The 56342-nt window shown below is 26.8% G+C and overlaps 3 protein-coding genes across 4 annotated transcripts; 2 read left to right on the forward strand and 1 right to left on the reverse strand.

Annotated features, from left to right (window-relative positions):
* The first annotated feature begins 9236 nt into the window (after positions 1–9236).
* On the forward strand, positions 9237–17126 carry LOC135929065 (cytochrome P450 3A13-like). Its single transcript, XM_065465553.1, has 5 exons — positions 9237–9962; positions 11212–11397; positions 11616–11944; positions 12250–12511; positions 16434–17126. Exons 1-5 carry the CDS (start codon positions 9292–9294, stop codon positions 16687–16689), a joined length of 1704 nt encoding a protein of 567 aa, XP_065321625.1. The 5' UTR covers positions 9237–9291; the 3' UTR covers positions 16690–17126.
* Positions 17127–20553: 3427 nt separating this feature from the next.
* On the reverse strand, positions 20554–28414 carry LOC135927783 (uncharacterized). The gene is made up of 10 exons (XM_065463965.1): positions 28366–28414; positions 27932–28056; positions 27701–27850; positions 26722–26953; positions 25433–26085; positions 24946–25096; positions 23770–23961; positions 23400–23500; positions 21185–21305; positions 20554–20953 (listed from the first exon to the last, which is right to left on the reverse strand). Exons 1-10 carry the CDS (start codon positions 28382–28384, stop codon positions 20808–20810), a joined length of 1890 nt encoding a protein of 629 aa, XP_065320037.1. The 5' UTR covers positions 28385–28414; the 3' UTR covers positions 20554–20807.
* An 11694-nt stretch (positions 28415–40108) lies between these two features.
* On the forward strand, positions 40109–52601 carry LOC135927784 (cytochrome P450 3A24-like). 2 transcript variants are annotated; one of them, XM_065463968.1, is made up of 5 exons: positions 40109–40942; positions 47531–47716; positions 48204–48577; positions 48886–49147; positions 49256–49624. In XM_065463968.1, exons 1-5 carry the CDS (start codon positions 40281–40283, stop codon positions 49302–49304), a joined length of 1533 nt encoding a protein of 510 aa, XP_065320040.1. In that variant the 5' UTR covers positions 40109–40280; the 3' UTR covers positions 49305–49624. The 2 variants fall into 2 exon arrangements, with proteins under 2 accessions (XP_065320040.1, XP_065320039.1); XM_065463967.1 differs by lacking the exon at positions 49256–49624 and adding an exon at positions 52045–52601 and having other exon boundaries at positions 40114–40942.
* The last annotated feature ends 3741 nt before the right edge of the window (positions 52602–56342 follow it).

A 56342-nucleotide genomic window follows, 5' to 3' on the forward strand; every position in this document is an offset into this window, starting at 1 on the left:
TTATAATATAATAAAATATTTCAAATCACTTATAAGCATTACGAAAGTAATGACCTTTAAATATCAATGTATGCACTTCAAGTTAAATGTTATATAGTCAAAAAGAAAAATATCAAATGTCGAGGTCATGATTTGATAATTAGATCTAATTATAGATACGGCGATTTTCTGCTTGAGTTTGTAAAATGGAGAAAGGTATGATTTTTTTATTGATTTGGATATTATTTTGAATAGATCTAAAGCCGCTTGTCCAAAAGAGCAGGTTGATGTAGCTGCTATGGGAAGTGGTTATCACACATTAGGTGTGAGTATTTTATATTTCTTAGAGATTTGGCTCTGCTAAGGAGATCATGAGAATTATTAGATGGAGCCATGGGATTAATGCAGGTAAAATCCCACATTAAAGGCTTTCCCATGAAATAAGGTACGACGGTTTTGCCGGGATTCAATTTTATGAGGTTGGGTGACATATAATGATGATGTTAAGGTGAATTTGTGGTTGCTGTAGAGGATGTTACTTTATTATCTCTATTGTTTCTCTTTGAATGCTTGAAGATATAATAATGTGCTGTAACCATCTTGATGGATGATGCTTAAGTGAATTTATAATTACTTCAATTGTTGTAATGCCTGTTTTATATATCTTTGTGTTCATCTTTTAAATAATTTAAGACTTCTTATATTTCACTTAAAGCAACATTTGATTTTTTTTTATAGCTTAAATAGACTTTATTTTTTCTGTAAAATAATTTTAGTGAAGAATTTTGAGACACTTCGCTTGAATGATTTTGAGATCGGGTCGTAGTCATAATAATTTATTAATTAAAATTTCAAAATTATTTTAACATAAAAAAGGGTGTAAAGATTTTCAAAATTATTTTACAGAAAAAATAAAAAATTTGTCCCTTTATAGGGAAAATAAAAGGCGCAATTATAAATTAAAATTAAATTGGCGCAAAGTGAAAAAAAGAACGTTTTTGTGGAAACGAATTGTGTTAGTTTTATCGTACATAATTGGGGATAAAACCTACCCCCCCTATACTTCCCGAAACTCAAAATATACCTTGAGATGCAGGGTGGTCTCCCGGACCCAACAGTCTAACTCATATTTTCGGATCACTTTACTAAGGACTCCTAAAGTAAGAAATCCAGTAAAGTGAGAAAAAACACAAAAGCCATATGTTTTACTTTCACTGTGTTTAACTTAAAACAAGAGAGGGACCAAAAAGAGAAACCTTTGTTTTACTTTCATTTTATAGTAAACAAAGGAGGGGTATTAAAAAACTTTATTTAACTTTAACATAAACAAAAGAGGGTTATTAAAAAAAACTTTTTCATCTTAACCATAATAAAAGAGGGGGATAAAAAAAAACTTTTTTTTCCATCTTTAACAGATTAGTCTAGTTAAATTTCAAATATAAGGATGTTGTTAAGTGTTAAGGAATTAAGAATTGTAATTGGCATTCCAGTAGGTAAGATATTACATGAGAGATCTTTTACTAATGATGATATGAATTGGCTAAAATATCAAAGAATTCTGCCATATAGATCCCATTAAATTATTGGGCAACTTTATAAAAAATTTAATAAATAATCTGAAGGGTTGTATTACAAAGAGAGATTTTAAAGTCAATTGATATGAAATCCAGTGAAATCCCATATAATATCAAAAATTTACATAAGAACACTTTGTCAATAATTTTTTAACCAATAATAATTTCAGCGATTATAACAATATATTTCATATTGTCAGTTTGGATGTTTGTTTTATGTTAATTGTGAGGTTCTCATTATGCATTCTTATTCTGATCATCATGGTCAAATCTTGGACATCAAAAAAAAATTAAATCAACATTAATCTTTGGAATAATAAAGGTTTTCATTGATTATATACTATGTAAAATGCCTGATATTCATCTTTCAATTTCAATAGCCTTTTTATGTTATTCACTGCATAATTTCATGTACTAAATTGTGTTTCAAATATAAATGTTACTTTTTCTAATTATATCAATTTTGCTAAATTATTTTTATATGAAAATTTAATATACGAATGAAATATGATTACTAACAATATTGAGATTTAATGTTCATAGTAAATAAATATATGATTCTATCAAATTTGTATTTTGTTTATTTTTCATTTGGGTAGCACTACCAGTGACCCCTACACTTTTTGAGGGATAGAAGCAGAATACCCCCCTAAAGTACCCCCCCCCCCCCATTGTAAATTGTTTTTTGACACCAATAAATTTCAAAAATAATTTTCAATATTTATTATAATATAAATATAATGTAAAAAATATATGCTTTAAAAATATTATTTTTAAATTAATAATTTAGATAAATTAGGGGAAGAGAAAGCAAAAGAATTTATAATTTCATCAATATTTAATTGTTTAAATAAATTATTTTCCATTGATAAAATGGTTAAATTATTAAGAAATGGATCTTTCATGACACTACGAAGTCTTGTTTTAATTAGTTTAATTTTACTCATGACCCTTTTGGCAGTACATGATGTAGTAGGAATAGTTAATAAATATTTATATAAAATTGTTAAATTTGGGAAAGCAGAAAAATTTATAAGCAGACTATAAGGTAAAATAAATGAATAGTTTCTCCAGTCTGAATCATTCATCTCAGAATTATTATCATCATCAGAAGAAGCTAAATAATGTATTAGTAAAAATATTTTAATTAAATAAATTTACAATTCTCGGAATCTGACAAATCTTCTTTAACCTCTAGGTCACGAGTAATAATTACGTCCCCCGTTTTAGCCATTTTATAAATATTTCTAAACATCAACATTTCCTCAAAAACTTGACTTGTATTTAATTTATAAAATTCACATATATCCTTGATATCATCTTTAACAATTGCCTTTTCCGCCATTCCCTTTGGGGTAAAAAATGATGTTTGACTCAAAAATTTTATCGATTCATCGTTAAATCTTTCACTAAACTGCATAATAATTAAATCAAGTGCAGCATAAAACACACTGATTTTAAAGCTAAAATAAAATATTATATTTAATGATGAAAGTATATATATATATATACACCTCTCCTTTTTGGATTGTAATGTTTGAAGTCTTGAACTTTCAAAATCAAAGGTAAATTTCTCTTCTTCATAAAATCTTGGGCCTTTGAAAAGACATCCAAAAATTCAGTGTTATTATATATTTTAGGATTATAAAATAATAAAAGATAATAATTTAAATTATACTTCTCATATTAATAAGGCAATCTTTTGCCAATTGAATTTGATTTATTGCACCCTATATCCTTCGAAATGGTTTGCAATTTTGTACAAGCCAAGCTTGTTATCAACAATATTTTATCCAAAACACATAGTGATAAAATAAAATAAAATTTTTCTATTCTATAGACTATAGCACTAGCCATAGTGGAAGTGGCAGGATCTTCAGAATCCTTTAAATTTGCCAAAGCTGCCCTCAAAGCATCATAAAGTAGGAAAAAATTTAATCGAAACAATTAAGATAATATTACCGAGTGGTATTCTTGATGCGTAAAAATCTATGTGATTTTGTCAGCAAATCACTCTGACATGTTTTGAGCACTTCATATCTTTTAACACCATTAAAATATACGTAAATTTCGTCTAATATTCCTAAGACATTTCGCAGCTCTTTTACTGATTGGCATAATTGAACAACTATTAAATTTAAACGATGACAATAGCACCAAATAAAAGCTGTCTTTGGCGCCTCCGCTCTAATCAAAGCCTGCACTCCATTAATTCTTCCACTCATGTTTGAGGCGCCATCATAGCTTTGCCCCACTTGGAATTCGAGGGGTAGATTCATGGAGCCAAGCTTGGGTATTATATTCTTTTTAATATCGAGGCCCGTTGTATTTGCCGTACAATAAATGTCTATCAGCCTTTCAACGGGCTTAGGTGTCTCGCTATTTTCAACATATCTCACTATCAAAGCTATTGCTTCCGATTTCGATACATCATATGTGCCATCAACTATAATTGAATAGCACCTGTTGAATACAATCTCCTTTTGAATTTTTTTTATAACCATATTTTTCATGGTTTCAATAAGAATATTTATGTTATTATATGATAACAGATTTGAATATAATTTAGATTTTAATCCCTTAATTTTTTTCTCACTTCTTCTTTCTTCATTATCTTTTATATACATTTTAAGAACAGGCTCAGAATCTGCAATAAGTTTAATAAGGCTCATCATATTGCAATCTTGTTGCCTGTTCCCCCAGAAGGCTTGATTGCGAGATAAGCATTTATATTTTTTTTGGTTAATATTTTTGGGCATATTTTGACAATGATCTCAAAATTATAAATGATTACATATAAGATTTAATATTTAAATTTTTACTATTCACTTTGATAAAATTTTAATTTTGCGTCAAATCTTGAAAGTGGAAAAATAATTTTATGATAAAAAATATCTTATAACAAACTAATTTGCTAAACATCGACCATAAATATTTTTTAAAAAAAAAAATAAAAAAATTTTTTTTAAAAAATTTTAAAATAAAAAATTTTAAAAAAAAAGTACCCCCATAGAAATTTATAGAAGCAGTTGCTTCGGACCCCCCCCCCCGTTGTAGGGGTCACTGAGCACTACCAAATATATTTAGAATATATATTTGGAAAATCGTGATTTTTGGAAAACCGCTATGGCCTAGTAGGCAAGAGCGTTGCTTACCAATACAATGGTCGATTCCCTGTATATGAAATTTAATAAAAAATTGAATTTTAAAAATATAATAATATTTTATAAAAAACTATTATAAACCTTCCTGAAAATGTTATTAAAATGGGAATAAGATACAAAGAATAAAAATGATTTGTATATTTTTATTTTTGTAATCTAAATATTTCGATTTTAAATTTAATATAAAAATTGTCAACATATCATTTTTTACACAGATGATTCGCTTATAACTGGTGATGATGAGGCACATTTGAACCATATAAAAGTTTTTGACAAAATGGGCTAGTAACAAATTTCCCAAGAGTATATTTTTTTAAAAAAGAAATTCATTTTTTGGATACGACATCGGCGATAAAGGCATACATACAAATGGAGACAAAATAAAAGCTATTACAAACATACCTGAACCTAAAACAAAAGAGGAATTAGCAACTTTTTTGGGCATGGCTAGATCAAAAAATTTTATGTAACTTTGCAGACATAGCTGATCCTTTATATAAGATAGTCAACAAAGATAAATGGTTATGGGAAAATACACATCAGAAAAGCTTTGATGATGAAAAAGTTAATAATTACTTGCACAACTTTAAATTTTTTACGACCCAGATTTACCTATAGATATTACTTCAGACGCTTCAAAAAAGGCTTAGGTGCCTTTTTATTTCACATTGAAGGGAATGGAAAAGAAAAACCTATTGCTTTATCAAAAACTACACGAAGATAGAAAGAGAAGTCTTGTCTGTAGTATATGCAATAAAGAAATTTCAAGAATATCTAATTTGAACAAAATTTACAATAATCATAGACCATAAGATCACTCTATATTACAAATGGACTTAAAGATAACACTTTTATATCAATGAGTTTACAAAAATAGAATTTAGAGATGGGAGCAAACGATTTTACAATAGTTCATAGACCTGGAAAACGTATTATAGTTCCAGATTGTTTATAGATAGAGAAAAGATTGATGATTTATGGGACGATAATATAAAAGGGTGAAGGAAGCAAGTGTGAATAAAGAATTGATGGAGAACATTGACAATATTAGGAAAGTGAACCTATAAAGAACAAAATTTATAAAAATATGGAAATAGAATTGAGCTTAATAAAAGATTGTGTTTTTAAAGAGAATAGAATCATATTACCACGAAGTATGAGGAATGAGATGTTACATGAGTTACACAAAAGATATCTAGGCGCTGGAAAAACCAAACTATGGGCGAGAGATTATGTATGGCCTGGTATTAACAAATAAATAGATTAAGAGGTAAAAAAGTGATTAATGCAATAAATGGCCAGATAATTCACATCATAAACAAAATCCATGAGGAACAGCAAAAAAGATTTTTGAACGTATACATATAGATTTTGTGCAATTTGAAGAAAATATTTGGATGGTATTTGTGGACGCATATATCAAGTTCCCGATTATTAAAAGAATGAAGAACATAACTACAGAATCAATTGTTAAAGAGTTAATAATTTATTAGCATATTTGACATACCAGAAAAAATAGTGAGTGATAATGGAACTAACTTTACTAGCCACTTATTCAAGAAATTTTGTGAAGATCATGGAATTAAACACATACTCACCGCACCTCACTATCAACAGTCTAAACAAATGATAAGATCAATGTAAATAATTATGAAAAGGAATATGGAAAGTAACAATAAAATAGATATAGCTTTAGAAAAGTTCATATTTAATAATCGAAACACTCCAAAGGCAAAAATCAATAGATACCGAACAAAGTAATGTTTTCGAGAACAATAAGAATCAGATGGATTTAATTAAACCACTAGAAGATAAAATGAATGAATTAAATCTGAATATATGGTCAAATAAAAATATCGTGATAGGTGACAAAGTTTGGTATAAAACTTTCTAGTAACACATAAAGATGGGAATTTATCATTCAAAATAGATTATGGAAACAACATTATAAGAAGACATTTAGACCAGATAAAAAAGTATCAACAAATATTTTACCTCTTAATAATGGTACGACAGATTTGAAATACGATTAATTCCATACCTTATACTCTAAATTTTAGAAGGGGAAGAAGTTATTGAACAAGTGTGAAATCAAAGTATACAAGTTCATGATCAAAATCATAAACAAGGATAAAATCAAAATATATAAGTTCATGATCAAAGTCATGAACAAGGAAATCAAAGTATATACAAGTTCAAGATCAGAGTCATAGCAGTTAAAGACCAATCAAAATATTATATAGCCTAAAAAATTTGAAAATTTCATAATGAATATAAAAAAATATTTAAAAAAATTATAAAGAATTTTTAAATTTAAAATAAACTTTAAATAGCTTATATACTACATAAACAAGAATTTTTTTTGTGTTGATGAAATATATTAGCGATGGCAAACTATAACAATCAAGATTAACGGACAAACGAGCAACAAATGATGAAGAAATCGGTAAGCAAGACAAACGATAAGATGAGGAGCGCAAAAACTAAAAAAAGAAGAAAGAGTGACATGTTAAGAAGTCGTTTAAATTGTTTTTTCTTCTTCTTTAAACAAACTATTAGTTTTTTTTGTTTTGTTAATGACATTCAACTATACAAATTTTAATTGTTCATGACATTCAAAAACAATTATACAAGTTACAATTTTCTTTGAAAGATTATATTTTTTTCACCTTTCGGTATTAAATTAAATATTTTATTATATAAACAACGAATTTTTTTGTATTTTTAGTTAAAAAATAAATTAGATTTTTTGATTCAACTAAAACATAGCTACTATTATCTTCTAATTGCCTGTTTGATAAAACTAGAAGGAATAAAAAATTAGGAGAATATCCCAATTTATTTGCAAGACTAGTTTCGAATAAATAAAATTTATATCTCATATACGAGAACTAGAGATATATAAAGCCCACACGGCCGACCTGGTAAATAGGTGGGGATCAAGGTTCTAAGACGAGATTGTATTGAAAATTAAATAAAATCAAAACTAATTCCATAACCTCTCTTAATTCTTATCAAACTTCCTGTATCGTAGGAGTTCCCTAAATTTTTAATATTATAATTTTCGACTTATCATGTCCAAATATTATTCTCATTTACACTTTTATGATGGTACATTTATGATATCTGTATCTAATTCTATCCCAATGTCATCACTAATATGGGACTACACATGCGTCTCTTTGTTCCCCTCAAACATAAATTTCAATCCATTGATACAGGCAGAAACTAAAAAGATTAACAAATTCAAAAATTTTTATAACTTTATATTCACTCCAATAATGACTTCCCAAATGGCCATTTTTATATATGCACCAAAAAATTAAAATAGAAATTTTTAGATATAATTATGATATCTTTGGTGAATTTAATTATAAAATTGCATTTTTAATTATATAGTTTTTATTATTTTAGAAATATTTTAATTTGAACTTATATTAAGATAAACCTAGAAAAAATGAAGACTTTTATATAACTCCTCTATGTCTATCTATTTATATCAACCGTTTTTTAAATAATTTGTGTCTGTAATTATCATATCATATCATAAATTAATTAATTTATTATGGATTTTCTAAATTATTAGTTTATTTAATATTATGGTTAGATTGCTTTTAAAATATAGAATTAAGAATATATTATTTGCAATTAGTATTAATTAGAATCAAATAATTAGCTTAAAATTCAAAAAAATATCAAACTTTAATGACCATTAAGATTTTACAAAAAATTTGAGATTTGCGAGGTACTGGCTAATAGTCCGACCTGGTCCCGAAAATTTTTTATTCGTATATTGCCCGGTTCGGCTCATAATATAAATTTTCTTAAATTCACGGGTCCTGCCCAGATTTTTCTATTTTTTTAAAAAAAAATTCCCTTTTGTAGATCTCTATAAGAGAACATAAAACTTTACGACGAGGGGAAGGGGGAATTTTCCACTAACTCCTTGGTTATGCTCCTATAATGATATTATACATTCTAAATATTTACTATATTGTAACATTTTTAAAATTAACAATAGAAATCTAAAAAAATAATTTAAATAATGAAATATAAAAAAAATAAGTTTTTCTTAATTAAATGTTTACAAAATAGGGAATTTCCGTTAATAAGTGCTTATCTTAGTCATTGTTTTATAATTTATTTTTGAATCATGGTTAGCACTAATGAATTTTTCAGGTTTTATTTGATATATATTTTTTTGAATTTTATATTAAAAATGATGGCGTGATCTTTTATGAATAGATAAGAATGATATATCATCTCAAAGATAGTTAGAAGTTATTATGTTATATGCTCTATAATAAAATTTTTCAAATCATTTATAAGTATTATGATTAAGTTATGATTTTTAATTATTATTGTATGCCCTTGAAGGTTTAAATTATATAGTTGATTTATTTAAAAAATTTTAAGGCCGACTATTTGAAAATATAATTAATTTAAATATTGCAAATTAATTAACAAAAATATTTAATATATATGTAAAATAAGAGCCTTTATATTATATATTTGATATATATAATATTATAAAGAATAAACATTTTTATATATCGAAATTTAGCAATTTCCTTATGTTTAACATCCTTGATTCTTTAGATATTAATTATCTATCACTTATTTTCACTCTCATTTTGGCATCATTAATTATTTACGGTTTAATTCCAGTTATAAAACTATTCCGTTGCGGCCACAAACACCCTTTTCCTTTACCATTCTTGGGTACCATCATATGGGCATATATTAATGGCATTCAAAAATGTCAGATAGACTGGAATCGTAAGTATGGACAATTTTACGCCTTGGCTCAAGGCCAAACTTTTGTTCTGGTGGTGAGCAATCCTAATTACCTCAAGGATATATTGGTAAAAAGTTTTTCAAATTTTTCTAACCGAAGATTTTTTGAAATGCCTAATAAATTTTTTCGTAAATCATTGTTCGTGATTAAAGACGAAGAATGGAGCATGTCACGGAAATTCATATTACCTACTTTTACCTGTCATAAAATGAAATTCAATATGTTTCCGTTACTTTCTAAATGTGCCTCTAAGATGGTCTATCACTTAAAAAACTCAATAAATGGCGATCTAAACTCTATCCATAGCAATAAGAATTGTGATGGTAAAGAAACTACAATAGTCCAAACCAAAGACATTTTTGGTTGTTACGCTATGGATGTAATCGCTTCTACCTCATTTGGATTGGATATAGACTCCCGCAAAGAAAATAATCATGCTTTCGTCAGGTATTTCGAATCTATTTGAATAAATTATGTTTTGGCAAATCTAGTTGGGGAATTTTCTTCTCATTTTTCTATAAATAATAAAACCTCGATTTTTAAATTGCATTGAAATGGAATCCATAATATTTATTATTCTGTGGAGTAGAAAAGATTTTTAATTTATCAGTACCCTAAGGGCTAATTGAATCAAATCTATTAGAGTCAGTTAAATAATCTATGAACGTTTTCGTATTACCTTAATGTTAATTTCTATTTTTGGTATCAACTTTCCTATCATCTTAATGTTAAATAAATCGAAGGATTCTTATAGGTATTTACTATAAAAATAAAACGTTGTATCAAAATAAATAAATGAAATTAATTAATCGTGTAAGAGACTTTAAAAAATGGATTGAACTCACATTAGAGTTCAGGGTGGTGTTGTTAAACGGTACGATTTGAGCTAATTTTTAAAAACGGTTAATTCAATATTTTAGCCAGAAAAATATTACATAAACCTCTAGATTTTGCTAATAGATGTTCAAATTTTTGTGCCATTTATGACCAAGATTTTTAGGCTTGAGTTACATTTTTCTGGATATAATTTTACAGGTAAAGTAAAGGTTTATGTGTATAATGGTATTTAAATTATGATCATTATTTTAATATTTAGTAATTTTCACAGTTTTACCGACTAGACACGATTTCTCCTATATTAATTATTGAATTATACAATATAATAATCAATGAAATTTACATTTTTCAAATATTGTTCATATTAAAATGTCGAATACAGAAATAAATCCGTAACAAAAAAAGGTAAGGAAAAGAAACTAACAAATTAAAAACTGTATAACAAAACCTAGTTAAAAACACGAATATAAATTAGTGGGAAGAGGATCTGTAGGAATAAAGTTTATCGCAACATAAATCTTTAAATAAAATAAAATTACTAAGGATAATATTTAATTCTATAGTTAAAACTATATTTAAAATATTATTTTTAAAAAATCGAGTCACAATATAATTTTAGTTTTTTGATAAAATTTACATATAAAAATTATTCTAAAATAATTGTGAAGTATCTGTTTTTCTATGGCCTTAAAAAAACTATCAAGTGTTGGGCATATTTCATCATAAGATCTAAGGGAAATTAACCGCATTGAATCGGACAAAATATAATGAAACCTTTGTATAGCATCTTCTATTGATAATATATGAATAATTTAAAATTCTTTAAAAAAATGGACATAATTTTTTTTTTAAATAACAGAAATGTAAGAAAGGCTTTCGATTTTGATATAACGACACCAATACTTGCCCTGATAGCCATTTTTCCATTCATAATCCCTGTATTGAATTACTTCGAAATATCGTTCATTAAAGAAGCTTCAATGCAGTTCTTTGCTGATATCGTTGAAAGTACCATAGAGGAGCGTAAAAAGTTTAATATTAAAAGGTAGGAAACTCTGTAATAATTAATTAATAAAATTTTTATGTCTTATAAAATCTAATCCATTTAAAATGAAGTCCTAGGATATTTTTAAATTTTTATAAGTAAAAAAATGTATCTTGACTACAAATTATTTTGTTCTAACAAGATCCAAGTAGACTAAAGATTTTGATAAGTTATAGATATATATTCTGATAATTTATTGACTTCAATATATCATTTAGAAATGATTATTTGCAATTGTTCATGGACACTCATGATAATTTAAATCAATCTAACACAAATAGTAATAATAATGGATGTAAAAAGAACATCCATAAAGTTTCGGATGATATGCTGACCATGAAAGAAGAGGACAGCATTGAAACTAAAAAGCTTGAACAGAATTTATTAACCACTAAAGAGGAGTACATTTCTATGGCATTAATGTTTTTCGTAGCTGGATATGAGTCACCCTCAAATGCTCTATGTTGGATAGCTCGCACTTTAGCCGGTCATCCTGAGATTCAAGAGACTTTAAGACAGGAAATAAAGCGAAAGATTAATCAAAAATGTAATTTAATTTATGGGTAAATATACAATTTATATTTATTTTATTGCCTTGGCAAAACAGATTTAAATTTTATTAACATTAATAATTATATTTTTGAAAGAAATTTATCTTTATAATTCTTTTGAAATTTGTTTAGTGATAAGAAAGTTAAGTGTCTCTCTGGTTTATTCGGAACTTTACATTTGTTTATCTAACAACTATATATGTAGTTGATACACTAAGTGATTAGGAATAAATATAATTGATTTCTTTGTAACTAACATATGTAATTTTTAAAATCAAACATATTAAATGCCTGAAAATAGATAGAAGCTTTAGCCCTGATCTCTTAAATTATGATGATATTATGAGCCTAAAGTATATGGATCAGGTTATTAAAGAGGTTCTTAGGTTACATCCTCCAGCAATATTTTTTGATAGGGTGGCATCTGAAGATTATTATTTGGAGGACAAATTAATTAAAAAGGGTACTGTTATTGAAGTACCTGTTTATGCATTGCACCGAGATGGAAATATATGGGCATTTCCCGACAAATTTGATCCGGACAGATTTGATCTAAAGGACACGTGAGTTATGACTTATATTAATTAATATAATATGATGTTGTTATTTTTACTTTAAAAGAAAAATATAATATGAGTAATAATAGGCTTTTGTTTTTTATAGCTACTATTTCATTTTTCTGCAGACCATAGAACTCTCTAGGGTGTCCATGGCAAAGATTATAACAATGCAGACCTGTTAGATTTGCAGGTTTGGAAAGATAGCAACCTGATCGTTGCTTATATTTGTTTTTTTCTTTTGACTTTGTTAGTTTATAGAACCCGGTTGGCTTCCTTGACTTTAATCATATATTTATAAACTTTATTTAAAATTGGTTAAGTATTATTTTAAGCTAATAAACTTGAGTTTAGTTTAAGTTATTCATTTCTTCAAACAACCGCTATAATAATGTTTTTATAACAATTTTAATTATAACTTTATTCAATCTATGAAAAAAATATTATTAATGCAACTACAAAAGTAAAAAAAATATACAAGGATATTTTCAAACTCAAAAATATAATAATAATAGGTTTTCATTTTTAAGCCTATAATACTAAAATGCATACTTTTTATTTATCTTTTTGAGTTTTGAAATACCTTAAAATAAAATCGGAATGTAAATACAAATAAGATCATCTGTTTTTAAAAGTTTATGATAATAATTTTAAAATAAAAACAAAATCAAATAATTAATTTACGTTTTTTTAAGATATAAATAATTTCAGCAACTGATTAATCAGTGAATATCAAATATATATTAATAATTTCAATTTACAACTTTAACATCTTTTTATTTGTGCAAGTATAGAGTCTATATACTCCATATCCCACTACAACTTTGAGAAAGTAAAATAACTCATTGATATTAAACCACCTGCTAGAAATCAAACATTTTAAAATAAATGTCCATCGGATTTCTATTTATTTAAATATGAAATATTTAGCAGCTTTTCCTTCAGATTTAAATATCGTGATATTATATTTCGCATTCGTATTCGCTTTTCATTTTGCTCTAAATAACGTGATATAATATTTTTTTTAATCATTTCTCTCCTTATTGAATATGTGTGATTTTATTTATATTCACTTATTCCACAAGTCTTATTATGCTGACTTAAGTCCATTTTGGACCATTAATTTATTCTATAACTCAATTATATATCCCTCGTTATCTTTACTTATCCATTTGTATATGTTATTCACATAAATCTGTTCTTCATGACTAAAATTAGCACATGTTGGATATGATGATTGTTTTCAACATGATTGACCACCTTCAACAAGATTCCTACATTTCAGCTGGGGTCCCTTGTCCCTTATCATTCAATCGATTATGCCTCTCTTCGTATTTCAAATTCCTGCTTCTCAGACTTTTATCTCGACTCTTCCAAACCACATATCATTTAAAGGATCCCTAAAGAGGCTGGATTGCTAGTTAGTAAATCTATTGCTGATATTGTATATCGTCCCTATTACTAAATTTCCGCAATGTTTGCAGATAGTTTAAATTCTTTTTCTATACATATAATACCTTTCGGGTACTCTACAAAACTTTATATATCCCCAACTCAACAAATTAAGGATGTCGTTTTATTATTGCTCTTTACCTTTAAGAAAATAGGAGGCCCGCGCTCTTCAAGAACAAAAGCAAGCCTTCATCGATTGAGTTGAAGGCCAATTTGGTTTCCAAGAAAATAGACAATCTTAACATAAATGGTGCTATCAGATTGATCTACTTATGACTCCTAGCTGAGCCTTCCCACGATACGTGTATCAAGCTTCGTCAAAAACCATATCACAACCATTATATCAAAATTTGCTCAACCTCATTCCATATTATCTCTCAATTCACATCTGAAGTAATGAGGGGATATTATTTCCTTTCACCGAAATTCAACCTACGGTCACGATGGTATCCGTCATATATTCCCATATAACATCACCTCTCCCTCAATATGCATAAAATCCTATTCTTACTAAAATACTAATCTTTGCAATAAAATTTTTAAAGGTGAAGTAACTAGCTTCATTTCTTCAATTTTTGGGGGGTGTTAGGCTAATTACACCTCAGAAGCCAAATTTTGCAATAGGTTATACCTTTCAACGCCTAGTTGCTAAAATTATATATTCAAAATTAAAAGATGAAAGCATTATTTTGTTACCATCTGTCTTCTACTCTGCAATTCGATATTTATATAATTCCACTTATGGAGGACATTCAACAGGGTTTGTTTTCCCTCTGAATATCAAAGAACATCGTATTAACATCACATGTTTCTTCTCCTTGCACGCCTAATAAATCGGTTCATCGTTGAATTAAATTCCTTATAAATAATGGTGTGAAAATTAATTATGGAAGCTATGATTGCTATTGGACTCTTTTTTTAACTCATCTCTCTTAAGTCAATTGAACATAATTCACACCAATTTAAAAATTACAACCCATGAGAACCAAATCATTTAAGATTTCTTGTAAGACAAAAATCTTCCTATATATATATATATATCAGTTTTTAGACATTTTTTGAGTTGGCGGATTTATTATCCTTACTCTTCACCCACAAAACTTTTATCCTCTTGAAATTTTATTTAATATTCCTCGTATCCAATATGTCTTATTGTCGACTCTTATTTAAAAATATCCCATACCCTTTGGTGTTTATAATGGGTTCAAAGTTCTGAGAGAAAATTTTGCAAACCTTAAGTTCAATAAGCTAGTTTGGACACAAGTTTCTTTACATACCAAGTATGGTGGATTAGGCATCAGATCTCCTTCCGATCTTGTCGTAAGTGCTTTTATATTCAGTATTTGTCGGCGAGTAATATATTCTAATTTTTTAAAACCTGATCTTTCTTTTTATAGTGCTATTATCGATTAGAAGTCCTGTATTATTGCTGATAATACTCTACCAGAAACAAATAGGCAGAAAGATTGGGATAGGCCTATAATTGCAAGTTTGACCCTCCATTATCTCTTTCCTGCTTAATGGGTTTGGTCATGAGTTTCTTGAACCTATTCCCTCGGCATTTACAATTATAACTCTTTCAAAATGAGCTCACTCACGCCATTAGTATTTGTCTAAACTGTTTAATCACCCAAATTCATTTATAGGTCTCGATGTTAGATAAAATTTAGGTATCTTGATCATCCTAAGAGCCTTGAGATCAGTTTAGGTTCATTCTAGAACCTCCTCCAAATATTTTTAGATCTGATGGGAAACGACCTGATAAGAATTCTAAATTACTTGGAAATGTCCAATTCCTGGTTTTATATTATTCATGCATTGATCTAATGGCTAACTCCAATCAAACCCGAACATCCTTTAAAAAAAAATTAAAAATTGCGAAATATTTAGAAATTTTTCGAGATTGCATATTCACTAAATATTTATTCCGATAATTACTACTATCTTAAATACCTATGAGAATAGCGCTTTATTCGTAAACTTATGGATGAATGAAGCGATAGTTTCTTTATGAGGTATAGAATAGCCAATGCTATTCACAGGCTAATTACTTTTGGTTCATGGGTTACTCATTCCATATACTTTTCTATTTATGTGATGAATATTTCTGATTTTAATTAAAATTTTCTCAACATTATCAAAATAAATTATTAAATATTAATCAAAATTTTTTTTATACAATTTTTAGGGTTATCATTTTTTCCTAATAAAATGTGCACATTTATATACAGTTAATTCCCTTGTTTTAGTGGTAAAAGAATCAACGTGTACCTACATGGGATTTCAAATCGAATTTAATAAATGTGGCCATTTTTATAACTTTTGTATTTAATTACCAAGGGGCATTAGCAACATTGATGTAGAAACTCTGGAGGCATTCTCTTTATAAATTATTTTTCCATTGACTAATATTTTGAAGAAGAAAATTTCGAAAATAAATTATTGCTATAAAATTTTACTATATAATTTTTTATAGAACTATGGAAGATCGATATTGCTATATGCCCTTCGGTATGGGTCCTAGAAATTGCATAGGTTCACGTTTTGCAATGCTGGAAATGAAAGTGGGCCTAACATTAATTCTAGGGTCGAACATACAATTCGTTTTAGCACCTGGAGACATTAATTCTGATTTAAATCACGACAACACCAAATTTAGTAATAATCTTATAAACTTTCCTAAAAATGGAATTAAAGTTGGAATAAGATATATGGAAAATAATGATTTATAAATTTTAACCCTTTTATACTATAAATATTTCGATTTTTTAAAAATTTATGTAAAAATTGTTAACATTTAAAAACGAATTACAGTATCATCATATGATTATTTTTTTTTTGAATTTACAATATAGCTGTAGTAGTTCTTAAATACTTGTTTATTTTAGATTAATGAAGTGTAAACTTTTATAAATTTTTTAACTTTTATAATCGTAGAACCATATTAAACTAAGTTATATATTATTTTATAAAGATTTTAATATAGTTGGTACCAGGATTTCTAGAATATATTCGCACTAATGATTTCATTTTTCGAACGATGTAGTTTTAATGTATTTTTAAATATGTTATTTTATTTATCATTATATACAAAAAAAACCTATAAGGTGATGACCTATATTACCTACCGTATTTTGGATTTGTATTCAGGATTTTTTATTTCATAAGCCATAAGGTTGTTCTGAGAAAAAAAATTAAATATTTTTGTTGACTAGTGTCAAATCTTAAAAAACCAATAAAATAGATATTAAGATGCTTTCTTACGTATTCTTTGATTTATTAATTGTTTAAATGAGTCATACATGTGCCTTAATTTAGATTCAGATGTCTGAACACTTAGATTGTGATGACAACAGGATCTTTAAATGCGCAAATAGTTTTATTGAGCTTTGAGATTACACCCACAGATCATACTTTTTAACTGGATTGCACCCAAGGATTATAATATATAATGCAAATTTATTCAAAATGAACTAACTGACTATCTATGCATCGAGAAGTGAATATTTACCCCTAGTAAATTTGTTCCATATAGTTTTTACACCAAGATTTGTACGTTAAAATATATAAGACTTTATATATTTTACCAAATACAATGTTAATATTATCTGTAAATGGAAATGAAAATTATTAATTTAAAATATAAAATTAAACCCTCCTCGCTAGGAAAAGACATCTAATCAAATTTAGGCAATATGAGTCACTAATAAGATTTATAGTTTGAATCGTTAATCAACATCTGGATCAACAATTTAATTTTAAGTTTTTCGGCTATGGTCCAAGAAACTGTATAAGCAATACTGGAAATTATAATTGTTCTTACCTTGAAATTGAGTTCCAAAATAAAATTGATGCCATTACCTTATGATGAATATTTATATTTAACAATAAACTTAATTTAATTAAAATATGAAATTTTTTAACAAAGATGAAATCAAAGTAGGTTTAAGATACATTACATGACTATTCCTGGAGTATTTATATAATATTTACCAAATTCTTTGATTTAGAAATTTTCATATTTTTAAATAATTTACCTAGGTAGGCTATTTAAAAAATTTTTTAAATCTTATTCAACCTAAATGTAATTCAACATTTGTATAATACCCACTCTATGTATTATTACCCACAATTTTCGCCACAAACCTTTTATGTATTTTTTAATTTATATAAAAAATGAATATAAAAATAATTAAAAATTAAGAATAGTCATAAATTTTATGGTAAAGGTTTCTGAAGTGTGGGTACTCCTATATATATGCATAAATACATTTTCCGTCAATATCGCTTTCAGCAAATGATTTAAACTCAAGAGATTACGAATCCTAGTAGATTCCATAACCCAATATGGCACATATACTAAATATTTTTAATGGAATATTATTTAAAACTGTATATATTTATTTCAGAGACCCGAACCGAAACTTTATTTAAAAAATTCACAAAGGATACGGTTCTATTATAATTCTTAAGAAAAATTTATAAAGGTTTATTGTGGTTATAAAAAATTTTTAAAATATATTTATTGAAAACAACACTATCGTATATGACTTTAATCATAAATATTGTTTCTTAAAATTTTTGCCATCGTTTATTTATAAGATAGATGAAAAATTAATTAATTTTTATTATATGTATCTTTGAGCAATATATAAAAAATATATAATAATCATAACTTCTGTGCAAAAATTTATTAACGCGTGTTTTTATCAATTTCAACCTTGATTATCGAATTTAATGAGTGTCCAATAAAAAATTATGACATTTCCATATTGATGGCAAAATATATTTGAATAGCTAAGAATTAATGTTCTTTAGAATGGTGCCTTTCCAAATTAGCTCCATGGGAACTTTTAAGTATGATCTTGCACTTATCTATATCACTAGATGATTCGTTTTAGAGAATATTATAAAAGGAAACGGATTGAGTTAATTCTGGTGTGGATCATTTATAAAATAAATTTTATATATTATCAATATAAATTAAATAAAAAATTTGAGGTCAAAGCAACAAATATTCTAAAATTATGATATTGTTAAACTAATTAGAATTCAACATCAATTTATAAAATTGATCATCTCGATAATTTAAAGATGTACAATTCCTCATATTGCAAATACCTGCATAAGCAACACAAAATCTATTTTTAAAGATTTTAACAATACTAATACTTTAAAATATACTCAAAAATTCCAAATAATATATAAAATTCGAACCTTATAAATTTGGTGATTTGACATTTATATGGTAATAATGTTCCATCAATCTAACAACTCCTAGGTAAGTGGTGATACCTTACTTAAATTAATTAAAATAAATGCAATAAATTAAAAATCGACAATTTGTTTAGTTAGATATTTTGCATAGTTATAATAAAGAAAATAGGAATATGGCTCTAATACTATAAGAGTTAATGAAAAAATTAATACATATTTCTTATGGATATTAAGCAAATATTTCTATAATTAAAAAATTATATCTTCTATTCTCCCTTAAACGACGTGAATATAACAAAATATGCAATATCACAAGAAAAAAAATCTAAAATTATTTATTTCATTTTAGTTGAAATCGATTAGTATTAGGTGCCAAAACTAAGTCGAACCAGGAGGACACCCTATATTAAACTATATCTTCAATAAAATAATTTGAACTTAAAATCTCTATTTAACATATTATAATATAAATAACCGAGCTAAAACGAGGGTAATCAGGACATCCTCTGAATTTCCTCCTCTTTAACCTCGATATTAATAATTGGTGCAAGTGGGGTGGTCTTGCACTGAGATTTGGTCCATATATGAATATGAGAATGGTTTAGAATTTATGATGATACAAATAAAGTCTTTATTTGGAAAATTTTAAATTGTATTTTTTGTATTGAATTTCTTTATAACAAAAAAGAGCTTGTATTTTTATTTTTTAAAAAAAAGCTTTATATATTTCCAATAAAAAAAAAATAAATTTCTTTTTAACATAATTGAATATAAAACAAAATGTCCACTTTACATATCACAATTTACAAATATTGCCTTAAAGAGTAAACATTTAAATACTAATCGACAAAAAATATTATTGTGTAACATTAAAATAAAATATTATTTAACACCTTAAAAGTTAATATAAATAATCTATTATTTAATAATAATATAGTATATTATCTCTCTAAAATAGTCTCATTTCAATTTATGCTTTATAAGATGGCCTCTTTGTGGTTTTTAAACTAATATTATAGATTTTTTATTATCTCCTTATATTTACTTAAATCGTAATAAATCTAAGATTTGTTTTCTTAGAATCATCGTACCCCACCAGGACCTCATTATCTTGTTCTCTCATAAACAATTTCACTTCTACTTTCTATTCCTTTGTTATGAGATTAATAATATATTTTTAAATATTCTGTGGATAGAGGATCTTCTTCACCATGACATATTTAAAAAAAATAAATTTATTTAAACAGATATACATTTAGTTGTTCTGGTATTCATTTTTATAATTGAATTTATATATCCAATTTAGTTATATTTTATGTTTATATATGACTTTTTTTATAAAACTTTTAAACTTTTATAATTCAATTTATTACACAGACGAATTTAAAACAAAGGTCCTATAAAGAACAATTGGCGATTATAAAAATATAACGCACATATATATATAAATTTCAAACCAATTAACTGAACAAAAATTAAATTAAAAAAAAAAAATTAAGAGATCGGTTTACTTGCATTGCTATATTGAACAATGAATATCACATTATATATTAAAATGATATTATTTTATCAAAATCTTAATAATATATATTTATATAGTATATAATTTTACAAAAATTTTGGGATGAATTATTTATAAATTAAAATCATCTGTATATGACCCGCATCTAGGGAAGTTGGGCGGTGGCTCTACAATATCATTCAATTCTCCAACCCACAAAACGACATTCATTCCTCCCAGTAAATGAAACGATAAATGGCAATGTAATAACCAAAACCCTTTTATTTTGTTTGTTTTTTTTAAAGTGATTTTATTTAAACCAAAGCCTTTATGGTAATATTATATGTTAGAATCTTTTAAAAAATCGAATAGAATAAAAATAGCATATTTTATAATTTAATTAAAGAGTTGTTATAATACACAAATGAAAATTACTAAGCCCCTTATTATTATTTTTTTGTAATATCTTAAAAATATATTAACTTAAGTAATTTTTTTTATATTTTAACCTGGATTGTCAGCGACAAATCGAATAATTCCATAACCTCCTTGAGGTACTGCCAGAATGTTTTTGTAAACTGGATTGTAAAGATTGCGTTTTAAAGAACCCGAAACATCTAATTGCTTTATCTAGGTGCGCATGTTTAAAAAAAACTTTACTAAGTATATACTTAAAATAAAAACAAGGAGTGGCTAATGCAGGCTTGTTGCCGATACTATTAAAACGAATATAGATTCACAAAATTATCGATAAATTTTTGATATACTTTTTTAAAAAATGATAATATTTTGAAATCAATTAGCGCACACATTTATATAAAAATTCAGAGTTGCCAAGTGTCGATCAATTGATCAATCAAATATGGTTAATTGACTGAAAGATTATTTGTTCGGTTAAATACTATTAAATTTTAAAAAGTTATTTTTGTGATTAAATATATCATATAGTATCATGTACTTTGATAGATAACATTAATAAAACAGCTGGAACGAATCTGACCCATAGTAATAAATCGCTATTAACTAGTGCTGTAAAGTAATGTAAAAAGTAACGTCGTTGCTAATGGCGTTACCTTTTTTTGAATAAAAGGAACGCCATCGTTAAGTGTAATGGAAACGCGTTTATCTTTTGAGTAATGATAACGCAAATCGTTACTCGTTATTTTAAATTTTTCCCTAAAAAATATGAAAAAAACATTTGAATTAGAAAATTATTTTTATTTATTTTTTAAATTTTATAAATAATTTAAACCGAGTTTTTAATTTAGATCAACCACTAAATTCCTTCATTTTTATTTAAAATTTTTGTTGTTAAATTTTCAGTCAAGAATGTTAATCTAGTTATTATTGAATTAATCAATTATATGTAAATTTATATTCTTATTCTCTAATATTATAATTTATTTTTAAAGGAATATTATGTCAATTGTGCATTTTCTTCAGATCAAGATGAGTTAACCTGCCTTTGCTCCAATATAAAACATTTTTTACACCAATAAAGAAAACTAAGGGTAGAAAGTTTAAACTTTATAAGTGTAAATTGTGTCCCAACTAAAATATCTTAACCTCATTTATGGAATAAATATATGGGCATCCTCCAAACAGTACATCCATTTTTAAGGAAAAAAATGAGAAGATATCTGATTAAACTGGTTATAACAAGAAGGAACTCTTTCCATAACTCCATGAAATTAATAAATAGTCTTATTAAGAATAATGGCTACAAATTTGACAAATCTTATGATAAATCTAAATTAAAGAGTTTGCAGATAATGACAAGTTGATCATTGATGTATATTATATGACTATATATGTGATTTTATAGGTTATGGAACACGTTCCTAAGGCTCTTACGATTTTAATGAGAGTTAAAAAATAGCCACTTAATAATGCAATCATCAATGACAAAGATAAAAATATACTAGTTGAAATATTGCTTACCATTTATATTTTGATTATATATTTTTTTAAATAGATGCGAGCACATCTATAAGGAAGAATATATATTATCAGCAGTTCACCCAGTATTTAAATCAGAATGGCCCTGGTAAAATTGGATATGAAGAAGGAAGTGCTTAAATTTATTTCCTGTTCGAGAAAAGATTTAGAAAAAGAAAAAGTGGACTTGATTCCTTTAAAAAATAAAACATTTACAGATTATTTTCTAATAAAGATAAAAAAGTTGGATGAAGATCTGAATAAAAATTTTTTGAATATGAACTAAGCTTTTTTCAAAATACAGATTATTCTTGATCTTTTATAAATTCCCCCAATTAAAATTTTCATTTATAAAATATAAAACAACCCTTCCATCCTCTGTGCTAGTTGAACATGTATTTAGCACAGCGAAATCTGTGTTGAGCACTAAGCGCTCTTGTTAATCTGATTAAAATTTTAAAATGAATTTTTGCTAAAAATAAATAAAAAATTATTACAAAAATATATTATTTATCTTATAATATATTATTTTTGTATTATATTTTAGTTAAATAGCCAGTATCGCGCGTTCCTTTTTTTTCACAAAATAATAGATATATAATCGTTACATTTTAAAAATTATTATATATTGAATATTTAATGAATTCCAAAGAAAAGAAACGAAAACTCATTTGGACCTTAGATATCTGAAAAAGAGCTCCATAAAAAAATTTTTTAAACTGAAGGTCAAAAATTAATATGTATATTTAAATATATAAAAAATAATAAAAGTATAATAGTATTTACTTCCTCGAGTGTAGTAGAAATTCCTACCTTCTCCTGAGCCAATACTCTAAATGTGTGGCCATGAAGATGAAAAGAGTGTATATCGTATCTACCATTATTGCCTTTAAAATTAAATAGCTAATTCTTATATAAAATTGTATATATTTTTTTTAATGTAGAAAAAAAAATCTCGAGTTTGGAACCAAAATCTGGACCTTCTCGAAGTACAAATCCCTAGAAACTTCAATTTTAAATTTTTATATGGGCCCTAACCAGAACCTCATTTTAAGATGTTCAGAAATAGAATCTATTTTGGTCCAATTTCCAAACTGGTACATCATAAATTTGATATAATTTAAAGAAATAGAGGAGGAGGGAGTGATAAATAAACCTTCATCTATTAGGATAAATTCGACGACGCTACCCAATTTGATTCGGTACATGTTGATACATTGGCAGAATTGGCGAGAACATTCTGGTCTATCTTCAATAGTGCAAAAATCTTCTTTAGGTACATCATGGAATTGGGTAAGGAGAGGGGATGATGGCTGAGCGAATGATATATTGTTAATATTGGGGAAACCTTTTATATATATATTTTTTTATTGAAACGATATTTTTGATTCTTTGGATAAAATTGATAGAAGACCGAAAAATTTCAAATAATAAATTTTTTTTGGCATGTTAGTAAGTTAAGCTCTAGATAGATATAAAAAAAATAATAAAGAACGCTGGTTTAATGACGCATTAGGATAATACATTTTTTATAAAATATTTAATAGCGTCATGATTTATCCCTTTATATCTATAAACACTATTTCGGAATATCAATTATATTTATCTGAATGATACGCAATAAATTATTTTGATTCAGATCAATCCTTATCCAGAGCCCTCTCCCCTAAGCCAATAACGTTGATACCTCCTGATGACTAAAATATAAAATGAATCAAAAAAAGGATAAGGACTATATTGGGCCAGAATCAGGCTTAACAATGAATAAAATGTTTAGGTTGGGCTTAGCAACGTATAAAAATATGATAAAAATTTAAGACCGAAAATAATTTTATTATTTAAAGGGCTCAATTCATAGTGAAATTTATTACGGCGCAATTTAACACCCATTAGATTTTTAAAATCAGGTTATAACATCAATTTTTCTTTTTATTAATATTAATGTTATGTTGAATTCCATTTTTAATAATAAAAAATGATCTCAAATAAATAAAAAATCGATCAGCTGTTAAATGTTGCTGGATCAAATCCCACTATAAATGTAGCCTTAGGGTACGGTCCGTTCATAATAAAATGGGTGGACGGATTTATTTTAATAAAAATTTATCTGATGTTTAATTCTTTGCTATATATTGACCCATCAATATCCATTTTGTAAAATGTAAATGTTTAGGAAATGGAATAAAAGGGTTATCAATTTTGTAAAAATTTTTAGATTTTCAGATTTATAACTCATGATAATGGATAAAAAAATTTACAATTTAGCGATTAATCGCGTTTAAAATATGCCATGTGATTTATATTGCTTTAATAAGGATAATATATAGTTTACCATTGCCGACAAAGCTATCAGCGAAAAAATAGAATTTCGAGTCCACCGATTCAATAGATTCTTGGTCGGATAAGGACAAAGATCTCAAATCGCTAGTTTTGATGTAAGCAGGATTCGTAGAAAAATCAAGAAGATGAGCTGGGTTGTATACCTGAAATTAGTTATTTATTTTAAAAAAAATATAGAAATATAAATTAGTATGACAAAGTTGCAGGCTATCATTATAATTCAATCATAACACTACTAGTTCTATCAAAATTAATGATTGATTACAAAAGGGCTTGATATTTTTTTTAAAAATTCATTTTATTCCTTAAAATCTTTTTGTATTCTTCTTCCTTTCGATTCTAACATATATAAAATAAATGTTATCGTCATGTTGCAATTGGTAACTGGTGAAATTTTTTATATATGTACTTGGTAATACCAAAATGGTAGATATTTTTAAATAACTATCATCTATATATTATAGTATTTTTTTAAAAACTTTCCATAAATCAGCGAGATAAGATGTGAAACCATCATCTAGAGCCTTAACGGCCGCCTCTTTGATGCAATTCATCAGCCCCGAGAGGATCACCTTCTGTGATAGAGTATATACAAGGTACGATTTTGCTCTAGCCCTATAAGTGGCACCTTTTTCGATATAACACTCTCCATCACCTTCCCAGTTCATTTCAAAAGCCAGGTACTCATAGTCCCAAACATTTGATATCTCGCTACGATCAATAGGTTCTATCAATACGTCATACGTTTCGGCTGCAAATAAATACAGCTTGTCGACCACTACTGAACTGATAGGAAATCCATCGGCTTGAACTACTTTTAGTTTATGATTACGGATACTGAGAGAGATGGGACAAAAAAGGAATCCGTTGCTCACCAATCTCAAATACAGTTTTTGACCAACCGGTTTATATAAGAAGTAAGCAGGTGGAGAATGATCAAAATCTCCGCTTCTACCATTGACTAGGATACTTTGAGGAGGTGTGCCCTCTGTGTCAGGTAAGAAAAGCGCTGCCCTGAATCTCGGAGACCAATCCTGTATGAAGGCCACCTTGTTCAAATCGTGTTGGTGTGGGACATGATTAGGATCCGAGCTGTAATGCTTTGTGCGAATTACAAAAGATCCAGCCACACCTTTAAAAGAAAGGAAACAATAATATATTTATATATTTTTAAAATTTAAATTTAAATTTAATTTTGGATTTTAGTAAGTCATTTTAAATCTTCTTTCACAAAATTGAAAAATTACGAAAAATATTAAATAAAAAAAAATCGAAATAATTCTGTCAAATATTGTTACTTGAATACGATGTGAGCTTATTAATATTAGCAACTATATGGATCAAGCCTCTGAGAATTGAGCTCCTCTTTCTTAGGCTTAAAATCTGTTCTGAGGTCGTATATTACCCTCCCCCCTTTCCCCAAACTCAATTTATAATAAAGTATTCATCTTTATCACCAATCTAAATACCGGAACGATGATTAACATATCCTATTTTTTTCTATATATATCCCAGATCTTTCGTGATATTTTCCCAATCATTTTCTCTGATAATCCGTATGACGATTATTTTATCAAAAGTTTTCTTTTTTTTCCTTTCATAGAATCCTATTTCTTCATAATTTAACCTAATTGCTCTTATCCTATCAATCGCCATTACAACCTTAATAAAAGAGAGTTGAAATTTCTCCCTTATCACATAATTTATAGCCATATCCTATAAGTAGTATGACATTTTCTTTCCTTTTATCTATTTTTAAAAAAAATACCGTTATCTCTCAAAAAAGACACATGGGCATGCCAGAATCTAGTGCCGGGCGGATGAGCTATGAATTTGTAACGGAAAGTTGTTCCGTGATTTATTAAGCACTGGGTAATAAATGGCACACCATCCATGAAAGGCGTTTTTTTGTGGTGTAAACCATGCCAATGAATGGCTAAAGATTCCCCGCTCAATAGGTTGTTGGTCACGTTTACTATCACTATGTCGTTCTCGCATACCTTCATGACGTGTTCAAATTAAAGAAACTTTGATATAATACATTATATAACTTTAAACAAAAAAGTGATGGGGGGGGGGATTAAAACGATAAATTTTTATTTTATATCTTATCTAGTCTATATAGCTCGAAAATGTTTTTCTGAAAATATTTGTGCAGAAGGTAACCATAAGCTAATATTCATTTTTTTTTCTTCTTCTTTCTATTTTTCTTACTTTCTTTCCCTCCTTCTTTCTTTATTTTTTCTTCCTTTATTATTTTAAATCTTAAATCATTTTCCTAAATACCCCGAACACAAAGAATAATATTTTTTCTTTATTAATTTTAATATAAATCGTTTCATATAGAAAAAAATAAGAAAAAATAAAACCAGAGATTTAATCCTTAGTTATTAAATACTGATATGCTAAAGAAGATAATTATTTCTAACTCAAACCTTAGCTAAGGTCTTAATGTACAGTGACATTGAGAGAAAATTTATTATGATGTTTAGGAAGGTCTAAATCTATTTTAAGTTTCTTTATTAACATTCCCCTGATAGTATTTTAAGATGATAAAATATTTTTTTACTTATAGGATCTATATATGGTTAAAATTTCTCACAATTTTACTTAAAAAAAATAAAATTAAAATATAAAATAATTAGATATGAGTATAGAATCCAAAATAGGAATAAATAAGGCAAAAGATGCGATTATCGTGAATTATCTTTGTTATAAAATATATATAAATTTATATAATTTTGTACTCGAATATCTGGCCCTGGCAACATTTCATTCACTAAGAAAATAGATCTGGAATTCCCATCTACCGGGATGCACCCCGGCAAATAGCAGTCACCAAGTATTTCCGGACAATTTCCGCATTGAGGTTTTAACATGGATCTCGAGAATGTTACCTATTTTTTTATATAAAGATAATAATTATATTTGAAAAAAAAAGACAGACAAATCGAAAAAAATAATCAAAAATATCAAACTTGAAAATCGTAATGACATTCCATAGGTTCATCATCGCATGGCCTATCGCAAGGGTGTTGGGGTTTTAATAATATGTCAATTACTGAGCCTTTGTACAACACGTTTATGCAGCCCAAGGTATTCACTAGAAATAAAATCGGTTAGTTTTAAGCACTATTTTTATAAAAAAATAAATATATGGACTGTTTAAAAAAAAAGGAATATACAAATTGACAAGATAGGTAAACATTTGGGCAAGAATTAAGTGGAATTAGATGTAGAGTGGAAAAAGCACAAATTATCAGGAAGCAATTAGTGGTATTATGAATACTGCTCTTTTGATAATTTGGGAACTGGAAGTTTTACTAAATTAAATCTATTAAGAATCAAAACGAATAAATGAATTAATATTAGGCATATAGATAGATTTATGTTAACTAAATATATTTTATACTTTGGGCAGAAAGAATCATGATATAAATACTTAATGGACGATACAAGAAATGCATTTTTGAGACAGATTTATAAATTATTTAACCAAATTAAAATCTTAAACATTTTACAAATAAAATTTTTATTTTTATTTTCTGAAAGTCGCCTAAATTAAACAATATTTATAGGCCTTTTTTTTAAAAAAAAAGTGATGATGATAAATATATTAGAAGACATTGAAATAAAGTACCTTTGTTTTGATATAATAGTTAATAAAAACCGAATAAATTAAAGTCAAATTCAATTATTAACATCCTTGAAAATTAAGGATAAAACGATGATAATCTTAATATTAATCGCTTTCGAAAGCAATGAAGTCTTGAATATTCTTCATAATAAAAGATAGTAATAATAGTAAATTCTAAACCTTAATCACCAAAAGCATCATTAGCCTTAAAAATCTCTTCATTTTTTTAGCAACATTTTTTAAAATGACCTTTTGTTTTAGCTAACAATTTCAAAATATTTTCAAAATGACCCTATTTTTAAAAAATGACCTTCATTTTGGCTTACAAAGACCTTCTTTTTTGGCTAATATTTTCAAAATGACCTTCTCTTTTTTTTAACAAACATTTTACAAATGACATTTTTGTGTAAATAAAAATATTTTAAAAAATTTTTTTGGGGGGGGGGGGGGTCCTCAAAATATTCACAGAGACGCTATGGTTGGTCACAAAGACAACAGTCGTATCAATTTAGCTTGATAATAAAATAAACGTTTTTTTAAAGGTACAAATTTAAAATTAAATATGTTTTCAAATTTCACTATAAAATTGTCCTTTGAAAAATATATTATGACAATTTAGTATATGATATTTAATTATTTATCTTGTTTTTTTTTGTAGAATATATGATTTATTAATTTTATATTTTTTTAAAAAAAACCTTATATGTCGCTCTATAAAATTGTGACTTAAAATATTATAAAATTTTAAATATATTAAATAGAAGTATATAATTCATATCCTTAAATGATTTACAAATATAGGCTGTAGTTATCTTAATTTTCTAAAAAACCAGATTATGCTTTATTATTTTTTAAAATTGCATTATACTATTATTTTGAATAGTATTAGGTTACTTTCAAACAAATCTTTTCGCGTTTTTCTGGTTTCGCCAAATTATTTTCTTTCAAACTAACAATTTTTATTATACAGCTGTTTTATATTACAAAATATTTAAATAAATAATTTGTGCCTTTATCCAGAAAAGGGACCAATTTTACTTTAAAACTAATATTATTTACTATATAAAAATCATATAAAGTACTTATAGCACCATATTATTTTTAAATAGCCTATAAAAGCAGGGTAAACAAATTGAATTTTTAGATGGTAAATTTATCTAAGAGAAAAATATTAATTCTTAAATTTATTACTTTTAATAAAATACTATTCACCACATAAATTTATATCTTTTTATTATAAAATTGTTACATAAAAAAATGTAAATAATGAATATATTAAATATATAATACAGTTTTTCACTATTGTATTAAGAGATGCATAAATGGAAAATATGGGATAAATATAAAAAATCTATTGTTGTTGCTATAATTTTAATGACACCTTATAACCGAAATAATATTTGCAAGGTTTTCATTTATAAATATGAAATTGTTATATAATATTTCAATAATGTAAAGTAAAATATATTTCAAGATTTTTAATTGCCCTAAAATATTCTGGGATAAATAATATCTGTCTTTAAATTTATTGAATAACTATTTTAATTTAATAAAGATATATATATTTTTTTATTCTCTTTAGCTTTCACCTTTTCTGGTGGTAAGCTCCTTGAACATCTCTCTCCACTTTATGTTATTCATACAATCTCTTTAACTAATTTATACTTCTTTATATTGTCTATAACTTTATGGCCCCATTGAAGTTTTGGCCTTCCTCTTTTACGTTTGCCCATCATTTCCAAACTCTCAACTTTATTTCCTATGTAGTTCATAGGCCTTCTCATTGTTTGCCCATACCACCTAATTCTGTTTACCATTAACTTAGTCTTAATGGGCACTTTTAACTAGTTAGTATTCTTGTACTGTGCACTTTATCCTTTCTTGTTACCCCAGCAATCATCCTCAGCATTCTCATCTACATTTGTAGACTTCTCATTCTTTGGTTGGCCATGTTTCAGAACTATATAATAGTTGGTTGTACTATGGAACTGTAAATTTTTCCCTTTAATTTGTGTGAGATTCTTTTGTCAAATAGCACTCCAGATAAAGATCTTCACTAACCACCCTTAATTAATCTTACTCTTTATCTCTTTTTCTATTGTGCCGTTTGTTTGTATAGTGGAGCCCAAATATTTGCAGCTTTCAATTGCCGATATCTGCCTTCATTTATATCAATACTCTCTGTTTCATCTCCTCCTACCACCATATACTCCGTCTTTTCTCTATTTACTTTGAATCTGTGCGTTTCTAGGATATTTATTCAACTCACTAATCTTTCTTTCATTTCATCCTTAGATTCGGCAAGTATCACAATGATTTTATTAGACTAAGGTAGAAAGGAATATTCATATATTTTTTTGCACTTTTACTGATAATAGCTTTTAAAAAGAACTCTATTTTTGAAATGTATAATTTTCAAATTGGATTCAAAGTATACCATATGATTTATATTGTTTTAATGAAGATAATATAAGGTTTACTATTTTCGGCAAAGCTAAAAACGAAAAAATATGATTTCTTGTCCACCGATTCAGTGAATATTTGGTAATAAGGGGACAAAGATATCAAATCGTTACCTTTGATGTATGCATGATACGTAGAAAAATCAAGGTGAGCTGGTTGTATACCTGAAATTAGTTAGTTATTTAAAAAAAATATATATAATGTATAGATACAATCTAGCGGCTATCATTATATCTCAATTATAACATAATTAACTATATCAATATTAATGATTGATTACAAAAGGGCTTAAGATTTTTTATTATTCATATTATTCCTTAAAATAAAGACTTACTTTCTTCGTATTCTTCTTCCTTTCTATTCTAACATATATAAAATAAATGTTTTTTTTACCGACATGTTGCAATTGGTCTCGTAAAACCTTTTATATACGTGCTTAATAGTTGATAATAAATCACACCAAAATGGATATTTATAAAGAACTATTATTAATATATTATAGATTATTTTTTAAAATTTTTCATGAATCAAAAGAATATTATTTATTTATAGAAGTATTATCTTCCAAAGATGTAAAACCATCATTAAGAGCCTTAACGGCCTTTTTGATGCTAGTCATCAGTTCCGAAAGAATCCCCTTCTGTGATAGAGTATATACCAAATATGATTTAGCTTAAGCTCTATAAGTGATACCTCTCTCAATATAACACACATCGTCACCTTCCCCGCTCATTTCAAAAGCCAAGTACTTATAGTCCCACACATCTAATATCTTGCTAAGATCTATAGGTTCTATCAACACGTCGTAGGTTTTGGCTGCAAACAAATACAACTTGTCGACTACTACTGGACTGATAGGAAGCCCAACGGCTTGAATTGTTATAAGTTTATGATTAAGATTGTGAGATAGGTAGGAGGACAAAAAATGAATCCCTAACTCACCAATCTCAAATACACAGATTTTGAGTAATGAATTTTAAAATGGCAAAGAAAGAGATGTTCTAATCTCATAGGCTTGATTCATATAGTAGATATTCTCAATAAGCTCAAACCATATTCAATTAACAATATTTGACAGAATTATTACGATTCCTTTTATTTCTTCCTATCATAATAATTTTTAAATTATTATTCTTCTCAAGTTTCATATTTTACGAACGAAAATTTAAAATGACTTCTTATTTAAATCAAAAATTAAAAAAATTAAAAAAAATAAAATTAGAAAAATATATAAATATAGTAAATAAATCCTTTTTTCAGGTGTGGCTGGATCTTTCGTAATTTGGGCAAAGCGCAACAACTCGGCTCTTAATCACGTCCGACAACAACAAAATTTGAATAAAGTGTCCTTCATTCAGAATTGGTCGTTTAAACTCTAGGCAGCTGTTTTCTTACCCCTCTAGGAGGATATGCCTCCTCTAACAATTTTAGTCATTTTTTCAATTACTATATTTATATATTTTTTTAATTTATTTATTTTTACTTTGGATTTAAATAGGAAATTTTAAATCTTCGTTCATAAAATTTAAAAAAAAAATAACAAAAAATAATCATTTAAAAATTAATGTGGTAGGAAGGAAAAAGAAGAGTCGAAATAATTCTGTCAAATAAATTGAATATGATTTGAGCTTATTACGATTTACTATATGAATAAAGCCTATGAGAGAACCTCTCTTTCTTAGCCATTTAAATTTAAATTAACATCTGTGTATTTGATATTGGTGAATAACGGGTTCCTTTTTGTTCTATCTCTTTCCCTATACGTATTCATTACCTCCAAATATTTCAGGACGATGGGCTTCCTATTAGTTCCAGTAGTGGTAGACAAGCTGTATTTGTTTGCAGCCGAAACGTACGACGTGTTGATAGAACCTATTGATCGTAGCGAGATATTAAATGTGTGGGACTATGAGTATTTGACTTTTGAAATGAGCTGGGAAGGTGACGGGGTGTATTACATTGAGAGAGGTGTCACTTATAGGATTCAAACTAAATCGTATTTCATACAAATTAACTTACTTTCCAGATAAGGAACCTGTCAAATCAATGTGGATACATTCCCAAGTTCGGGTTGGAATGTTTCAATTGTATAATGGCCCTTCTCTAGCTTCCAGTATTGATAACTCTTGCAGCAAACGAAATCTTCAACACACAATTAAGATTTACCTAAAAAACGTAATATCTTCATAATTACATTATTCCCACTATTCCGGATGTCCTTGATAAATGAAAATCTACTCACTTTTATTTACCGAGAATAATAATTCTGTCATTATAATATAATAACCCTTCTTCGAAAGCGATATATTATATTTAATCAAAAAAAAATTTTTTTATAATCTCCGAACAATTATTAATTTTCAACATATACCAATTGTTTTTAATTATTTCAAATATCATTCTCTCATTCACAACTTTACTTCGAGTGAAAGATTGGTCTTCGATCAAATTAATTATTTTTATTTGGATTTCGTCATCGAATTTTTTTTTGCAAGTTTTTTTGTTACTAATTTCCCTTCCCCCAATCTGGATAAAGCGTCTGCACCTTTATTTTAATATCCTGGTCTATGAATTTTTAAGTCCTTTTCGTCAATTCACCCTACTAAACAGTTATTTGTGATTTTATTTAAATCTTTTTCACTTGAAATATATTGTTATTGTTTATGGTCGGTGAACAATATGAAATTTTCATATATACACTGATTAAATTTATAGATTGCGAATACTATAGCCGATAAATCCCAATTAATAGTGGCATAATTTCTTAGCAGCCGAAAGTGTTCTGGGCACTCATAGAATTGGTTTCTTCTGGCTAGTAAGAAAACGATATACAATCTGGCTCCTAGATTATCATCCGAAACGTTACATTAAATCCCGACAGAATGTCTTCTGAATAGGGAATTATTATATCTTCTTTTGATGATTTTTAACTTTATAAAAATATTTCATTTTCTTAAGAATGCGAAAACTAACTAACATTTTTACCTTTAGTCAGTGTAAAGGCTCACAAATAATGCAAATTTTATATAAACGTTGCGGTAATTAACCATTCCAAGAAACGATCGTAACTCTTTCAGATTTCTTATGTCGGGTGAATTCCGAATTCATCATTTATATGGCCCAGATATCTAACTGACTTCACCAATTTTTTAACAGGCAGTATTCGTCCAGTCTTGTTAAATCGTCTTAATATTTCTTGTAAATTATTTATGTGATCAAAATTAATTTCTCCAGAAATAATTACATCATTTTTAAAAAAAAGGTTTTAAAGCGTTGAAATATTATCGGTGCGCTAGTTAACTCAATGGAATTCTTGGGTATCAGTAATAACCGTCATGAATCAAAATTACTAGAAGGTTCCTACATTTTGGACTAAGTCCGAATTATAAAAAAGTGTCCCCTAAATCTATTTTAGGAAATATTTTATCCCCAGAGATCCTATTAGTCAGGTCGACGAAAGTTGAATAAATGACTACATGATAGATCTCAAACGATTTCTATAACCCATTTATTTTTTGTACCTCATGATATTAAATACTTCAAAATATAAAATTAGACCTAATTTTTTAAATATTATGATATTATTACCCTAAATATGGATTATTAAAAGTTTTGAGGTTATCTTCCTTTTATATTTTTCAACAGAGTTGCCTCTGAAGATTACTATTTAGAAGATAAGTTAATCAAAAAAGATATTGTCAATGAAGTACCTGTCTATGCTTTGCAAGATAAAAATATTTGGCCATCGTCTAATTAATTTAATCCGGGTAGATTTGATCTAAAATAACTAGTGAATTATAACTTATAATATCCTTTAAAAAATATATAATTTCATCAGTATATAATAAATAATATCAATAAAAATTATAATTTTTTACCTAATAAAATAATAGAATAAGAATAATAGTGACCTCTGGTTTTATAAATAAATAGCTGCAGATTGCTTTAGCTAAATAGACCTGTATAGGGTCTATGGTAAATATTGTGTCCATGTACTGTCTACGGTTTGCAGGCTCAGAAATCAAAGCCTTTTCGTTTCTTCCATTTGTGGCTGCATATGGACTTTCTGGTTTACACAATTTTACTAGCAGTCCTTTTTGTTATATTTAGACTTATTTGTACTCACAAATATTTTTAAAAATTATTTAAAATTATTTTAAGCCGTGAACTTTCTTTATACAACCACTAAAAATATTCTTTAAATAGCAATTATTAAAATTAATAAAATCCTGCGGCTATTACAAAAATAGTAAAATTTTCGCGAAATTGTATATTTTTATAGTTAATATTAGAAACACACGATGGCAAGCTTTTATATTTTTAAATTTACATTACTATATTCTAATTTATGAAAAAAATTTCTGTTATATGATAAATGTTTAAATATAATTAGGCATTAGTACAAGAATAATATTATTCACAAGAGACAAAAAATAGCATATTAAAATTATTTATCTTTGATGATTGTCACAATTTTAAAAACCAAATACTTTATAATATGGGGGTCAATAAAATATCATTTTTTTGTACAAGAAAAAAAAATTTATAAGTTAAGAAAATTTGAAATTTAAAAATAGGAATTTAAAATTGTGTATTCTTCAAATCAGGGTAATTAGAATGTAAAATAAATTGGTTCATAACATGAGAATTTTTTTAAAAAAGGGGGAGAAGGGATGCAAAGCGTTTGTAGTTTTTAATAATATCTGCGTTTTCTAGTATATTTTTTATAATATCTATAATTGGATAAAAGATATAAACTTATAAAAAAAAATTTCATGTTAGATCAGAAAAATTAACCATTCTTTTATTGGGATATTTAAATTACAAAATTTATTCGCATTCCGTAAAATAATAATAAAAAATAGAAACATTTCTTAATTCTAACTGAAAACTGATAAAAGATTCAACAAAAGTCAATGCATATCTTTCCTGGACTCTTAAAAGAAGTCCATTCATAACACTTGCCTCATCATTATCCATGAGCAAAAAAAATAGCATTTATAGAATTGTTATTTAGAGAATTTATTATTAAACTACTCAGATCCAAATCCCCACAATTTCAAAATCACCTCCAAGGAGGAGCTAACACGTCTAGGTTCCCTAGTAGGCGTATTCACTTCAATCAGTGCCTTCCTCCAGTCTACTCTTGTTATTTTTCTTAAAGCTTGGTGACTTCTTGACTTGCTAACCTCGTATAAATTATTATTCCTCCTAAAAAAAATTCCTTAACATTTCACGCATCCTTTATGCTCTGCGATCAACGACTATTTTTAAATTTCCTATCCCTCTCAGAATTTATGGAATAAAAGATCTAACAGAAAATATCTTGAATCTAAAATTCAATAAAACAGCATGGGCTCCAGCTTTTTTACCCACCAAAAGGAGGGGCTTGGGCCAAGAAAAATTTGTAGCATGCTACATTCAATGCCAAACATTCTCATAACAGGCCGTTCTCTCTTCACTTTTTTACTTAATGGATCTGGAGAAGTTTTAGAAAGTTATTCATTCAAAAATTTTAACTCCAACAAACCAGCAATAAGTTAACCCACGCAATAGGAATTCTTCAAAATTGTTCAGCACATCTGCTCTGACTGCAGAATCCCCAAAGACAACAAAGGAGGACACAGTTAACATTGCAGATCGGGCAAAGATCGAATCCTCGGGCATACCTATTGCAATTCCTTGATCCAGCGAGCTTTGAAATTAGCCCAAACACCCGCTATACTTGAACCACCAGGACTTTTTTGATAAAAAGCGGCTTGACGAAATCACTTTGATGCCATGGAAACGGGCAAATTTCTGGTTTAGAACTATTCTTGTAGATCCATTTGCCTTATCTAACCAAACTTCAAACTTACTCGAACAAAAAGAACAGCTTAAAGTTTTAAATATTCGGAAATATCAGAATATCACATCTTTATTCCATAATAGCCGCAACCTTAACTTCCTTAGGTAAGCTTGCATTATTCTTCTTCAAGGATTTACGATCTCACATCCACAAGCATACTGACGATCCTCGAGAAGACTTCATCCTCAGACAGAGACTAGCCATAGCTCTCTTTATAGCTGATTATCAAAGTTTCAATGGCAGTCTTCTCTTCACAAATTTTTGTTAGACTTACTCTTCCTTCCTTATTCTTATCATTTTACACCATATTAAACCTTTATATTATTTAATTTGGGTTTTTTCTTTCCCATATATAAATTTTGTGTTGTCTACAAATGTTATATAAATGTATATAATGTTATTATGATATTTTTATATTATGAAAGCAATAAAAAATATATATAATACATATATTATTTTTTTTAAATAAAAATACAAAGCATCTAGGGAAGTGATGCAATTATTCTTTGTACCATATAAAAAATATAGTTTCTAAATAGTTAATTACCGTGATTTCGATGTAAAGATTACGGAGCATCTCTGCCTGGGGATTAAATAAAGCATTGGATAACCTTGATACATGGTCATTTAACTTATATCTAATCCCATCATTTTAAAAATAAAGTTTTAATTTTATTATGAAGCCAGTTTTGGTTCTTTGATATTGCGTTCATCGTCACCATCATGGTAAGTTGATTATCGGAATGATTATAAAGGTTGTTATTTTAATAATAATAATAAATATCCGTCTCTTATTATAAAAGATAGCTAATAACCTGTCAAGAATGACGGGGTTGAGGGGTAATTATTTGTGTATATGGTACTAAATATATTTTATATTAAAATTTAGGAGAAAAAGAGGTGAAATTGTTGCAATGTAACCCGTGAGCATTAAGGGTATTAGAAATATCAAAATTTAAATTTGTGATAGGAATCATATTGGGTAAAAAAATAGAGATTCTTCAAAATTTTTGAATTTTAAATATTAGCTAGACATTGGCCTCAAAATTTTGTTTTACAGCTAGACCTGATTTAAAAAACTACGTCCCATGCAACTTTCCCAAAATTTTGCCATTTATTTCTATTGTAATTTAATAATAATGTCTTAACTTTATATTTAGAATAAAATTGAAATTTGTGATAGAAATCATTTTTAATAAAATTGAAAATAGAGATGTTTGGAAATTTTTTAATTTGAAATATGGGGTAGACATTGGCCAAAAATTTTTTTTTTGCAGACATAGCCAGGCCTGATCAAAAAACGAAATCACATGCAACTTTCATAAAATTTTGCCATTTATTTCTATTGTAATTTAATAACAATGTCTTAAATTTAATTTTTATATTCCATTTATTTCTATTGTAATTTAATAAAAATATCTTAAATTTGATTTTATAATTAGAATAAAATTTAAGTTTGTGATAGAAATCATTGGGTAAAATTTAAAATAGATATGCTTGAAAATTTCTTAATTTTAAATATGGACTAGACATTGGCCTGAAATTTTTATCCTTAAACCTGGCCAACCCATAATAATTTTGTAATTTTTTCCCAAGCCTGGAGATAGGTAAATCTCTGAAAACCCTATAGGAAAATTTTCTCAAGCCCGCCAAAGACCATTATAATTTTGTTAGTTTAGAACTGAAATAAAATATATAAAAGTCATAATTCATTTAAAGATAAAATCAGAATATGAAAGTTGCATGGGCTTAGTTTTTTAATCAGGCCTGGCGATTTCTGCAAAAAAAAAATTTTAGGCCAATGTCTAGCCCATATTTAAAATAAAAAATTTTCGAGCATTTCTATTTTATATTTTACACAATATGATTTCTATCACAAATCAAGACATTTTTATTAAATTATAATAAAAATAAATGGCAAAATTTTATGAAAGTTACATAGGACTTGGTTTTTTGATCAGGCCTGGCTATGTCTGCAAAAAAAAATTTTCAGGCCAATGCATAACCCATATTTAAAATTCAAAAATCTTAAAGCATCTCTTTTTTAAATTTTATCCAATATGATTTCCATCACAAATTTAAAATATTTCTAATACATGCTCACAGTATACATTGCAACAATTTTACCTCTTTCTCTCCTAAATTTTAATATTTATATAAAATTTATTAATAAAGTATATTTAGTACTATACACACAAACTATATAATTACCCTTCAACCCCGTCAGCTAGTATGGTAATAAACCGCAGAATTTTAAAAATATCAGCTATTAATTAATATATATATAATTAATATTTTAAATTTAATTATATTCAAGTTGGTGCATGCTTAAAACTTACGACTTTGAAACGGGAGGCTTGTGTTCGATTCTCGTAGAGAGTAAAAATATATCATTACACTTTATAGACTCCTTAAATTTTAAATACATTAGGAAGATACGAAAACGATCATGTTTTGATTATGGAAATTATATATATTAGATATTACAAAAACTATAAAATAAAAAAATTCGATTGAACTATTTCGTAAGCAAATTTATACAAATATTTCAATATAATTAAAAATTGCATATATATAAAAAATGAAAGAATGGATAGAAATGGAGCTTTAAACTTTATAAAATATTTTATAGTTAAAATTTATTATGATTAATTATAAAATGTTGAGAATGTGCCAAAATATTCTTAAAAAAATGAAAAACTAAAAAATAAATAAAAAATTCGCGCCTGGCCTGAAAATATAAAACCCGGACTTGGCCAAAAAAAATTAATTTTTTTAATCCGGGCCGGGCCGTGCAAATGCTACCTCTACAGGTGTTTGATAAATATAAAATATAAGTATATTACAAAGCGGATTGGATATTTTATTTAATAGTGCAGTTTGTAAATTTTCTATAAAAAAATATTGCATTTTTTTCCAAGGACGAATAAGTATTGACCTTTAAATTTTATATCGGTAAATTATCAAAATTAAATGTAAACATAATTAACTAATAAGCCTTCTTTTTATGCGTAGAAATTAATATGGCATAGTTATAGTTGCTTTATTTATAAAAAAATAAAATATCTTGGCCTGAGGGGAAGCATTAAGACCAATTTGAAAATCATTATAAAAATATAATGACATTTCTTTACCAATTAAGTGAAATAGTGTAAATTAATTTATAACAGAAATATAATATTTCAGAAAAAAAAATGAATGTTTAGATAACGATTTAAGTAAAATTTTATTTCCAAATTCAATATTAAAAATATTACAATAAAATTTTGATGCTATATATCTATTTTAAAAAAATATATATATTTAAAAGAAGAAAAAATTGATTATAAATATTATAAAAAATAATATTTTTAAAACACAAAAATCAAAGAATATAGTAATGTTTGACATCCTCGATTCTTTAACCATTAATCATCTAACACTTATTTACAGCCTCATTTCGGTATCGTTAATTATCTACGGCTTAATTCCAGTGATAAAATTATTCCGCTGCGGTTATAACCATCCCTTTTCTTTACCATTCTTTGGTACCATCTTATGGATATATTTTAAGGGCTTAAAATGTCAAATAGACTGGAACCGTAAATATGGACAATTTTATGCCGTGGCACAAGGCCAAACGTTGGTTTTGGTGATAAGCAATCCTAATTACCTCAAAGAAATATTGGTTAAAAGCTTTTCCAATTTTTCTAATCGGAGAATTATTCCAATCCCTAATAAATATTTAGATAAATCAGTGTTTATGACGAGAGATGAAGAATGGCGCCTGGAGAGGAGACTCATATTACCTACTTTTACTTCTCACAAAATGAAGCACAACATGTTTCCGCTGATTTCAAGATGCGCTTCTAGAATGATCGATCACCTAAAAGACTCGATAAATAGCGATCTTAACCCTATCCATAATAAGAATGATGATCAAGAAATTGTAGTTGTCGATACCAAAGACATTTTTGGGTGTTACACTATGGATGTAATAGCTTCGACCGCTTTTGGATTGGATCTGGATTCACACAAAGAAAATAATCATGCTTTTGTCAGGTATCTCATATCTATTAAAATATATTTAGGGGACCCAATCTAGTTTGTGCATGTAGATTGGTTCATTTTTTTTAAATTTTTATCTGTAAAATAGAAAGATTTTAACTTTATTATCTTTTTATAATTTAATGATAATTTTAATTTTCAACAATCAGTGTCGAGCTAAATATTTTGAAACTTGGCTATTGTTATAAATTTTAAAAATTGAATCATAGAATGATGTATAACATTCAGTCACTTTCATTTCAAGGCGAATTTATATCTTGTTAAAAAATATTTCACTACTATATAAAAAAAATATAATAGGTTTTAAATTATTCACTAATTATAATAATTATTAATCAAATCACACATATATATACTCTACTATATAAGGGCCGGAGTGGCCATAGAACCAAGTTGACATTTAGTAGCCCACGAGGCGACGAGAAAATGTCGAATTTTAAGCCAGATCAGAAAAAAATTTTCATATATTTTTTTTTAAATGTCCTATTCTATATTTTTTATAAGTATAGAATATTATATCAATATATTCTTCAAGGATTATCACCTAGATATTGTTATTTTTTGTTTCAAAATAAAAGGCTTGTGCAATTAGATGAAAGTCAAGTTATGAGATTAATTTACATTTTTATACATTATTAGTTTATTATAGAAATATAATTCTATTTGCTTTTGACTTATTTATTTATTTTATTTTCAATTTCATATAATCACATCATTTAAAAATAATTATATATATTAAAACTTATATAATATAAAAAAAACTTTTAGTTAAAACGAAAGATAGAAATAGCCATTGTTAAGACATTATTAATTCAATTCCCTTTGATTATTAGTTCTTCCTCATAAAAATATCTTTCCCCTTTTTTATATAATATAACATTAATAACTTTCAAATGTGATTACTAATATTATTATTATTATATCTAATGTGAATATTGTTATATAAATGATTTTTTTTAGTGTTTGCAGTGGTCCGGATAAGTTCGGTTTCATCTAACTATTGGGTCCGATGAGACGGTCGGTCTAACATCACGATGCATTGGCCCATTCCAGTCAAACCGAAAACCGATTAAAACAAATTTAAGTTTACTATGAATTGTTTAGTTAATGTACATGTACATGAACACATAAAACATGATTATTTACCTAACACTTTATAATATCTCATTCATCGTTTACTTTTTATATATTCTTCCATTTCATTTATTCGTCAAGTAATTTAATTTAGTAGGTAATATTATACTTTTATTTTTATAAATGGAAATGGAAATTGAAGTCATATAAGATGATAATATTATTAACTACCAACCTCTTCTGGGGGTGAAAGAATAACTATTGATTTAGAAAATAGTATTAGTAGTGCAAATGAAATAAATAGATCAAATTCAAATTTGAAAGATGTTAAAGTATTATGTAAATTTTTAAGAAAGGACAATTCTGGGAAAACATGTAAAATATGTCTTCTTCAAGCATAAGTAAATTATGCATATATTTGTGATCTGCATCGGGCCTACCGAATTTTTTTTTAAAAAGTTTTGCCCAGCCCGAACTCGATATATTTTTAAAAAGTTTTGCCAGCCGGAACTATTTTTTATAAAATTTACCCAACCGGCCCGGGCATAATTACTCAAAATAAAAGATATATGTTATATGGGTTCTAGTTTCTATAAATTAAATCAAATATTTTTTTTTACATAATTCAACATATCGATAAATTTAGATATATATAAAAAAATTACCAAGGCCCGACCCGGCCCAAATTCTCTTAAAAAATATTAGGCCCGACTCAACCCGAACCAAAATTTTTTTTAAAAAAAGGTCCCGCCCAGGTACGTGCCGGGTCTACATTTTCAGATCTCTAGCATATATATCAAATTGATAGTTCAAAATTTTAAATATATAAATAAAAAATTCATCAAATAAACCTACATATAGTTATGATTAGGGCTAGGAACTAATATCAAAAACCCAAGATTAAAGAAATATTATTGGTATTGGATCTAAAATATTGGTTCAAATAATATTTTCTATTTCTTGTATTGGTATTGGTTTAAATTCAAATTATTAATTAAAGGAATAGAAACTCGTAATTTTTTTTTCACTTAAGCTTACACCTTTTTCTGATGGTAAGCTCTTTCAATACTCTGTCCCCTTTATTATTCATGCTATCTGTGTCTCTTTTTATCTATGATATCCCCCACCTGAGTTCCTTATCTATTCCATTTGGATCCTCCACTGGAGTATCGCCATCATTGCGTCTTAATCTCACACCGAAGTAAATATCGAGAGATATCCCACCGGAGTATTCTATCGACAGATATTTCACCAGAGTATTCCTATCCGTTCCATCCATCATCCTTGAATGGCCCACGACGTCAGCTGGCCATATTTTTTTGTTGGACGTATCCTAGCACCCGGCTGTCCAAGCCTGTCGGTGACTAGGGTGGCATTTCCCAGCTCAGAAATTCATCCCAGCATATGTCCTTACACTTCTGTCATCAAAGAAAAACTGAAATTTTTTATGTTCCTTACCAGGATTGAACCTGGGACCTTCTGCTCCAAGCATACATCATAAACCCACTAGGCCACAACAGGGCTGTGAACCAACTCTCAAAATTTTACTGAATTTAAATTCATTTTTAAGTTGGGAATTTAATAAGTGAGGTGAAATCAAAATTTTTTATATAATAAAAATGATTTGATGATATAATTAAAATTGGTAATTTAACACATTTCATTTTTAATAAATTTAATGCAGAATAAAACTTTTATAGCTTAATAAAAAAAACATTTTATAGACGAGACCGGACCGGAGTAAACCGATGGTCCCACGTTTGGTCTCACTTGACTAACAATATATATTATAAGAAAAAAATAATAGAATTTTTTACAAAAAAAAATATTTTAAAATAGGAACATGTCACCCTAGAGAAAGTTAATGCTTAAAAAATTGCACCTAGAGATGGCTATTTTCAGGAGTAAACGAAGAAAAGGAAAGCTAGGATCAATAAATCAAAATTCAAGGTAAAAACAATGTAGAGCCCACAATGGTTTAATGATAAGCTTACATTCGACCCCTACAAGTGCACTAGAATAGATATTTAATGTTAACTAAATCATTGAGAATCTGTTCAAATTTGAAACCTCAAATCTGCTCTAATATTCTCTAAAATTATAATTTATTTTATAAGTTATATATGTCAATAGTATTTATTTCTCAGATATGATTTAACTTTGCCCCAACCTCAGTATAAAACATTTTTTTACACCAATAAAGAAAATTAAGGGCACTAAGTTTACACTTTGTAAGTGTAGATTGTACCCTAATTCAATATTCAAACTTGATGTCCAGCAGCTCAAAAAAGACATATGAAGGTAAAAATATGAATTCAGGTAAAATTATGATAAATATCTTTAAAAAATCTGATGAGGATCAGGAAGATTCTTGTGAAGATGATCTAATAATTTTTTCTTAAATACAGTTCATTCTTTAAGTATTTTTAACAAATTCCCTCAATGAAAATTTTTTTATTTATTAAATATAATACAACCCCTCTAACCTCTGCGCCAGTTGAGAGTGTGTTTAGCACATCGAAATCTGCGTTGAGGAATAAACGCTCTTGCTTATCTGATCAAAATTTTGAAAATTAATTGTTAAAAATTAAAAAAAAATGATTACATGAATATCTTATCTTATAATATATTTCTTTTGTGTTATTTTATTTTTATTATCTATGGGAAAAATAAATAAAAAGAAAATTTATATAAATTTTTTATTTTTTATAACGAGTAACGCTTTCTATTTTCTTTCCGTTAGCTATAATTTTTATTTTTCATGCATATGTTGTTTAATAGATAGTTTTATTAAAAGTTAAAGCAATGCAAAAGTTTCAAGAAGAAGATAGGGTTTAGATTGAAATACAATGAAACCTTCATATAGTTAACATTAGTGTACTAGTGTTGTTAAACGTTTGAACCGATTTTTAAAAACGGTTAACTTAATATTTTGTCCGCAAAATTATTAAGCAAGCCTGAAAATTTCGATCATAGATGGCATAAAGGTTTGGCAATATTTATCTGGTTAAAATATAGTTAGCCAATTTTAAAAATTAGCTCAAATCAAGTCGTTTAACAACACTAGTTAACTACAAGGCCTCTCCTGTTATTCTTGACCGATTGATTTTGTTACTAATAATATTCGTAATATTTTAGCTAGATATTTGTATAGTATCTTTAATTGATATTTGTATTATTTTAGTCAGAAATCAAATTTATTTTATCTTAAAATCACATATTATGCAGGGGCATCGCTAGCCTTTACAATCTGAGGGGGCTCAACTAAAAAAAAATTTAGTGGGGCTTCGCCCCCCTTTTTTTGCTAATTTTAAACAATTATTCTGAATTATTATATTTTGCATACAAAATAATCTAAAAATATAAATAATCAAAATAAAACAAAACAAGACATTTCTAAAAATAATATTTTTTAATACAAAATCTATTTATTACAGTATAAAATATTTTCGATTGCTGATATAAAATAATTTTGCATCTAAAGAATTGCAAGTGATAAAAAGGTTAATTAATTCATATATATATATGCTTCAATTGATAATTGAAAAACCACATAAGGCTATATAATTCTTAGCAGGCTACATTGAAAAAAAGGTCATGAAACTAATATAACTCTCTGTTACCATTTTAGACAATGTTTTATAGAATGGACTAATGAGGAAAAATTTATAGGCCTAAATCAAATCAACAATTCTTGAAGAAGAGAGTATAAACGACCAATCCAAATCATAAAACTATATGGTGGTTAGAGTTACCTTTTAGATGACATGATGGAAGCTAGATAAGTAATCGAGAAAATTATTGTGAGATATTAAATTTCTAAAAGATTATCTTCCATTAATGATATATAAACTACTAATCAGCTGTAGTAATAATCTTAACTTACATAACTACAAAAATAATAGATACTGGTTAATTGGCAGTCATAGCCATGACACACACGATGTTAACTCATATCAGAATTTATTATGTTAGCTAAATTGATAAAACAAAAACACTAAAAATCTTTAGAAGAAATTATGCAAATATATTGAAGGAGTTATTTACACAGCAAGGATGCCATATTAGAAATGAAACATTTTTTAACTATAAAATAAGGACCAGAATGATATGATGAAACAATTAAGATTTTATATATTGTCGCACTCGCACCACCTTTAGTTGGTATATTATATCTTAAAATATTAGGAATTTGTAAAATATCAAAAATATATTCGTGTTAAAAATTTAACTCAAAACTGTTTTTCAAAGAAGAAAAAAATAGCTTTCCTAAACACGTAAAAAAAGAGAAGAATACGTGATACGTAAAATATAGCGCATATGCCCTATAGCTGTTGAGTAAACAACAGAGCTACGCTAGGTATTCCTCACTGCCATCTAATTGGAAAAACGCGAAAGTAAAAAATGTGAGGAGCCCTCTACACGTTTGTGGGCAAGCCGCACGTACTTATATGCACTTAGGCGTCCATAGACTCCAAGAGAAAGAGCGGGGCGGAGATAAAGAGCCTATGCCCAAGAACTGCTGCGTAAGTTAATTACTTTAAGGGTGGGTTGTGGCTGATTTTAAATTTAAAAAATTATTACATCCATTGTGGGATGAATAGTAAAACATAATTTTAATTATATTTTAAATAGATAGATGGCGTTAAATAATTGAATGCAAATTGTTACTCGTATTTATTATCAAAAGCATTTATTAGTAAAATTTAAAAAATATTAACTGTAATATATTATATAGCTGTCAAATACGTCTTTAAAAGTGGCATTTATATATTATAGAGGATTATAAACTTATATATACTTACTTTTTATAAATAAATCTCTTATACTTATTTGGATTTGGACCTGGAAAATAATTTTAGGAAGAGACATGACAATAAAATTCAATCAATAATATAGTTGATTAGTTATTTTTCGGCTAATTACAATATTAAATTTGTTAATTTCATTTAATAAATGATTATATTTATTTAATTAGGGTTATATAATAATTTAAATAATAAAAGTCAATTAAGCTTCAACGGTTAATGCTTAATTAATATTTAGTGAGTGATATTGATATATTTTTAACACAGAATTTGATTGCAAGCTGACATAGTGAAAATATAATTTATATATATTAATCTAATCTAATAATTAAAATAGTATTCATTAAAAATTTAAGTCTTATTAATTTTTAAATAATAAAATCAAATCTATATATTACTCAATAGAATTATAAGAGAAATCGTTCAGGGGGCAATTAAAAAAAATTTTTTTTAGTTCAAGGGATTATAAGGAGCAATTTTTTTAAAAAAATTTTGCTTCGGGGGGCTAATCAAATTTTTTAGGGGGCTTGAGCCCCTGCGCCTTCCCCCCCCTCGCGACGCCACTGATATTATGGTATGTATTCAAATTCACAAAATAATGCCAAAATAAATAATGATTTAACAAAAATAATAAACAATTTAATACACAATAGTTATTATCTTAATAATTCGTATTGACAGATTTTTATTTTTAAAAAAGAAATGCAAAAAAGGCTTTCGATAATGAGATAACGAAACCAATATTTATCGTGATGATACTTTTTCCAGTCATAATCCCTATATTGAATTACTTCAAGATATCACCATTCGAAGAGTCACCTCTGCAGTTTTTTGCTGACATCGTTGAAAATACCATTGAAGAGCGGAAAAAGTTTAATATTAAAAGGTAGGAAATACTCTAATAAAATTAAATGATAAATCCGTAACATCTCTTAGAGTGTAATTAAGGGGGGGTCCCCGAATGTACTTTAATTTTTAAAAGTTAAAAAAAAAAAATTGACTTCATTTCTTGTATCTTTTAACATTGACTCAATTTCATTCTAACAAGTGGGTCAAAGATTTCAAGTGTTAAAAGTTGTGGATATTATTTTTGTAATTTATAAACTGATTGTACTTAGGATATAATTTAATGAGATTTTAATTGTTTGATATTGTCTTTAATGTATTTTCAATCAATTTATATACATATCATTGAAGCATTTAAATCTTTTCATTTTTTTAAAATATAATTATATTTTATTCTTATAAAACCTTTTATCTTAAAAGCCACAATTTTCAACTTCTTTCTTTCATTAATAAAGTGCATGTAAAAGGAAAAAAATCTATAATTTGATGTAATAATCTGAAAATTTTTTTACTTATATATTATGTAGAAATGATTACTTACAATTGCTCCTGGACTCACACGATATTTATAATTCAAATCAATCGAATTCAAATATATCGCTTAAAGAAAATGCTCGTATCAGTAACATTAATGGAAGTAAAAAAGATATTCATAAAATTTCTGATGATATGATGACCATGAATGAAGAGGACAGCATTGAAACCAAAACTGCTGAAAATCAAAATATATTAACCGCTGGAATGTCTAAAGAGCAATACATTTCTAACGCATTACTGTTTTTCATAGCTGGATATGAGTCAACTGCAAATGCTCTAAGTTGGACAGCTCGCACTTTGGCATGTTATCCTGAAATTCAAGAGACTCTAAGGAATGAAATAAAACAAAAGATTAGTCTAAAATGTAATTTTATTTTATTTGGGATATATATATTATAATATATATTTATTTTATTGTGTTAGCAAAATAGATTTAAATTTTACCATTATAATTATATTTAAATTAAATTTATCATCTTTATGATACTTTTGAAGTTTGTTGAGTGGTAGGAAAATGAAAGATTTAATTGTTTATTTCGGAGCTTTTTAATTGTTTATCTAACTACATAATTGATTGATATACTTTATGATTAGGAATGTTAAATAAAATCAATTTCTTTGCAATCCATTTATTTTTTTATATACCATAACATATTAAATGCCTTAAAATAGATACACACTTTAGACCTCATCTATTAAACTATGATGATATAATGAGCCTAAAGTATTTGGATCAAGTCATTAAAGAAGTTATGAGGTTACATCCTCCGAATATATTTTTTGATAGAATGGCCTCTGAAGATTTTTATTTAGAAGACAAATTAATCAAAAAGGGTACTGTTATTGAAGTGCCTATTTATGCATTGCACCGGGATGAAAATATCTGGTCATCGCCTAACGAATTTGATCCGGATAGATTTGATCCAAAAAACTTGTAAGTTTTTGCTTAATCTATCTTTTAAAATTATATAATTTTTAAGTATATAATATATTAAAAATATAATAGTAACTGACCTCTTATTTTAAATAATTATTGTTGCAGATTGCTTAAACCGACCGTAGACCTGTATAGAATCTATGGAAAAGATTGAGTTCAATCAGACATGATGCATGTATATAGACTGTGGGTCCAGAAGAGTTCATAACAGCTAGAGTTGTTTATTTGTGTCTGTCGTATGGTTTTTGGTTTACAGAACTTGACTGGTAGTCCCATAGGCGTAGGATTCTGCCAAAGGGAGGCACTTTCAGCCAAGCCCCTTTCCCTAAATTTTAATTGAGATCTTGATCTATTTATTGAAGGCCTTTGGTTATATTAGAATATATAAAATAATTTTGGACTTTTCTCTAAAAATTTTGAAGTCGTTATTAAATGATTAGCTTTTAGTAATGATTCTTGTTTACAATGATATATTGTATGCATTTTTGAGGAGTAGGTAATTTTGGGGAGGGAGGGGGAAATTAATTTTTTATTATCTTAAAAAGATATTTACGAGATCGGGCAAATTTCCGAAGGGAGAAAATTTCCCCTCGCCCTTCGCCTCGCCTAAAACTTTATTTTGAATTATTTAAGAATATTATTTTAAATCTGTAAATTATCATGAGTGGAGTTATTATTGGTAATCGATAATACTATAACAATATTATATAGTTGTGGACTCTTTGAATATGACCTATCATTCTACAGTTATAGCAATATGGTATTATACGGTAAGGAAGTATGAAAAGAACGTGATTTTAATAATTTATTTGATTATAGTACTGGGGTTGAGACTGGCTATAGTATGTGGTCTATTAGAGTCTAGATTGTTAATATAAAGTTAATTTTAAGGACTGGGTACTTTATAGTTTATTGTAGATTTTTAAATTCTGAGTAGATGTTAAACCAGTGTTGTTAAACGCTACTTTTAAAAGTAGCGCGCTATTGCTACCGCTATCGTTTTCAAATGCATCGCGCGCTATTATCTACTTTTTACGCTATTTTGATTTTTTTTAAAAGTATTTTTTACATAACTTTATTTCCACAAATACAATATTGGTATAAAAACATGACTATAATTTGTTACATGTATATATAATTTATTTAATATTGCACTTAATAATAATAACATTTGGTACTGTCATCCCCAAGTCTAGAGCGACGATCAGAATGTATAAGCTTTGCCATACTAAATAATCGTTCTGCACTAGCACTTGAGGGCAACGCAGTATTAAATTTAATAAACTCACTTTTTATATGAAAAGAATCATCAAAGATATTTAAATGAGTATTTTTAGATTTAAAAATACATCTAGGGGTTCAATTTATTATTATTATTATTTATTTTAAAAAAATCGTCTATGGAAGGCCGCGGTTTCGATCTTGCTATAGTATTAATATCGTGGTTAGGCATGGCATTTTTTAACGTTACCATCAGCCTATCAAGTTGCCCTTTAGATTCAGTCAAATTAATGTATGGCCAATTTAACTTGAAACTAGGATGAACGATAGCAGCTATTACATTATCATCATCATACAGATCTGGAAATCTAATTTATATAAAGCGATTGTATTAATTATAAAATTAGAAGAATACCTTTTTAATTTTCAAAATTTAAATTTATCTGAGATTTAGATTCATTTATAAAAAAATATTAAAATAGCATTAAATTATGGTAAATAAAGATTTTAAAAATATAATTATTATACACAAGGTAATTAATAATATATTAATTTTGAATTTTATATTAATACTATATATTAATATTATAGATTGTTTGCAATTTAAATTATGGCTAATCAAGCAATAAATCATTCATTTTATATAATGGTATAATAGAAAATAAAAATAAGGTTTGACCTTTTCTCAATGCCTTTTAGCATAGACTCTACCAGTGGTTGGCAAAATTTTCTTGCATCGAAACCGATATCCAGTAGTAATGTTTTCTTCAAGATTAAAGTATTTTTTGAATTTTGGGAAAGGATAATCTATATTTTTCTCATTTTTCAAAGAAATTTCGCTATCTTCAATAATCTCACACATTTTTAATAACTAGATTTATAATGCTAACTAGATTTATAATGTATATTTTTAAATATTAATTTCAATATTAAATTAAATAAAAAGATTATAATTTTCGATTTAATAAAATATATATTTTAATAATTTTTAGATGTAATTTATTATGTAAAATTGAAAGTAGCTACTTTCTAAATTAGTAGCGAGCTATCGCTATTTTCTAAAAAAAGTAGCCAGCTAAAGCTACCGCTACTGAAAAAAGTAGGGCGCTATTTTAACAACACTGTGTTAACCCTGTTTTTTTGAGATTTATTATGTTAAATACACCACCCCGCAGAAAAAAATTCATAAATGGTATTTTTTATGAAACCAAACTTCTTATGCAGATTATTTGGGAAAGAAGGTAGGATTAAAGATTAGAGAGACATAGGCAAGGGTTAGTTTATTTTATATTTAAAAAAAGCTATTTATATTAAATTTTAATAAAATTAAGCAGTTATTTAATAAGTAATATATATGTTCAAAGGAGTTATATAACAATACTGTTAAAGATATATAACAATCATAAGCGGACTCTGTAGGATTCTATAGTACAGGAGGGTGGATACAAATAGATTGTTTCGTGAAAATTAGAGGATAACCATCTTAGTTAGCCTAAAGTCTGTATCCATATAATTGAATTATTTATATTTTAGTCACCAAGCAGTATCAACGTCATTGGGTTGAGGGGTCTAAAGGACACCATCTTTATGAATTATTGACAAATATTTTGAAGAAAATATATTCAAAACAAATTAAAATATAATTATATATACGCACTTTTTTTTATCTATAGAACTATGGAACATCAATATAGTTATATGCCTTTTGGTTTCGGTCCTAGAAATTGTGTAGGTTTACGTTTTGCAATGCTGGAGATTAAAATTGGACTAACTTTAATTCTAGGGTCAAACATACAATTCGTTATCGCACCTGGAGACATTAATTCCGATTTAACTCCTGATAATACGAAATTTAAAAAAAATGGTACGAACTTTCCTGAAAATGGAATTAAAGTGGGGGTGAGATACATAGAAGAAAATTATTCATAATTTTTATCTTTTTTCTAATCAAAATATATATATATATTTTTACATAACATTTAAGATAATAAATATGTTAACATTCGAAAACGAGTTATAGTATCATTTTTACTAATTAGCTTGATGATTATTTTGTAAATTATTACAACATAGCCGTAGTTTATATATTTACCTATTTTAGTTTTTTAAATTACTTTTATTTCGTATAATATTCTTTTATTATTGTAAATATCTTACATTAATCGTAGAGCTAGTATAAACTTAAAGTTTATAATTATATATAATAAATATTTTATTATATTGCCTAAAAGATTTATATGATATGATATATTATTATTTATATAATATTGTATATATGCAGCTATATAATAAAGAGATAGATAATGATCTTTAAAATACATTTTTTTTGTAATTATACCTTATAGATTTAATTTCACGTTTCTTTGATTTACTCCTTTATTTATCATGCTTAAAAAAATTCCAATTTTTCTAATACTTAATTTAAAATATGTAAGATATAACGAGTTTAATAAATATATTTAAAAGGTAAATATTAATATAAAAACTTTATTATACATTATAAATATAAAACTTAGTATACAAATTAATATTGTATTATTAGTTTAATTTTTAACGAGATCCATTTTATTTAAAATTTAAATTAATGTTTATTTTTATAAATAGTGTTTTTAAATTCAATAGCGACTACTTTCGAAATGTTCTTTACAAATTTTTAAATAAAATAGATGGCTTTAATAAGTGTTGTTAAACGGCTAGATATGGGTCGATTTTTAAAAACTGCTAATCAATATTTTATCCAGAAAAATTTACGCAAGATTTTGAATGGCCGTAAGATTTGGACATAAATTAGAAGAATCTGGATCTTTAAGCGAATCCTACTAGCTAAAATATTAAGTTAGCCGTTTTTTAAAATCGGTTCATATAGACCCATATAACAACTATATTTACCTTTGAACTAATTGTTGTAGCCGTTGAAAAAAAAAGAAGAAATAAATTTAATATAATATACTAAATGTCAGTTATTTTCTGACAGGAGATTTAATTTTCTTTGGGGAAGGGGAGAGAGTGGAGGAGATCACGGGATGCCAGTTGGGGGAGAACAAAGAGATGAAGCCTGCACTAAATATACTGGATGACTTGGACTGATCTAGAAGTATTTGCAATGAAATGGGATAGTTATTGGTTATTTGTTTACATATTTTTATATTATATTTTCGATTGGGTAAATTGTGAATAAAGAATTTGAAAGGACTTTTGGATATTTGTGACTCAATTTAAGTGTAGATTAAGCTAAAGGGAAGGGTTGAGAGTAAGGTGTATCTTTACACTAATAATTCTGAAATTGAAATTGTAGGTTATTATATATATTTTTTTAATGATTTTCACTATCTAACTTATTTTTTTATGTTAAAAGCAGGGCTTAGGACCGAACCGCGAAACCGGAACAAACCGTTATGATTTTCTGAAATTTATCCGTAACCAAACCGTTATAAAAAATATAAAAAGAGCGAACCAAACGGTTATAAAGGCAGTTTAAATCCGTGATTTCTTTTCAAATTAAAATTTTTACAATTAAAGAGCCATTATCTTCTTATCAATCAATCCAAGTTTATTGTTTTTACTTTAATATTCAATTTAATGGAGATTATTGAAATAATGTTCAAAGTTACATTAAATAATGAATTATAAAAATATAAGTTAAAAATATTTTTCTTTAAGATTAATACATTATGGTTTATGATTAAATATCAAATTTTTAAAAACAGGAACGAACTGAAAAGAACCGTTAATTCTCGACTGATATTAATTCTTCTAAAAAAAACCTGAAATGGGACAAAGCTTTAAAAAATCTAAACTATAAAACGAGCCGTTATACTTAACGGTTCAAAGCTCCGGTTTAAAACTTTTATTATAATCTCTGATATTAATTTTTTAATAAATTCTTTTAAAAATTAGTTGTAATTTAATAAACACATCGGAGCGATTAGCATACTCACACCATTTATCTTATATGGATAGGTTTAGGCCAAAATGGAACTTTTATTAAAATCATTTATAAGAAAAAAATATAATATATTGGACATTTGTAAAGATATAATTATATTATGAGTTAATAAATATTATATATCTTTTATATTTCTAAATGAGGGAAATTAAATTTTATTAAAATCAGAGACCTGCAGAGGTACTATTTGCACGGCAGGCTCGGCCCAGATTTTTTTTTCAAAAATTTTTTTTCTGCCCAGCCCGGGTTTTATATTTTCAGGACCTGCCCGGCCCGGCTTTTTTTTTAAAAAAATTTTAGGCCCGGCCAAGATTTTTTTTAAAATATATATAATATTTATTTTTGATTTTCATAGCTAGTAATGGCAATTTCAAATATTTGGTTTAAAATAGACGGTTCGGCCCGGCCCGGATATTTTTTTTAAAAATATTTTAGGCCCGGTGTAGTATTGAAAACAATACCATTTAAATTCAATACGGTATTGATTCTACAATATTGTAAAATCAATACCGTATTGATAATTTATGACCGAACCTCAACTTTTAAGAATAAAACCTAAAATTTATGAATGAAATCGGTGCTTAAATTTATAATTATATTTATATCAAGCAATAACAATTAAATATCAAAATAGGAGAATATAAGTAACAGAAAAATATCATTTGCTGCCAATACTTAGTGACAGAAAATATCCTTCTATTACTGCTTTAAAATATCACAAGTTTTTTATATAATTATAATTTTATATCAAGCAAGTACAGATAAATATTAAAAATATTCTTTATTGCTAATACTTATAACAGGAAAATATTCTTCTTTATTGCTTTAAAATATCACAAAATTTTTAATGAATCAAATTGGTACATTTAAATTTATAATTATATTTATATCAATTGTTGCCAATACTTGCTTTAAAATATCAATTTTTAATGAATCAAATTGGTACATTTAATTTATAATTATATTTATACCAAGCAATAACAATTAAATATCAAACAATAAGAGAATATAAGTAACAGAAAAATATCATTTGCTGCCAATACTTAGTGACAGAAAATATCCTTCCTTTACTGCTTTAAAATATCACAATTTTTTTATTATCAAATTGATACATTTAAATTTATAATTATAATTTTTTATCAAGTAGGAACAAATAAATATCTAAAATATCCTTTATTGCTAATACTTATAACAGGGAATATTATACTGCTTTAAAATATCATATATGGCAAACAATTTTATTGTTAAAGAAGAAATTCTTTATAGAAAAATAAAGAATAAAGAAGGTAAATGTGATCACAAAATAATAATTTCTATTTATTGATTAGCTTTAGTATTAATGGATGAAGCAGAGAAACAAAGGGTAATATCTGTTATTCACCAAGGATCAGATATATCCCTAGAATCTAAAGCTATTGGTGCCCACCTAGGCATTAATAAAACTCAACTTAAACTCTCTGAAAGGTATTTATTATGGTGTTAATTTGTTAATTTTGTGTTTATAGATATTGGTGGCCAAAATTATTTCAAGACACTATTGATTTTATAAAATCATGTGATAGATGTCAGAAGGCAAATACAAGATTTTCCAAAATTTCTTCTACTTTGAATCCAATAGATGTACCACCTCTTCCATGGGCTCAAATAGGAATTAATCTTTGCAGCCTGCCCACTTCAGAAGAAGGCTACACATGTATTGTAGTTGCCTCTGATTATTTCACAAAATGGGTTGAGGCAGAACCTATGAAATCAAAGACAGCAGAAGAGACTTGTAAATTTATCTATGGTTTGATTTGCCGCCATGGCCGCACAACTGTAAATCAAATTATATAAATATATATCGGTGAAAATGTGCATTTATGATAATTTATAAACTTTTGATTTTATACAATATAGATACAAATCAATGATCAAGGCCGAGAGTTTGTGTGGCCATGAGACTACATAAAATGACAGGGACGGAGCAACATATTTGCAGTGCATATCATCCTCAAGATAATGGTTTAACAGAAAGGAATAATCGTA

The sequence above is a fragment of the Gordionus sp. m RMFG-2023 genome, chromosome 4 (assembly GCF_954871325.1).
Source record: "Gordionus sp. m RMFG-2023 chromosome 4, tfGorSpeb1-WG-v2, whole genome shotgun sequence".
NCBI lineage: Eukaryota > Metazoa > Nematomorpha > Gordioida > Chordodea > Parachordodidae > Gordionus > Gordionus sp. m RMFG-2023.

Bases quoted from the DNA above. Each gene is read 5' to 3' on its own strand.
- LOC135929065 (XM_065465553.1), top strand. From the start codon at position 9,292: ATGTTTAACATCCTTGATTCTTTAGATATTAATTATCTATCACTTATT. The intron at 9,963-11,211 runs GTATTTCGAATC...TTTAAATAACAG, and splicing joins AATAATCATGCTTTCGTCAG to AAATGTAAGAAAGGCTTTCG. The intron at 11,945-12,249 runs GTAATTTAATTT...GCCTGAAAATAG, and splicing joins GCGAAAGATTAATCAAAAAT to ATAGAAGCTTTAGCCCTGAT.
- LOC135927783 (XM_065463965.1), bottom strand. The intron at 26,954-27,700 runs GTACAAAATTAT...CACGTCATGAAG, and splicing joins TGCCAGGGCCAGATATTCGA to GTATGCGAGAACGACATAGT. The intron at 26,086-26,721 runs GTATTTTTTTTA...TTTCTTTTAAAG, and splicing joins GTCTTTTTTGAGAGATAACG to GTGTGGCTGGATCTTTTGTA.
- LOC135927784 (XM_065463967.1), top strand. From the start codon at position 40,281: ATGTTTGACATCCTCGATTCTTTAACCATTAATCATCTAACACTTATT. The intron at 40,943-47,530 runs GTATCTCATATC...TTTTTAAAAAAG, and splicing joins AATAATCATGCTTTTGTCAG to AAATGCAAAAAAGGCTTTCG. The intron at 47,717-48,203 runs GTAGGAAATACT...TATATTATGTAG, and splicing joins AAAAAGTTTAATATTAAAAG to AAATGATTACTTACAATTGC.